The sequence below is a fragment of the Strix aluco genome, chromosome 1 (genome assembly GCF_031877795.1).
Source record: "Strix aluco isolate bStrAlu1 chromosome 1, bStrAlu1.hap1, whole genome shotgun sequence".
Taxonomy (NCBI): domain Eukaryota; kingdom Metazoa; phylum Chordata; class Aves; order Strigiformes; family Strigidae; genus Strix; species Strix aluco.
The window spans coordinates 74,934,444-75,006,532 of NC_133931.1; the positions used below are offsets into that span (position 1 = coordinate 74,934,444).

Consider the following 72,089-nt stretch of genomic DNA (forward strand, 5'->3'; position numbering starts at 1 on the left):
CATGTCTTTTCTGTCAGTGTTTAGCCCCATTGAGGCAATGCCACATACGGACAAATGTAATACATCTCGTGACTGTTTCACCAAAGACATTGAGGTGGTTTAGTAAATATGTTGACACTTGTTTTAAATAAAGTGTGAATTCTTCCTTTTCTGTTATGATGAATAAGCAACATTTCTGAAACCTGAATGGGTGTTGGTTAACATTCAAAACCTGAAGTGTAGTACGGATGATAAGAAAATTTGGCACCTAATTTTTTAAGAAGTATAGTTACCAGTGATTTGAAGGGTCTGTTAAGTCATTTGATATTGAAAACAATCAGCAGAAATTAACATAATATTCTATGAGAAGTAACAAAAGAAGTAATCATCTCCTTCCTTCTCAATTTTATATATAAGGATTTCATATATAATATATGACTTTGCCTTAAAATCTAAATCCCATATAATATAATGGTTGTAGTTATACATGTCTTTTTAATGAGGAATGTTCGAGACTTTGCTTCTTCAAAGATTTAAATGAAATAGTTTATTTTAAGCAGCTAGTTGTCAAACCCAATCTTCCCTCTTGTTTTTCAAGTTCATGGTATATAAAAAGAGGAAAGGAATTAATAGTCTATTATGTACATTTTGGCTTCCGTATGAGCTGTCACTGTAATTAGCCTCATATACACATAAGACCTCTTTCTGTGCTGTAATGTCATTGTAAAGGAGCATTTCAATAAGTGAAAATTTCATTTGCTTCCATCTGAAGGCCTTCTGTACTGTCAGCACAATATAGTTGGAATTCAAATCTAGAGTATTTATAACCATAAGGATAAGAGTGGGTTACAATAAAACTTTAAAAGACAATCCCACCAAAAGCCTTTGTTTGATTAAAGTGTTTGAGAGATTAATAATTTGTGATATTCTTCCAGACTTGTTTATGGCTTTAATAGTTGCCATTCCTCATAACATTTATAACCGCATAGAAAAATATTCTGAGTTGCAAGTGCTTATAATTTCAACTCAAACTAATCTGTCACTGCTAGTTACAGGGAAAATTACTGTATTTGTGAAACTTACAGAAGAGTTCTGCCCTTAGCTGTAGGATGGCAATTAACTGAAAACACTCTTAGAGCTGGGAAGTCAAGATGAAACACAGAACACTTTGTCTGTTGCTCCTTCCCTGTAAACCTACCAGTAGAGAGAGATTGAGGTGATAGGACAGTGTAAACATTTAGATTGTTGCTAAATTAAAAGATTCTTTTTCTCCCCCAGCTTCTTTCATAAAAAAGATGACATTATTTTCTCCTATGTCACCTTGTAAGAAGTGAGTAGTAAAAAATACAGTATTGTCTTGTTTTTTAGATTGAAGCTTAGCAAAAAAAGAATAGCACAGAAAGGAGAAAATGAAATAAGACTGCAATTACACTTGACACTCAAGAAAGCACACTTTGCAAGTAACTCTACCAATTGATTGTGATTCATTATTACAAACAAATTTAACTTTCTTCTTTGCTATTGTCTTCCTGTATTGTTTAGATGAAGAGCACTAGGAAAACTATATATAATCTTTCAACTATGTGAATGTATGTGCAAACTTTATGACTGTGAAATCAAATAAATCAATATTTAGGAATCTCAGAACAAAAGACTGAAGTCATTTATGGTGACTTGTATTAAGCAGTTTACTTTGTGCTTAGCATTGTTTAGCTAAGCTAATCATGGAAGATTAACCTTTAAAAATTTATATTGCAAAGTATGTTGATCTTATTCTTGGTTCTTAATGCTTTTAGCTCTGTAAACAACATTTGACATTTACTGATAGTAATGTCATGGACAAATGTTCCCCCAACCTGCAAATAACAAAGGATTGAATTGTTTTCCTTTTTGTGAGGAAGGAGTTGAAGATTGACAGCAATGCAGTCTTATTTCTTTTTTTAATGGTGAATTAAATGATGACATCACTGTAGAAATCATTAGAAGTTAAATGTTTAACACTGAAAAATATTAAGCAACCATTCAGATTTTTGTAGTAGGTACTGTTTCCTCCCTTTATTTGAATGAAGCAAAAATACTTTAAAGAATGAATGTGAGAAAAACTGGTCCTAGGGCATGTTCTGATCCTAAATCACAGTGGCACTGAATTACATGCATAGGTATGAACCTCCAAGCAGTCCTATTGCTTTTGCTGTAATGCCTCATATGTTTATACCTACTTCTGATTTTGCCTTCAGGTAGTGCTGTAATACAAATATTCAATATTGAGAATGAAAAATAAATAACAATAATTCATGATAGATTCAGTGTTTACCATTCAAATTTTCTAGTACCTTTCTTAACAGCAATTCTGAGGAACAAAAGTCAATCCTAAATTAGCCTGACAAGCCTTTCTAAATCTATGGTCTGAGCACTCCTCTTGGTCCATAAATTTATTTGAAGAATCTACAAAAGGCAATTAAGAAAGAAAAGTTCAAACATGTTATGCACCAACTTGCATTCATGAAGTTCCAGAGATAAAAGAATTTTGGTAACCATTGAAAAGGACAAGAATTTATGGGACAGGCTCTGTAGCAGTACTAATCCTTCATAGTAGTACAAAAGTGCTACAGATTTTTTTCATGCAATACAAAAGCTGTCATTGAAATTTAACAGAGTTGGAATATGTTTCTTTTAGATTCACTGGACATAACATCTGAAAGTGTTTGAGCTGTATTTATCATAGAATCATAGAATGCCAGGTTGGAAGGGACCTCAGGAGTCCCAAGGATCCCTCAAGGGACCTCTGGTCCAACCTTTCTTGGCAAAAGCCCGGTCTAGACAAGATGGCCCAGCACCCTGTCCAGCTGAATCTTGAAAGTGTCCAGTGTTGGGGAATCCACCACTTCCCTGGGGAGATTATTCCAACAGCTGATTGTTCTCGTTGTGAAACATTTTCTCTTGTGCCCTATCAGATTCTCCCCAGGAGTAACTTGTACCCATTACCCTTCATCTTTTCCATGTGACTCCTTGTAAAAAGGGAGTCTCCATCTTCTCTGTAGCCACACTTTAAACACTGGAACATGGCAGTAAGGTCTCCCATAAGCCTTCTCTTCTCAAGGCTGAGCAAACTCAGTTCTCTCAGCCTTTCTTCACATGGCAGGCTTCAAGTCCCTTGATCATCTTTGTGGCCTTTCTCTGGACCATCTCCAGCCTGTCTGCATCTTTTTTGTATAGCAGGGACCAAAACTGAACACAGTATTCCAGGTGTGGCCTGACAAGTGCTGAGTAGAGTGTGATAATGACTTCTTCAGCTCTGATGATGCTCTTAGATGGCATATACCTTGAAATACAAAATGTTTCATACTCACCCTTGTTTACACTTCTATTAAAAACAAAAACTTGGAACAATCTGACAAGAAAGTCAGATATGCAGTGAGGTCTTGGGGACACCAAGTGAGAAGCATGGGTCATGTAAATGACCACCTCAAAACTAGATTATTTTTGTAGAAAGTTTAAGGACATTGGGTTTTGCGACATTTTGCCACCGCTAGATGCAAGTTGCCCTTTTAGATACCTAACCCAATGGAGCTTTTAAGGATATAATTAAGCCAGCTTTTTCTCTATTAGTCTTAAATCCAAACTAGAACTGGGGCAGGGGAGAAAATGGCAGTAGTTCCATTCCTATATCAAATATTATTCATAACTAAATTCTTAGAAAAAAGGGGGGCTACTGCAGCTTAATTCCCATTTTGAGAATTTTTTTGAGCTTCAGGCAGATTCCTGATTTGAAGAGCAGTTGTTAAGACACAGCATAAATTTAGAAATGCAATACCTGCTTCTGTTAGGAGATGTTGCTGCTGCAACCACACAGATTGGCAGAAACTGTAAAACTGGTCTCTAGATCTGCAAACAGAAGGGCTGGACCAGCCTCATCTGAAGAATTTAGGTTTACTGTCTTGGGGAGGGAGGAAGAACAACAACCTTAGCTTTAGCATCTCATGCAAGATTTGAAGGCTTTTCAAAAGTCCCACAGAATTCTTTTATCCATTTTTTGCTGACACTGTTGAAGAACAATAGCAGATCACAATACATCACTTTCCTTGGTAATGTATTCTTGTTTTATCACACTAGTCCGAGTGGTCTAGAATTCTGCTTTTAATTTCAGCTGGTTCTTTAATCTTACTTCCTAGTACATGGTGATTTATATCGAAGCAGCTAAGACCATAAAGCAAAACACAGTGTAACATAGTAATCATAGCCTAACTTTAACAATGTGAGACTAAACTGCTTCTGAAAAATCCCATATGTCACTGTAGGTTGTCTATATGACTATGTGCATACATGGAATATTCATACAGGATATATATGTACAGTAAACACGTGAAACACATGTGATGTTAAGCATTTGGTTCTGGTTAAGACCAATGGAAACTGAGGTTTCTGAACTCCACACGGGAGATTCTTGCAGCATCCAGTCATAGACACCTATTTCATGGGGAAAATGTAGCCTTTCCTTCAGAGGTCTGAAAGTTTGGTTCCATAGGTGTGTTCAGAAAATGAGACTTCAAAAACCTTTGGCTCTTTTTAAATTTACTTCCTCTTCAATCCACAATATTGGTTTTGATTCAGAACACTTTAATGGGGACTGTTTCTATTTTCTCAGTAAGCTGATAAACTGTTATTACTATGGAGCAAAACCTTTCCAATACACAATATTCCTAGTGGGTCATTAACTTTATGTTGAAATAAAGGAACTTTCTCCCTTTTCCTCCTGACAGTTATTCCTGATTTATCTGTATTAAACGAAACATCTACTCTCTTTATTACTGCTAAAACCAAAAGAAGACAGACTATTCCCAGACAAGTTTATACTACAGAATGTATGGTTAAAGTAAGTAAGATTTGCACAAATATGTTATCCTCTTCCAAAGTGTTAGTATGTTACCCTTTGATTCTATGCTACTATTTGTTCTTTCTCCTTTGAAATTAATGGGGGAAGACTTCAAACTTATGGACATTTTGAAATAAAATATTAGGCCTGTAGGCCATGGACTGGTGAGATATTAAATATACTTTTTCACTTCCTTCTACATTACTTACAAAATGAGGAGAAATCACACAGCTGACCACACTGCAGCTACTTAATGCTGCTGTAAATAGATCATAATAAGCATGTGGTATATGTGATTATCTGTGCTGATTAATGAAAGGGTGTGGATTGTTCAGCATCAGTGGAAGGAGAGGAACAAGAAAAAAACCTTCCTGATTGCAACTGCAAATGATAGCAATTTTTCCTTCCTGCATTAATGAATGTAATTCATGTAATGCATATTACTTCATTCAAAAGGAAAATTCTCACGTTCAGTTCACAGACATGAAGTATTTTAATTAAGAATATCAATGAATAATGACAATCCACTTCCAGAAAAAGCAAAGAAAGACACCTCTTTGGCCATGTAGAAGGAGCTGTGATGCAAATATAGTTTATCAGTGTAATAAATTAATTTTCATAAAACTCTTTACCAAAAGAATATCCTTTAAACCATGTTTTGCTTTCCCCTTCTAACCTTCCTTTACATGCAGTATTTGACTGCAAACCTTAATTGTACAGTTTATAGTGATCAAATCACTTAATCCTCTATAAACATCACAAATTAAAAGAGCTTTCAGCATCTGAACTCCAACACAACATACACAAAACTAAAATAATTCATTGTCTAGAGACCATAACAAATTTTAATGTGCATTTACAGAGTAAACAGAGGGCTGAAAGGGGTCAAACCAGTGGAAGTGAAAGTATGTATTACAAAATCCACACAGTACTGAATTACAAACTAAAAAGTGATGTTTTTGCAAAAAAGGAAATAAAGATGTCTGTTGGTGGCACGACATATAGATAATATTAAAAACTGGCTTGCATGAGGACCAAAGTATGTCTACTCTGAAGTTATAACACACAGACTGTAAGCAATTTACAGAATTTAAGTTAGTTTTGCATATACAGGAGTTGCAAAATTAGAGAAAACACACTGAAATATAGAACACACACACACACAAAAAAAAGATGTATATATATAAACCTCCACACAATCATCAGGGGTTGGCCTAAGTCAGTAATTGCCACCATTGAACAAGAAACAAACAAAAAAAGACAAGAAAAAACCCACAGGGGAAAAAGAATAATAAAAAAATCCCTGAACAACTCAAAAGAAAAATCTCCTCATTTGTTTTCCAGAAAAAACATCCTCTAGTCTGCTTAGCTACTTTGTAGAATTTCTTTTCTTCTCCCTATTCCTCATGCAAAAAGAAAAAAAGAAAAAAAGACTTTTTGATAAAGTTTGTGGGGTGTTTTATTTGGGTCGATGTTAAATCACTATGTTTTGTTTCATTATTTGGTCTCTGTTTGCTTCCAGGCTGGAACGGTTCTTTCAGCGTAGGAAACCAAACGTCATCCATGGTTAATTTTGTACTACTGATGACTTGCAGGCCAACCCCTGAGAAGTCAAGGATGAGGCTCCTCCTTGCCGAAAGAAAAGGAAACTAGGTCTTGCTGTTACAAATCGTTTGATTACATCACACCAGTTCTCTTCAAATAAAAGATCAGTAATACGCCAAAGAAAATAAGATATATCAAGAAAACATGTTGTATCCTCTTCTTTTTATAATATTTATTTATTTATTTATTTATTTATTTATTTTATTAGCATTTTTGTTTGTACTTCCTGAAGAAGGTGCTCCTTGTGTAGAGATTTAGAGTACATTGGGTGCAGAGTGGTGGTTGGAGGTTAGGGTCAACTTTGCTGTCCGCTCCGTGGATTTTACAGGCGATTTGCTCTTTGCTTTAAGAAGAGAAAGTGATATTGGAAAAAGTCAGCACTTTTAGATTAAAGCAAAGCACCCTTCACAAAGCCACAAACAAGAAGCAGGACAGAAAGTCCATGGCTTGTAGCTATCCTCGCACCTGCGGAAGAAGTTATAAGATATTCGCTCATCTTGCAGATTTCCAATGCTCCTTATAAGGTTGTTTTAAACACATACATTTATATATTTAATTAGCTCGCCAGGTTGGCTCTGGTGCCCATGAATGTCTTGGCATGCACTGCAAATAACAACACATACAAAGTATTTCAGTCCCAGGAGGTTTTTTTGTTTTGCTTTGCTTTTGTTTCTTGTCTGTCTTTTTAAACAACGTTATCCACTGAAACCATATACCAAGAGGAACAAACTCAAACACCTTCCACCTCAGGATGTTCTTTACAAAATAATTTCCAGTATCACATCATTGACTGCTAACAAAAAAGTCATCTAGTGGCTAAAGAGTGTTTTCTTGTAAAACAGAGGAGAAAGGTACTGGCAAATGGCTGTGCTATTTACAAGGGGGAAACAGAATGCTAAAGGGTTTGTAGTATTTATTTTTGAGAAATTATATTTTTCCAGATTTTTTTTTTTAAAAGCCATGAAAACAATGTTACATATCATTTTTTCTAAAAACATGACTTTATATTTTAAGTACGTTATCAGAATAAAAAAATTCAAAACGGGACTAATTAAACTGAAATATTTGCACACCAAAGACATGAGTATTTAGATGTCTTACATAACAAATCTTAGTGCTTGATAACTCCCTATATCATAAAGAATTACATTCAGAATTTGAAACATATTACTAGAGGTGAAAACCATAAATTTAATTTGGTTACACTATAAATAAAATTTCTAATTATAGCAGGTTAATGCATGATTAATAGATTTTATAGCTGTGTTGTACACTTGAAAAGGATGAATGTTATTGATGGTTACAGGCATCAATTCTATAACAAAGTAACAATGTTGCATAATGCTGGACTTCTAATAAATGCTTATTTTAAAAAATCTCTTAATCATTTATAAGCTATTTTTGTGAAGAATTTAATACTAAACTGAATGCTGGATTCCACTGCAGACCCAAAAAGCACATTTATCTTCTTATCAAGAATATACACAACGGAAGCAAAAAGAACACAAGGCATATGCTCATTTTTTAAAGTTTTCAGATATTTATCAGTTAAACATTTCTCCGTATCTGCTAACTATGTTTATAAGTGTAGCAAGAAGTATTTCTGTTCCTGTCTTTAGTAATTTTTTCCCTTCAAAAACAGGGACTAAACTAAATCCCTGATCTCTGAACACTGCTTCCTTTTGTAAAGGCATGGTGTGAGACATTGCATACATAGTAGTTGCCATAAAAGACTCTTTGACCTCTCTTACATACACAAGAGCTTCTAAGTAACAGCGATATTTCAATCATCCACATGTGAATTATCCATGCGTGTTAATACGATGAATACTTTAAATGTCTCAAAGCCATTATTAAGATTTTCAACTCTGAGCTTACTTCCTACTGAACTTAGACAGGAGTGGGAAGCCTACTTTTCTCTTGTCCATCTGATAATGCTAGCCTACCTGTACTACACTGCAATAGTTTGCCTGGCTTCTCAAAACACTTATTGTGTATTAGTAACAAGCAAACACACAGGCAAATTTGCTGTAACTTCTTCCTGTGAGTCATTCATTCAGGTAGTATTTACAAGATTGTGCCCAACGGTGGAGTTCAATTTCTGGTTTTGGTTTATTGCAGCATAGCTTTGTTCTCTCTTTTATATAAGGTGCAAAATTTGTCATTTAACAGATTTTTATAAAGACTTTTCTTTCTCTAACTAGCTTAGCAGAACTTACTCAGAACCTTTGTTAGTGTTAGATCATTTAATGATGTATTGAATTATTTTCACTTGGTTTATTCCATTTAATTTTTTTTTTTGATTGAACTAGAGAAATACACTGCTCAAGACAATTCTAAAGAGGTCTTTGCAGATACATTTCCTCTGCACAAAATATGTACAATGCAAATAAGGATAAATACTCAGAAGAGTCTCACAGATATTTTTTAAAAGGGTTTTTTTAGCGTTTAATGGCATTATAATTTGAGAATTTGAAAGCTGTAATGTGTGGAAGAGAAACAGTATGATACAAAAGAGGTTTGACTTAAATTATTTCACAGTAGGAAAATCCACCATTATATTTGCAGGCAAAGCATTCTTTGATTTCTGTTTTGTTTTGCTTCTTTTCAATGACAATCTGTAGATCCCCAAATTAGGGCTCATTTATTGCATACACATGATAACCTTTTTATTTATAATGTTCAGTCTGTATAAATCACAACCTTCCTCCAATTCATGTCACGTGTTCTACACGCATGTTCGGTAAACAGCAAGTTTGTTTATCTTGCAGGGGATTTAGGTTAGAGTACATGCAGTAAGTACGAGCTAAAGCAATACTGAACACATGAAAAAAATTTAGGGGAAATACAACTAAAACAATTTCAGCTTCTAGGTGAACAGAGGCTGTTGGATTGTTGGAAATCACTGTCATAAACAGTGTCCTCTGCATAGTTTCAGTAACTGATTAGTATATCCTAATGTCATATCAGGTTTCTATTTACTGGCTTAATAGTTTCCAAAATGCTGTCTAACCCAAACGGATACATTTTCAGTAATGTATCATCCCCAATAAAATTAATTTGTGACATATAAGACTGCTAGGTGTACTCTCATCTTTCAGCGATTCTTAATGAAACACAGTTAGAGTTTAAATATACTCAGGTTTCTTGGTTTTTTGGTTTGTTTTTTTTTTTCCTTTTTCTGGAGATGGGTAAAAGAACTGTATTTGTTCTTTCATGAACCCAAGTATTTCTTTAGATTTTGGAAGGGGTAAAGCTGCAAATGTAAAATAATAACATAGCAAAGCTGAAAGCAGCCTTTTTAGATTTTTTTCCCTTTTTCTATTCTTTCATATTTGCTCATATTCTATTATTTTGGTTTCCATCCTGATAAAGGATAAGTCATCCTGACTGCAAATCTAAAAGTCATAGGGTGTTTAAATCAGAGATTTAGTTTCACTGTTTTTAGACAGAAGTCAGAGGCAAAACACAAATCAGAATCCAAATCCAAATGTATCCAAATTCAGAATTTTCATGCAGATGTGGTTTTGGTACACAGTTCTGTCCAGGACTTAAATAGTATCACTGGAACTGCAAGCATGGTAATATAAGTAAAAATGTTGATCTGTCTGTGGACATGCTAAATCGATTACTCATTTCCCCACCATTTCTAACATCATTTTCTAATTGGCATAATGAGAACTAAGAGAAATTTCATTGCAGGTCAAGAACACTGGGCAAAGCTGGACTACAGTTATGTTAGCCTCAAAGACAGTAACTTGGAAGAACAGTAGTTTGTACGCATATATTTTTTCTATATTATTAGTTAAACTCTACTTGATGTGTGGGTCAGGGATTCTCACATTTTGACCTATCAGCCACTGGGATCCAGTTAAATTCTTCCTGTGAGATGCAAATGCCCATGTGTTGTCTTTGTTTCCTGTCACTGACATACATCCAAAGGGCAACTGTCCACGAAATACTTAGCCTTCTCCTGTAAACAAATGATGTATTGTCAAAGGCATGTGATCATGAGATAAGTTTCAACAGCATGAGAGAGTAGTCCATGCCATTAAACTCTTTGAAACTGTGATTTATTTGAATATGTGGTTTCCTCAAATGCTAGGAAACAGAGAGAAAAGATAAATAATTCTGAAATTAGCAATTAAAATAATAATCTCTGTCACAAATGCTGAACCATATTTCATGTCTCATAGTGTACGGACCAAATAGCTAACCATCAATTCTGTTCTGTTAATGAGATTAATTTAAGAGCATCTAAGTATAAAACAAACCCAGCAGAAGTTATAAATTCTTAGTATACCCTAACTGATCAAAAAACTAGTTACTCATGCCTGAATGACTATAATCCCTTGCTTTCACTAAGATATTGATCAGAAAAGATGTCTGTAAAACTACATGGGATTTTGGGGTGCAAGCAGAGAAAAGCAAATGCTGGTTTCATAATTTTGCCCATTTATTTTTCACAACTGGACAAAACACCTATTTGTAAACTAAGCAGCTGCCTCAGGCCCTACACTTTTAGCAGACCCTATTTGTAAGAGTACCTTACATGGCTAACCACCTTGGGTCTCAAGTAGTTTGCATCTGAAAAAGTTGAAGTTTAGCAAGTTTGGCATTCCTTGTGCTTACTAAGGTTTGGGAGGTCTCTGGGATGTAATAGCCTCCTGCTCTCTGAGCCTCAATACCTGTCAGAGACTCTGAAAACTGGATTCTTACAGTTATGATTACGAGTAGTTTATCACCATAAACTGTGAATTCAACAGCACTGCTTTAATATTTTACTAAACATATAAGTTTAGTGAGGGTATCCTTGAGTTTCCTTTAATTAGTAAGCCACTGATCACACAGGAGGACTAACGCCTGAATAGAGTCTTGGTTTTGTGCTGACCAGTACAAGAGAAATACAGTCAGTCACACAAAAGTCCATCCTCCTTCTCTGTATGTATTACATGCTGCCAAAATATTCCTGCATATATATGGGGATATATAATCATCTTGTGCCCAATATGAGTTAATTTTGTTGTATTACTGGTTTCTGAAATCACAGAGGTGTTGAAACCTTTGAAGTTTTATTTGAATATGTTAAATACGAATATGTTTCAAATAAACAGATTCTTCCTCTCTGGCCTACCAATTGCTATCATTTTTACGCCACTTAACTGCAGAAATCACATTTACCTATAGCTCTCCTATACTGCTGGAATATATACCCACACTCAGGAAGAAAATTTCCGTACCACAAATGTCAGGTCCCCTTTTCCCTCCTTAAGGGAATTACTTCTCATGTGTGTTTTAAGGTTCAATCACCTGTGTTCAATTTTGGGGAACTGAATGACAAAAGACAAGCAGTAAGTATCATATTCAAGGCTCCTAATGTAGACACTTTTGCTTAGGCTTCAAGTCCATCTTTCTCCATTGGCTGTACAGTAGTGAACCTAAAATATTGTGAATTGCTCATCACTGTCTGGGGCAGTCATACCGCACAGGGCAAAAGAATTCATCTTACACACCAGGAGAAAAGTTCTGAATTTCTGATTTTTTTTACGTTTTGGAAGAAAACTACTGCTTCCAAACTGGTGGAAATTTAGAGTATGCTATGTATTGAATTTCCCTGAAGTTTGCTTAGACTTTGCGTCCAACATGTAGCTCTGTTCATCTGCTGTGTGTTCTTCTTCTGCCAGTGATGCCCAGAAGATTAGGTGAGGAAGAGGGATGGGATCCTGGATGGATGGTTATTCCTAGCTTTCACTAGGTAAGGCACGCAGGTGAACAGTGGTCTTCAGTCCTGTCCTGGGGCAAAAAAAGCGACAACTTGCCAACCCTGAGTAGCGGAGAGAGTTCTGCCAGGGATTTGAGCCACAATAACTCCTGGAGTTCTTTCTGGGCTAAGGCAGGTCACAGCCTTTAATTTGCTACCAGCTACACCTAAAGCCATGTTCTAATGCAAACTTGAGATGGAAATACTTGGGAGAGGAAAAACCTGAGGAGATTTCAAATATGTATCAGCATGTAGTAAAATGATACTTAGCTTCAGGCAGTGGTCCAGAACAAGCCATAGTAAATCTATAAAAGGAAAATAGCTAGCAGAATGGAGAAAGAAAGCAGGGTGGGACTTTGAATGACTTCTGCAATTCCACAATGCCAAGATGGACGGAAGTAGAATTACGGGTACACTGGTGTGAAAAAACATGGGATTTTTAGATTCAGGCCACTTTCTACATCATCCCTTACATCAATCCATACCTAGGGAAACATTTAAATTTTCACTTTCTCTGTAACATATTTGAGAGTCATGATTTTCTTTTTAATTCTTCAAACAGTGCCTTTGCTCATATCTCATTCTTGAATCCCTTGACTGGAACCAGGCTTCCTAATTGGGCCATCAGGCACTATGAAGAAGCTAAAATGATCTCTTATGTCATTCTCAAAGATGAAAATGAGATCATCAAAATTATCTGACCCTGTCATCCTTTTACCTTGAACAGGCAGGAGGGAGGGGTGAGATACCTAAACATATAACTGAAAGGGGAAGTGCATCAACATTTATAGATTTTCATCCTGTTCCGATGAAAATAGCCAAAAATCACTGTTGAGTTAAAACAGTTTTTCAGGAAGATGAACTGGATACTGTAGTTAGTCCACCTCTAGTATAATTTTTGCTCTCTCCTATGTCCTTTATCCTGTAATTCATAACTTCCACTCTCATCAGTGCTTTTCCTTCTGTTTTCATATGTAGCTTTGTTTAAATTGTGTCAATAAGTAGTTCAGGACTAAATAATGTTTTACATACTAGCATGATTAGGAAATCCTGATAGTTTTACATTGGCTTCATTCATTTCTGTAGCAGTGATCTTAAGTTTTGTTTAAATGCTTATGCTTCTTGAACACTTATTTAGGCTGTTTTGGTCTGAAAGTGAGTCTAGCTATCTGGACAGACTATCCCATCAAGAATTCAGCTTCTGACATTTTAATTTCCCTAGCATTTTCATATGATATTCTCATAAACAAGCTTAGAGTAGTAAAGTAGCATTAAGTTAGATTCCCATTTGGTGAAATGAAGTGTAGATGAATTGTCTCTGCAGATGATATGTGGGGTAGACCATATCAGAGTCAAAATGATTTTTGAACCTAAGACACACAGCTTTCAGCTTTAGATATACCGAGAAACATATTCCTCTTCTAGCAGCTTAAAACTTTTTTTTTGTGCTCAGGTACCTCAAATTTCTTGTGTTCAGCCAAGGATATAGTGTGTTCTCGATAGCTCTGAATTGTTTAGTGGCTCTACAACTATGACTACTTCCATCACTATATATTTATTATATTGTGGAAGCTTTTTTGTCTTGATACTCAAACTCCCCTGGCTGACTTTCTTTTCTTAGGAGAATGACATTTTGCCTACCTGGGGCTCTCAGTCACTAATGTCCAGGCATCAGCCATTTGTAGCAGATAGCCTAATTCTCTTCCTCCCTTTGGTTGGCACTTGAGCCTGCAAAGTTTTAAAGTTTTTTTGTTTGTGGGTTTCTTTTTTTTATTTCTTCACATAGAGCATCTCTTCACATGTATAAGTAATGCATTGACTTCAGCTGTTTCTATGTCAGTGAGAGAGTACTTTTTGGAGAAAGGGTTGCTAAGAGAGGTGCTTGCAAATAGTCTGTGAAACACCAGTATTAGCTATTTAAATAAAACTAGTGAGAGAAGCAGTCCAATACCCAGTGCTCACTGCAACAGTTAAAAGCTGAGGGAAGAGGGAAAGCTCAAGCAAATGCAGGCCCTAAATTGGTTAATTAGTATTGTTTGAAAACCTGGCAGCATGTTTTATGACTGCTCTTATCAGCACTGGGCACCTTTGTCTCTCCTCCTGTCCATGAAATCCATGGATATAAAATGTCTTAGACTTTTTCTAATGTGTGACAGAAAAATATATAAACCGGTGCATTTCTGTTTATCTGTGTGAAATGTCTGATTCCAAAGCAAATGCATATTTTGTGACTGTCCTGTGGTAACCCATCCTCATCCATTTACATGCACACAGTTATGGCCCATCCTGAATCAAACCAGGAACTTAGGCTGTTAACAAAAATTCTTCTTGAATTGACTCTTTTCTTAGTAACCAGTTTCTGATGTTGTAACTAAACATGGCTCCAGCACAAATTGTTCAGCATTTTTGTAGTATGTATAAATGTGTGTATATTTGATATATGCCACATTCTAGTTAAACTAACAGAGCCATTTCAGAAAGATACCATAAAGTTGCAACAAGAGTTTTATTTGAAGAAAAATAGAATTGAACTCATCTTTTTCCTCCTGTGCTTTTTGCTTCCTGCTCATCCTTTCATCTATCAGAAAAAAATCTTAAGTGGGATGATACTTAATATTTCTCCATCATCTTCAACAGCACTGTCATACCAAGAAAAACATATACCAAGAGGGTTATTATAACATAGATAGAAGGAAAATTATTCTTTGTAAATATTTCAGCATGAGATATTCAATCCCTTTTCTTGCTTTTCACACCTGACACTGCTTAGGCTTATGTTTGACATAGAGTCAACCTGATCTCCTTCTATTTATATCATTTATATAAGAGCTATTTTCATGGAAATCAGCTAAGGTCCCATTTATCTGTACCCATCCAACTGGATGAGACTGTTTTCTTCAGTCTGATTCCTAGATGGTAAGTGTTTTGAGGCAGGGACCATTCTTCTGATACTTTGTTTGCCTGGTGGATAATGCAGTTGTTATAGAGATTAGAACAATACCTCTGACTAACAGAACATAACTCTGTCTAAGGGCTATGACTCATAAGCTCTTAACGGTTTTAGCTGGAGCAGTTTAAGATTATAGTGCCTCCATCTCTCTACCTCCCCCTTTTACGGAAATTAAACTCCCAATAGTAGGAGTGATACAAGCAAACCCCATGCCATCTCTTCATCTGTCTCAATGTAACAACCCAATGTTTTAGTTTATCAGCTGTCACAGAGGCTTAATAAAATGCTCAACACTGAGAACTGGGAGAGCTAAGGAGCAGGCACCTATTTCCTTCTGCCATCTAAGTTTGGGGCAATAACTTCTGATTGCGGCAAGACAGAGACATGGGGTGGCAACATTTTAAACTGTAAGAGCTAAATCAGAGTTGACAAGTCAAAGCCTTCACCCTTGCTAATACTGTCATACAAATAAAAAAATACAATGTTATCGCCCCTACAACCACAGTGTACTAATTTGAAAATGGTGGACTGTGAGAATGAAGCATTAAATAAATATTTGTGCCAAATCCTGTATTAATTCTCTCTACTTCACATTCCATATTGTTGAATTTTTCTACTTTTATTTCAGATTGTTTTACCTTTCTCATTACAGTTCTGAAACGTGAGATCAATCATAATGATGACATGTCATTCGCTGTTATTCAAAGACTCTTCAGTATAAGATAGTCACTGATCAGTACATATTGTATGCATGTGAATAATTCATCAGAGTAGAACATAGGTAATTGATGTGTTGTTTTGGCAGACTTTCAGACAGGCACAATGCTATGTAGCCATACTCTCAAACAGTGTTCTATTAAAGGGCTTTGCACCACCTGAAAGTCTAGCTCTCTGTGAGACCTACTGTTAGTTCTTGGCTTCACAATTGATTTATTATTGCTTCTCGACAAAACATGCTGCCCTTTTTACTCATTTTTTACTCATTTTTAGGTTGCACGGAATGAAGTGGAGATGGATACACCATGTTCTGTAGTCCTGTAGAATTCACTTTTATAGTCATTATAGCCCTATGGCTGTGATTTGGTCGCCAAAAGCCTCAGTCAGCATCACAGGCAACAACAGCAGCTGAGGGAATAACAGCAGTAGAAATAGGACTGGCAGTTGAAGTAGCATCCAGATTTGCTATCTCTATTTTTGTTGCTGTTAATGAACACAAAGATCGTATGTATGAAGCACTGGGAATGCTGGCTGTGGCAGTTAACTTTCAAATTTTTATTCTTCTCAGCACATGAGGTAGCTTTGTTCCAAGACAGTAGCATTTATCAGTAGGTGGGGGAACAATCTTCAGTGAGGTGGATCAGACTGTAATACCTACGCTTAGACAGGATAGCAAGTTGCACTGCCAAAAAGCATGACGGCAACTTCCTTACAATAAGGTAAAATGAAGGGTTTGGGGCAGAGCCTCCTCTTCACAAGGCCAAGGGAAAGATCATCAGCCACTCTTCAAATGACACTTGGCTTTGTCATCAGCAAAGCAGGGTTAATTGATTATTACTGTAGCTGTGAAGAAGGTTATGTGTTTGGAATATCTTTGAAGCTATTGTAAATGAATGACGTTCTTTTGGCTTCAGCAAAGTTGTATCCATTCCAACCAGCAGATAATTCTACCCATTCTTTTTAATTTTAAGTAATGCAAAGGATTTTCATAATGAAATAGGGCACCACAGGCGGGAAACTTCCTGCTTCTTATCTGAAACAAGTGAAAATGTCCTCTGCTTTGGTCTATATGTGCCAAGTAAAAAATGGGTTGTTTTCTGAAGCAAGAAAATCCCATCAGTTATTTCAAGAGCAGGCTCTGTCACATATGCTGCAATCTCTGATGACCTAGTGCAAGCGGCCTCATTGTGTGACAATGAAAAGCAATTTGAGTGAGCTGACAAACAACTCATAAACAACTTTCTTTTTTTCCCGCTGTTTTTCTTTTCTTATTTTCTTTTCTTCTCTTTCTTTATAAACTATGTGTTTCATCTGCAATCTTTCCAGTGGTTAATTAACAAAGAAAGTTATACCAGGCATGTAGAACAGAATGACTGTGATTCTGCTACTCAGGGACTGCCTGAGGGGTCCCCTATCAGATCCTTATATATCAGTTTTGTTCTAAAGGTGAGGTGAGTCTGAAAGATTCATTTTTAAATAGCTAAAAGAAAGCAGGAGATGTAATTAAGTGCATACATAGCAATGGCAGATGGACAGCAAAATATACTGGCAAGGTTACTAAAAGAATAGGAATGATCTCAGTATACATACATATAGATATAAACAATGTAGATGGAGAAAGAGCAAAATGAGTTTTGTAAACTTTGTGTATTTAGTCCCTGCTATGTCTGTCCTTGTTGTTTCTGAATTGGCTTCATAGGGGGCAAATACACAGTGCAGCATCCAAAGACAGTTTTACATGTTTTCATGCATATAACCTGTACGGTATATGAAAAAGCAACTGCTCAAGAGTAGTCCAGGTTGTGTTTGAAAAATAAAAATGGAAATCTGCCATGGAGTCCCCTTTCCTGTAGTAGGCTGTTTCTAATCTGCCATTACCTGCTTTCTCAAATTCCCTCTTACCCCTGCTCGTCATTAGCTAAGGTTATTTAACATTTCCTTCCAAACACCATCACTTTTACAGGAATATGAGTTCCAGTGGACATATCATATGTTTAAGGATAGAATCCATGATTATCTCAACAAATCTGAAAAGACTATGATCTTCTTTTATGATTCAGTATTAGTGCTTAACCATGGACACAACTAAGGATGAAGATAATATCTCATTTAGGAGAGGACATGTTTAAAATTAAGCACACAAAGTACTCAGTCTGGCATGGACATGTGGGATTGAACAACTGTTAAAACTTGTAGAGCAACAAAAATTAACACATATTAGTTGGTGAGTGTTTTCTCTTCTTAGTTCCTGAACCTGTGTTTCTGTAAGAGGAATAGAAAGGTGACAGTGGTGTAGGGTCAGTGATTGGCAATGGCAGTGAGGGATGGTTACAAAATATAGATACCATTTTGCTTGTGACAGGAGTTAAAACTGCATATCCACTGGCAACCATTTGTTTATTACTGGGTGCAGTTAGACTAAGCACTAGGAACAGGAGTTTGGTTCTATCTATCAGTAAGTATGCACATATAAGAAATTAAGATGTGGGTTCTTTGAAAGAAACACAAGGCAGTAGTGAGTTCATTCTTCACTGGAAATCTTGGTCTAAAAAAAAAGGGGTTAGCTGCTGTTAAGACTTTGCTTTGTCAGTGAAGTTATTTGGAGCAGATTAGAACTTCACAGAAGATGCTTACAGTTTCAAGGTCAAGAACTAACTGGCTAATAGGACTACATCAATTAACACGATTAGAATTTATTCTATTATTTCAGAGAAGTTAAAGTGGAGTGGCTTCATTTCAGGAAGAGAGAACCAAAATGGAAGTTTCAAGTAAATACAGAGATTGTAGAGTATACAGGTGTAAAATGGGATAGTCCTTGCATCATCTTTTTGCAAGAATTTTTCTGCGAACGGCTGAATAAGGTTCAGAACAAGAAGAACAAAACTCTCATTTAGCTTTTGCTTTAATGTAGTCCTAAAGAAACAGAGACTTGACTTTTTGCTGTGCAACAGTCACAGTAATGGTTGGTGCCTTCTTATGGGTACTCGCAGTTTATAAAACAGCATCTGCAAAAGATGTTCTCTTAGTGAAGAAAGCAGTAATGTTGGGTGTCGCCTTGGTGGAGGCTAGAGCAGACTTTTTGTCAAGAGGAGATGTAACACAAAAGAAAAAACCCAAACACACAGAGAAGTTGGTTTATATCCGAGAAGATTCCAAAATGGACAAAAATATTGTGCTTACAATAGGTTGATATTAAAAGATTCCTGGATTCTGTAGATAAAAATGGAGGCTGGAAGGAATATCATCAATTTATCAGTATCAACAGATTGAAGAAATATGTTTTCATCCTCTTCTTTTGCATTCACTCCTAATAATCATCTTCTCAGTGTGATTTATGATGCCAAGGATCCTGGTTGTTCTGTCTTAGGTAAGGACCACCTTCTTCTTTGTGCTCCTTTTCAAGTCACTTGCTGCAGCCATCATCACAGGAACAGTTTCGGTATGTCATCAGGTTAACAGTTGAATTTGTTACTTCATGAACAAACAAAGAAAGTTGCTAGAAATGTGCAGAGTATTTATGTAAGCAGTCAGAAAATGGACCTAACATCACTTCTTCATTTGTAGCTATTCCCTCTTGAGTTCTCTAAGCCTGATCTTCTTGAGTCTGAAAAGCAACTAATGGCTTTGAGTGCTTTAAGAGAGCATTGGGAGAACAGGAAGAGTTTGGGGGATACACACATTCTCAGCACATCAAATTCTGCAGCCCTTTGTGTCGCTATAAATTCTGAGTGACTTGAATGCAGGTAGCAGAGTTTGTCTAGATTTATATCCATGAAACAGTAAGATTTGGTGCAGCCTGCAGATTATTTTGTTTCCTTTTACCTGAATTCGTTGCAGCTTTTGGATCTCAGTTCATTACATTGCTTAGAGTTACAAGGTTCTGTGATAACTCTGTACGTTTACCTTTGGACTAAGATATGTTGTTATGAATTATGCAGAAATAAATGTCTGTCACTCCACCTACACAGGACATTTTCTGGATATATGCAGATTAGCCTGTCAAATTACTTAGATTCCTGTTAAGATGTGATGGTTTACTTCATTGCTGCAGCCAATGAATATGAAATGAAAGGGCCAAGCTGTGTTAGCTTTGACTTTTGCTTTCCTGACTTTTTTGACTTTAAGGTAGACATTTAGTGCTTCTCAGTATATTATCTGAAGATTGTCTGTGGGAGATGTTCTCTTTAGCTATTCCTTCCTATATTGAATCTCCATTATGCTAACAATAACAGATATATTTTTTACACTCACATAGCATTTTCAGAGAAGCACAAAATGCTGAATGGACCTCATATCACTTTAATTTGTCAGCCCTGGCTATATAGCTCCCTCATAGTTATCAGAGATATTCTTACTTTTGAGTAAAAGGGGAGAATGGCAGAAATATCTGTCCAGTTGGGAAATACTGATATTTTAAAATTGCAGTGACTGTAAACTGCTTTTCTAGAGCTACCTATTAAATATCTATTGTTAAGAAATAAATTAAATTCTTCAGTGTGCTTCAGGATTGAAGGAGTTAAGTAGAGTGTTATCTACCTTTCAGAAATAAATTTTGGGGACAAAATAGTCATATACTCAGAGTCAGTCTTTCTTATATTAGTAGCTGAGTTCTTGAGAAACAGCTGAACAATTTTGCAGTGTCATGTTTCTTTCTGCTGTAAACATATTTCGCAATAAAAAATAAATTAAGAAAAAGTCATGTCAGCATGGCAGTAAAATATATTGCTTGCCAATAACTATGCACTGGTTCTCTAATGTTGGAGAATATTTGATACAATTCCCTATGGATAATAGCACTTCCCTCTTCAAACAGTATTGCTGAAGTCAATGTATTACTCAACATGAACAAACACATCACAAGTCACCCCCTGTGTCTTTCAAATACACACATGTGGTTAATAATGATAAATTTGTATTCGACCATGTTTCTGTATTCTAGGTTGGATGGATACATTGCTTACATATAATATAATCACACAGCAGTCTTGTGCATGCATGTATAGTTAGCATGATGTTGAAGAAGGGAAAAGTTTCTCATCTGACAGTATAAGGAGATTGTGTTGATCTGATTTCATTAAAAGAAAGACTATTACTGTCTATGACACCTCCTTTCTCCTTTTCTGAGGTCTCACAACTGATGTCTCTCCTTCCTCAGCTGCAGTTGCTCCTCAAAGTTACACAGAGATGAAAACCCCCACTGCCTTGTGCTCACATGGGTATTTCTATTGGTGTAGAGTGAGTATAACATGGAGTGAAAACCCAAATCACACTATAGTGGTAAAATCAGAGCCAGATTTTCTTAAGCAAAGGAAAGTAAATCTTGGTTCTCAAGAGTTAAACTGATGTTCATCAAAAATATCACCAGTAATTACTGTGTAGCAAGTGACCGTTAAATTGAAATTAAGACTAATATGGATTCTTGGTACAGTCGTTGTTTCTTCAGTAAATGAGTTTCACCTCTGATGAATACAGCATTAATCTGTGCTTCATCATAAAACAAATGAATTAATAAACTAAATTATATTTTAGACTGTTTAATTTTTAAATTATTTATGATTACAATTGTCTGTACTTGATCTGCAGTAATCTTTGCTCAAGGAAAAAATTAGAGGTTAAGTTTTTCTATGTTTTTTTTTTTACAGGGACCTTTTAATGTAATAACCTACTAGCTCTCAAATAACAAATATCCAGTAATCAGGCAAGACTTTGATTGGACTAAAGACATAAACAATATTATAGATTCAATTCTATATCCAAGGTGATTTAGTGGATTAGCTGTTGTGTGCACACTTTGGCCGCAATGCAGTGTAGTCTGTAGCTACGTATTTCATAAACTTGTGACTATTTTAATTAATGTCACATAGAAGTGAACAGAAACCAGAGTTTTCCCTTAATGGACAAGTCTGCTATTTTGAAATGTATGAGTCCAGTGGAAAAGAAGCAATATATATACAACTGTCTGAAAGGAAAGCCATGGCGAAATGATGATTTTAAATCAGTTGAAATATTTATTTTCTTCTAATAGCTTAAACATTTTTTGGAAGAGCTAAAAATGAGTGTGACTGCATTTCTGCATTTCAGGAAAAGAGAACTGAATGTAACTTCTAAATAATTTTTTAAAAATGTATACAGAGGTAAAATGGTGGTAGTATGTGCATTGTCTTTCCTAATAGCAATAAGAAATGTAATATGAATAATCACAATCTGTATTGAAATTTATTTTCCTTATCAAAATGTTTTTCTAATAGTATGCTTGTAAGCTGAAAGTGATCTCACAGTAAGTGTGCTAAGAAATTTGTTGTATTCCCAGTTTTGGTTTGATGACGCGTCATTTGCTAGCAGAAAAATGATGCATCAGAACAAACTAAATGAGCTTCCATTATATATTTTAAGATAGGTTGTGATCTCCTGCCTTACACTGGGCCCTCAGTGTAAACACAAGTAACCCAGAAACTCTTAGACTTGCACAGTTTGTTTTCCAGAGGATTTTTGATCATTTACATCTCAAATTTTTAACCCTATTGCCATCATAGAGTGGTCAACAGCTGCACCTCCTGTATATTCATGTACCTTTGCATAGCTGTGGATTTTACTCTATCAATGTAGAAAATGAAGACTTATATGGCTTATAGGTTATTTACACAGTGCTGTACAAAATCACCCAAACAAAAAGTGTAGTATGTTAATTTCTACATGACACACAATTGAGGCATTGCCATTTTAATGCCTGATTCAAAGACAATGGTCAAGCAGCTGAAGATGGCAAACCCACATTATCTGACAAATCCATGGTCTTTCTAAAGCCTACACAATGGAGAAACAATCTGGTGTATCTAAGGTCTGCTTAGATTTAGAAGTCAAGTTCCTTATGAAAATACGATTGATACTAAAAGTAGATTAATTTCACCAGATGTTAAGAGATATAAAAGTTAGGTGACTCGTGTAAATAAGGAAGAAACACTTCTGGATGTGTGTTTTATTTAATTTATCATGCACAGCCATCTTAAAATGAGATGAGTCATTCACTGACATGCCCCTCTCTCCACACACACTACGGGGAAAGCTAAGCTTTGATTAGAGACCTAACCTTAGGTTGATAAAACCAGTAGAGATAAAATCCATGTATACAAATTTAAGGCTTTTTGCTTCTTCTGCCCATAAATTTATTCTTCAGCTTTTAGGAAGTAAGGAGATAGCAGGAGGAATAAAGCCAAAAAGAAGGAGGAATAAATGAGCACCACACTGTTGCTAGTCAGAATTCCTGGTTACCTTGTTGAGTTAGCCTCCTTTTACATGCTGGTAAGCAATCAAATGAAAGCTCAAAATGCTTTACCATACCTGATTGTGGACTTTGTTTGGGGATTTTGGCTGCTGCTTCAGGGCTGGAGGTGGCACGCACACGCTGATTGGCAGAGTTATGGATGCTACTTGGAACAGCTGCTGAGATGTTTTTGCGAGGTTTCATGTCTTGCAACCACATTGGAGATGCCTCAAAGGCTTGCATTCGCCGAGAGTGGCTGTTAGCATTGACTTTGAGAAATGCCTGGGCCTTGTATTCCTGAAGGTCTCCATAGTTGGCATCGGTCACCCTGCACTCATACAAGCCTTCATCCTTTTTCCTCACTTTAGAAATCTGCAGCTTGTGGGAGATGTCATTCCCTTGTACTTTTACTGTCTGCAAATTTGCCAGGAAAAAAAAACAACAAAACAAACAAACAAACATGTTGTCAGGTATGACTCTTTCTCTGGGAAGACTCTACCGATGTAGAGCCTGCCCAGAGAAGTCAAGTGCCAAATTAATCAGCGGTGTGACTGTGCTTACTGCAGGGAAGTTGCATCAAGGATGGGTATGATTATTTGTGTCTATGAGGATGTCTGACATCTTCTTTCCAAAACTGTTTAGATGGCTTCCTCTGAAATGCTAATTGGACTCAGACAAACAACCCAAACTACCGTGCTCATTCCAATTAATTGCTTAAGATCATGAACATTCTTAATGAGCTTTCTTACATAAACCTAGTATCTGTGCACTTCATTGGTTAAACATTTCCAGTTTGTTGGCTTTATTGAATAATTCAGTTTTTGAACTAGTGCATTAACAATTTTGTTGATATTTGCCAACAGTTAAACTTCCTTAGTAACAATTTGCTAGATTAGCTTGCAGTCTTCACTACATTGAAACTGCATATTTGTCTCTTTCATGCGTGTCCGAAACTTTGGTATTTTTTGTTTATTAACCATAACAAGACATCTTGTGTCATGTAGTTCCTTTTGTTTCATTTACACAAGTGTGTGCTTATTAGATGTCATATATCATTTCTGCAGCACATATTCAAGTAGCACATATTCAAGATTGTTTTAAAAATTGTCATCTAAAACAAGATTCCTGATTTATTTCTAACAGCTTTTAATATCTGAGGGTAACATAACATATTTTTGTCTCACAGAATTAAAACACATGTGACTAAATTATGCATCTGGAAATGTGTGATAGGTATTAAGATGCATTAAGAGAGGTAAACCAGATTCCTTTCTGTATGTTCATCACTTTAGAGAATTTATATTTAATTAATTGGCTATTACTCTCTATCTGGATTAATAGCTGTAGCCCCACAGGAAGCCAGTTAAAAAGGATTCAGTGGGACAGAAAACTTTAGCTTTGAAGAACTCCTGAACCTGGTTTACTTCCACCATTGTATAAACATGTTACTTTGTGTCATACCAATGACAGGCAATGAGAAAACATCAGGGTGCTGAATATATGGTAGATCACAAAAGCAGAAAACTGCTAGATTGAAGCTAGGCACGTGCTATTGGTGATTACACAACACCTTGCTTCTGATAGCTTGGCACGCTGCAGTCACCAGTGTTGGCAAAGCACCTATTCTATCTGCTTGATAAATTGAAGAGCAATACTTGTGAATACATTATTGCTTTAAGGTGTTGGATGGACTTTACAGTCTGTTGTGTTGTATCCAGCTCTGAATTGATACTTGGCAAACTGAGTTGAAAGTATGGATCGCATACTTTCAGGCATAATGTATGCAATATTAATTACACAGAAAGTGCTGGATAGTTATTTAAACCATATTCAATAATAATATATCTCTACTGGAGTGCTCATATTCAGCAAAAGGATTAAAGAAGTTCCATATGAATGGAAAGAGGATCCGTAGGTCCTGTTATGCTTTCATTTGCTCCCATGCAATATCTGCAGAGTTAACAGTGTTGCACAGCGCTAATGAAATACAGAATTTGTTTTCGGTTTTGCATTTCAAATTTAGAAATTGTTGCTGTCAGATGTATGCATGTTTCCAATTTATGCCTCATTATCATTTAAAATCAATAGAAGTGGTGTATAGAAGCTCAGTTTAAAAACACATTTAGTATATTTTACCACTTCTTTAAAGAATTTACTAAATGTACTTAAAAGTTTGCTCTCCTCTTCATGAAGATACTTTCCACTAGGACTAATGGAGATTCTCTGTGTGCCTTCAAGAAAGAAAAAAATGAAGGCTACATTTGTAACAAGTGTATTTAGACTGTCAATGTAATGTTGACTTTTTTTTTTTTTTTTATTGCAAATATAAAATGGTTTATGCAAGCTTATAAAAACACTGTATAAATACCCCACCATGAATTATTATCATACATAATGAGAGAGATTTTTTACTTGAAAGATGGGACAAGCTTTATAGTCTACACTGTGTCACAGATCTTATGGATTACTACAGGGATTTTGAATGAGCCAGTATTGATAAGGAATAAATTGGCTGCTAGTCACTATGTCTAGTGGAATAATATCCAAAGACCACATGTGGGCCTCATCTGTAAGACAGTCTACAAATGTAACTGAAGATATGGTCGATGACACAAATCGTTTCTAGTGTGTGGTGAGGAGTATCATAGGAAATGTAAGTATAGGTAGAATATGTATCATTTTGAACAAAATGTATCTGAATTTCATTTATGAATGCCCTTCAGCTATACCTAGCTGCACTTTGACCTGATGTAATGACTAGGTTAGTTAGTTGTAGGCACCAAAGAGCAGCAGAGTAACAGGTGTAACAGAAAAGATTCAGCTCTATCTGTTGCTGTTTTAAGCTTTGCTGGTACAGCCTTGGCTGCAGCTAAAAGGCACTTGCAAAGGGATTGTGTCTAAGAAAGGGAAAACCCCTTTGGGCTCATAAGGAATACTTATGCTACAGTATCTGCTAAGTATCTGTGGCTTTCCACTGCAGTGAGCACCACACCATGATCCCACCACCTTACGTTTCTTGGGACACTGAGGGAGGGAGGGTCTGAACTCAGGATACGGGTCTGCCAAGGAAGGGACCCTTTCCCTGGACAGGGGCTGGAGCAATGTTGCTCATAATTGTGTTGAGACAACATTCTGGTTTTATCTCCAACGGCAGATTGGTAACTCTGGTTTCCCCACTTTCCTAAGAAAGAGTCTCAGTGGCCAAGAGTGGAGATTACTCCCCACTGGGAGGTCTTGTCCAAAGACTTGCTGGGCTTTTTTTCTGCCAGCAGGTAAGAACCTGGGAAAGCACCCATTTAAACAGGTGCACACCCCATTGAAGGAAAGTACAGCTTCACGGGCAAATTTCAGCCTTAAAACCAGCTTTGGAGCGCTAAGGCAGACTCGGCAGTTGCCCAGGGTAGAGGAGCACAAGCGGTACAAGGATGGGTGCAGGCCGTCTACTTCACGGGCTGGAAACAGAGCCTGCCGAAGCTCTGCTGCCTGGGCCTCGCTTGCCCATGCCTTCACGCCCGGGGGTCCCCGGGGGAGTCGGCTGCGTGCGGCAGGGCTCTCCCGGCCCCCTCTGCCGGGGCCGGAGAGGGAGGCGCTGGGGCTGCCGGCCGCCTGCCGGCGCGGATGGGCGGGGGTGCGGGGGGGGAACAGCCCCGCCCAACCGCGCCGGGCCTGCTCGGAGGCGGCCGCCGCCGCGCCGCGGGTGGGCTCCGGATCGGGAAGGACGCGCCGGGCCGGCGGGAGCTGCCCGCGCCACGCCGCGCCGCGCCGCGCCACTTACGCTGATCTTGGTGCCGTCGCTGTCCAGGTCCCGCTCGGGCAGGAGCTCCACCTGCGGGGACAGGAGCGCCGCCGTGGGTCGCCGGCCCCCGCCAGGCTCCGCGCCGCGCTCCCCGCCGCGGAGCCCGTGGAGCGGCGCGCCGCGTGTGCCACCTGCGGGCCACGGCGGGGAGAGCCGGGACGACCCGCCGGGCACCCCCCACAGCGCGGCGGGGGGGCACTGCCCGACGGGCCCCACACCACCCCCCACTCGCAGGGGCGTCTTTACGCCGAGACCGGCGCGAAGGCGGCAGCGGAGGAGGGGAGGAGCGTCCCTGCCTGACCGTGTAAGCGGACATGGCCCCCTCTGTCCCTCTCGGAAGACTGGAATTGCACTGTTGTATGAGTTGGTTGGGGTTTTTTTGCTTTTCTGGGGCATTGGTTCCCCCCTGCTCTCCCCCTCCGCCAAGTGTGTGCCCTACTGTGGCAGCTGCATGCAGAGTTAGGGCTGCCAACTCCACTGCACCAGCTGTATATTGGAGGGCACGTGTAGGATCTTGCCATTTGGGAAATGAAAAATTCCCACAAGGAGCAGTCTCTGAACAGCTGCTTTCCAAAGGGGTAATGAGAGAGAGAGAGAGAAAGAAAAATAATAAAAAATTTAGACGTTGGAAATCTGTGTGGTTTTGTGAACGTCCCTAGCTGCATCCTGAGAGTGACAGGCACCAAAGACACCAGCCCTTGAGGGGGGCATTTTTCTCTGCAGGTTCCCACGCTGCTATTTCATGGTCAAAATTAAGTCCCTGGGGAGATCCAGAACCTTGCTCTGCTCCCTCCCTCCCCCCCCCCTCCCCCCTCCCCTTCCCTCCCTTCCTCTCGACCCCTTTTTCTCGTGGGTGGTTTGGAGACCCCATGGCAGAGGATCAGTACCTGAGTGCCTGTCACCTCAGCTCCAGCCTCTTGGTCCTCAGCCGCCCGCAGAAACCACCACTGGATTTCGAGGTACACGGAAGCAGAGCCACTTTGGAAAGCACAAGACATCTCCACATTCTGCCCTTCAGTGGCCGTGACATTTCGGGGAAACTCAGTGAATTTTGCTGCAAAACAAATGCATAACGTGTTGGGATCTCCTGTTACCTACTCACTGTTTATTCTCTGCTTTCTGTGTTGCTTTTTTTTTTTTTTTTCCTGTCTCTCTTTTTTCCCCTTTAAATTATCTCTTTTATTTTCTCATTCTCCCTCTTTTATATTTTTCCATTTTCCCCACATGTTATATCCCCTGGTTTCTCTCACACCCAGGTATACCTTCCCTCCCTTATACACAAATCCACTTTCTGTACGCTCTAAGCTCTGCTCATGGGAAATGCTATAGACCCCCCTGACTGCTCCCATGGGCTAGTAAAGTTTTATGTAATTAGGTCCAAATACCCTTGGGCAGAATGCAGTATTTCACCAGATTCGCTGAGGGGTTTTGTGCAAGACCGATTTGGCAGAGGAAAAAAAATCAGACTGATTTATTGTATTTCGTAGGGCTGAGCTGGAGACATGTAAATTGTTAAATCTTCCACAGCCGTCTGGAATGGCTGTTGGAACGGTCGCTCTTCTGAGGTGCAGGTTACGACCACTCATCAAAATGCCCATTTCAAAGGCTTTACCTGAGTTAGTTACTCTTTCTGAGAACCTCTGCTTGCATAATCAGACCAAGAAGCAATATATCTTCTGTTTCTCAGTCCTGGCAAGCGCTCCCTTTAACAAACAGGATCTGCCCATTTCAGTGTACCACTGCTTGGTTTAAAAACTAGCCCTGATGGACATAGTCCAGGGCACCAATATTTCTTTCAGTCTTTACTTCCTTCTCATCCTTTCCTATAACGCACTTTAAAATTGTGCAACATAATAATGTGATAGTCAAGTGAGGGGGACTACAGACAAACAATGGGATAAATAAAACCTGTGTTTCAAGAAGAACAAAATTTGGAAATACCCTGCAGTGTTGCTTTCTGTTACGCGTTGTTACAGATTGACTAGAGCATATTATGATGCGAAGGAAATATTGCTCGCTGTCTCCTCCCCTCTTTCTCTCTATCCAGCCTTCCTAGCTAACCTGGAATTGGTGGGATAATTTAGCAATACACTCAACCACTGTTACTTCTTTTCCCCCTTACATTTGTGCTTGGCAACAGATACTTATCAAAGCTACTAGCTTTATATTTCACGGTGTCCCATTTTCTGCTCCCCCCCCCCCAGTCAGCGGTTGCTAGTCATCGGGTTAAACTGACAAAAGGACTGTGCATTTTGTACGTTCGGGGCTTGTAAGTTTGGGAATTTTTTTGGTTTATTTTTTTTGTTTGTTCGTTCCCTCCCCTCCTGGTCAGTGCGTGTGAGCAGTGGGGGACGCGGAGGCGATACCGTCAGCACCCTCCCCGATCGCACCGCCCGGCGCAGCCCGGCACACGCTCGTAAAGCCGGCGGGGAGCTGCTGACAGGCAGCAGCGGGCAGGGAGCAGCGGGCAGGGAGCAGCGGGCAGGGAGCAAGGGGGCAGGGAGCAGCGGGCAGGGAGCAGCGGGCAGGGAGCCGGGGGCGGCGGGCGGGGGGCCGGGGGAGGCGGGAGGTGGGCGGGGGCAGCGGGCAGCGGGCAGCGGGCAGCGGGCAGCGGGCGCAGGCGGAGGGGGCGGCCCCGCGCGATCTGTCCATGGTGCTGACAGCGTCGCCGCAGCCCCGAGGTCCCAAACAACTGGTTCCTGCAGCGCCGGGGCTGCTTGAAATGCAAGGCGCGCCTTTCGGCGGGGAGGGGGGACGGGGGTGGGGGGAGGTCTTCAAAGAAGTCGATTTTGTCTTTTTCTCTTTTTCTTTTTTTTTTTTTTTTTTTTTTTTTTTTTTTTTTTTTTTTTTTTCGGCGGGGGGTCAGAAATACACATAGTCACAGAATCAAAATGAAGGTCTGACTGAGGATTGCAGGATAATAGGGAGAGGAAAGGAGACTGCAATATTTTAAGGGAAGCAGTAGATTTAGCCATCCGGTACTTGGTCTGAATGCAATAATTATGCATGCACGGGTAGGTGTTTATTGTATGCATATGTGCATATATACAAACATGTACGACCCCAACACATGTATGTCCGTTCACCCAACACCCCTTTACTCTTCTGCAAGGTGCCTGTTATTTCCCTCTTTGCAATCAAGTAAAGGAAGCCTGTTTTATTCTCACTTTGGGGAAACTTCTCACTTCTGTCCCTATTTACAGACAATTTTAAAACTAAATGTAAACCTGATGCTTGGTGTCCTCATCTCCTATCCATTGAGATTGTTTTCTTCTTTTTATTATCTTCTTCCTCGTGCCCCCCCCCCCCCCCCCCCCCCCCGTCTGTTTTAGCATAGAAAAACACTCACACATATTTGACAATAAGTCATCTTACCTTGGGTAGAAAGTCCTTGTTGAATATACATAACTGAAAAGAAAATGAATCCAACATAAGCTAGAAAGATCCCCATCATTCCAAGATGAAGAAGAAGTCACATCAGGGTAACAAAAGCCAAAGGTGCCCTCAGAAAAGGAAGAATTGATGTGTGAGTGTATGTATGTATCTCTAAATATATGAACAGAAAGAGATTTTAAAATGTTACAAAAAAGCTCTGTATTGTAGCCCTAGCTGCGACACTGTCAGCATTCTGCTACTCAGTGGAGTCTTTTTCTTTGGGAAGAGCGAGTATTGCAATACAGTGTGGTTCAGATGAGCTGTCTCAGGCGCTGTGTTGCTTGAAGTCCAGATTCAGACTAAAAAAAAAAAAAAAAAAAAAACGTTGAAAAGTGGGTATCAGCTGCCTTCTGTGCCTTTTTTCAGCTACCTGGCAGCTTCGTCCAACGTCAGCTCTTGCTGCTCAGGATGGCGTGATGACTGCCCTCCCTACACACTGATCCAGCTTGGGAAGAGGGGAGTGGGGGAAAGAAAGAGGGTGGGGGGAGAGAGAGAAGTCTACTGTGCTTGTATTGCTTCAACTTTTCCCTCTAATGGCTGCGATAATGCCTTTAACCCTTTCTTCTCTTTCCCTGTTCTCTACACCTCTCTACCTGTTCTGACTTCTTCTGCCTCTGATGCTGGGGTAAAGCTGCGCTGTGCTTTTTTTTTGCCTTTTTTTTTTTTTTTTTTTTTGCATAGTATACAGCTTGTGATTGTACAGAGATCAGGGAGCCTTTATTGTACTGATGTAATCTTCGGTCTTACATCCCAAAACACTCAGTGGCTAAGAGGGCAATGCAGTGGTTTGATTTTTGGTGAGTTAAGCTGTTTCTGTTTTCTCCTTTTTCTCTCCCTCTTACAGGGTCTAAGGGGAAAATAGTTGCTCAGTAATCCTATTGCACTCGCTATTGCCTGCTCCAAATAACTATACTTCTAACATCTTACATTAAAATGTCATTTTGTCTTCAAAGAGATAAAGAAGATGATACTTAGAGTGTGCTTAGGGTGCATGTATTTATATAGATTTCTATGGAAAAAATATTTACCTAGATAAATATGGATTTTAATATCCCACAGATTACTCACAGAAATATATATATTTATGCACATCAGAGAAGGTGTTTACCGCATATTAAAGAATGTTTTCTCCTGCAGTGAATGTTTCCTTCTCTCTTCTCTGTTTTCTGCCTATGTATATTAATAATGTTTAGACAAGAGACTAACCTTGACTGTATTAGGTGTTCAAAACACCCTGAAAAACATCTGCACTGAGGGAAGTTCTCTGACTGAAATCATAGTGCTGCCTGTAGTAAGAAGCCATCTAGAAAGTGCTTGTTGCACTAAGCAAACACCAAATACAAGGCTGAGACAAAGACTGAATAGAATCTGAAAAGAGCACCTGATAATCACTCAGACTGCCAAATAGCCGAACTTAACTGCTAATCACAGACTAAAAGAGGATATAAACTGTACCAAATCAAAGAGAATTTTATCCGCATAGGCAATATGTTTTTCTGTTGGACGAAGAACTGGACAGGTTCTGTCATTCCTGGCAATGGGAGTGCAGCAGTTCCACAGTGGTACAAGATACAACTTTCACCTTACTGCACCATCCAAATTATTACCTGCATACAAGACATCTGATATAGCTGCAGAGACCTCTTTCACAGAACTAATGCCATCTGACCGGAGAACAATCTTTTTGTCTACATTTTAGCATTTATTTGTTTTATAATTGCATGAGTTCCCCTCATTATTTATGAAAATAAGGGAAGCATTTCCCCGTGGTAATGGTCTATTCCATTGGTGTCATATCTTAAGCATAGCAATAATTCTGAGTAAAAAATGAGTACAATAAATCAAATATAATTTAAATGATTAAAATGATTTCCCAAATAGGAAAATAATTATGTTGCCTGAAAGATTTTCTATTACCACAGAATTTTAATTACTTTAAGGGAGGTCATGATGGATATATTCAAAACCAAAGAAAATCTGCAAAATGAAAGAAAAGCACAAGTCTTTAAAGGTGGTGGACTTAAATTATCTGAAGTAGCTAAGGACTGTAAGTGATTCAGTGATTAGACACACACTATAGGGGTCTTTACAGGTTCAGATGGTGAATGTTTCAATAATTTCCATAAAAGAAATCAGATCCTTTTCAGATGGGCAGCCAAAATCCTAAGTCACTCCTGAAAATGAAGGCTGATTATAGGATTCACTTCAAACCCATGTACGTCATCAGTAATCAGTTGAAATTACAAATTAGAGACATATTATCAGCAGCCAAGTTAAATGTAAATTAGACAGGAGGAAAAAGAATCTAAACAGCATCACCTGGTTTAGAAGGAAAGCAGAAAACAAAAATAGATCACTTCTTTTTTCTCTTTTTTGCCTATTTCAATTCAAGACACTTGATAGGTAAATTTAATTTTATCAGTTTGTAAGTTAGAAACAAGAATAATTCTCCCAATACCTTGTAGTCAATAGAACTAATGAAATCTTAAATTAACTGTCACAGGGAGGTACAAAATGATACATGTCATTATTAAAATATCAAAACAGAGGATGTATTTATTAGGAAATGGATTTAATTGAAAGAATTCTAAAACTTGGTTGCATCTTTATTATTTTTACTTTAATCATGTACTGCAACAAGTCATATGATTCTGTCAAATACTGCAAACAGAAAATGGAAATAATCCACCTCATATTATCAGTGTTAAATTTCACCCTGATGGATGTGGCTTGTCCACAATCAGCTATGCTGTATGAATCTGGACAGTGAATGTGTCTAGTTACTTGTGTGAAATCTCTACCTTTTGTGCTGTAGAAAGAGTTTTCATGTAGCCTAACTTACCTGAGAAGTATCAGTTGTGCTTTTATGGCATGAATGATATGGTTTATGTGAAGTTTTTACTGCCTCTTTTTCCCCATTTCAATGATTCTAACAGATGAGTCATCACTGGACACTCGCTCAGGTCATAACCAGAATGTCCATATACAGGGGAATGACTTTTTCAAACATGCCAGAGAAATATAATAATGGAAGATCCATTTATGCTGCCTTGAAGTTGAATTGTGTAGCTCATCCTGTGTCTTACTACTGCTTCAGTACATGTTCCAGATCAAGTGCTTCTCCAAACCATAAATGCCAATGTATGTTCACCACTCTGCCCAGGTCTATGCATCTGTTTTAACTATTAAGGAAAAAAGTGACTATGGAAATTATGATTCCAAGCTCAATAATGATTAGAAATGAAAGTTAATGTGCTGCCAGTCAGCAATAAAGTTGGAGTGCTTTGGTCCCACAAAGACATGCATTGGCATGGCCTGCCTTGCCTTGCAAGAAGATGGTCAGCTGATGACTTATCTCTGCATGAGACCATGACTGAGTGTTGCTATCCAACAAGGGCAGTTAAAAATTAAAACAAGAAAAAGTTACTTTTTGATATTTGTTTGGTATTGTTTTGCTTGTTTGTTTGATATTTTCAACTTTTTTTCATCATTACTCTTATTTCCAAGTTTTGTTTACTATTTCAAGGGAAGTTTTACATTTTTTGATGAAATTTCTGATTTTTAAAAGTTAAAAAGGAGGTTGGTTTTTTTCACTGAGGACTGTTATTTGGCTTTGTTAACCCAGGTGTTCATACGAGCCTCTTCCAGCAAATCACTGTTGCATCTCTGCAAAGGCATCACTGTGTCTTTGCTATAAGTAATTAAAATATATAGGAAGTCTATGAACAAGCTTGATTTGTAATGGGGAAAACAAACCAACCAATAACTTTTCAGTGTTTCTATACTTGCAAGTTTAGCAGAGCTAGTAGCAGCATAACTCAACACTAATTACTTTGGTAATAATTCTGCAAAAATTTGTGGCTTTCAAACCTGAGAGCATCAGTGGGACTTCTTACACAATTACATATTTATTCAGTTTAAGAAAATAACACATGCACAGAATTGCCAATATCCAGAGCCTTGGCTATGCTTAAAGAATTTGTAATCTTTGAAGACAGAGAAAAGTTAAACAAATCTGTATGTTTTAAGCACTTCTGGGACCAGAATTTCTCATATCTGTGTATGATGGCACCATGGGCTCCCAGAAATGGTAATGCAACTGATAGTTATTTCACAATGAAAGTAACACCATGACCTTAATCATAACAGAGAATAAAGGTACGACCTTTCAAAACTTGTAGCATTTAGGACACTTACCAGCCTGAAGAATACTTGCTAAATTATGCTTTTTGTTACTTCAGTGGGATTGTTTGTTCTAATTACTGTTCTGTATAAACACAAGCCATATACTCCATGTTCATATTTGTAAATGTGTAATTTTGTGAAACTAAGAATTTGGGCTGTGATACTTCTATGTTGGCTCTGTCTTTCAGGGTTTGAGGTGGTGGTTAAGTTTGGGTTTTTTTCCCCACTTTTATTCAAAAACTTATTGACTATCTATGAAACCAAAAGTGGAAGAGAAGGGGATTGTAATAAATGTTAGAAATAAGTACTGTTTTACCTGTAAGATTCAAAAAATTAAAATACCCTCACACTCTTACTCTTTGGATCAGGGACATGATATTTTATAGTTATCATTTGTGTTTGGACATTGTACCTTTGCCACTCTTGTGAAAATTTCTTCACATTTAGCCATATTCAAAAGTCTGAAAAAATGTGTTGCATATACTCAATAACAGCTCATATCTCTTAGAAGTTTGTGTTCATTCATCTTGCCTAAACTCATCACAGCCTTGAATGTGACTAAGTCCATATATGGCATCTTCACAGAGTGAACAGATATGCAAAGGGACTAGCTGTGCAAAAAAGCCTGTAATTAGACTCTGGAGAAACAGGAGAAAGGCAAGAGAAAAGAAAGATATGACAAGGAGCAGAAGCACCAATGAAGAGGTGGAAAGTCAGAAAATGTCATAATGAAGTTTGTCCTTTATCTGCTTTCATTTGCATGCAATTATGAGTAACATCTATTTCAGGTGAACCCCTCTGAATTTTTTTCTGGGTTCATACTTCACTCAGTACACAAAATTGTCCTAGTCTAAGAATGGCTTCCTGCACAGGCCTGGGAAGTAAAACATATCATTGTATCTGGTACTTCTGTCTTATTTCTTACAAGCATTGGAAGAGAAAGCATGCCTTCCCCTCAGGGCAGCTAAATTCTGGCTTGGAGAAGCAGAGCCCATCTCTGACTGCCGGAGTTCCTCAGTGATGCTGCATAGTCCCTTACATCAGGTGTTTCGCCGATGGTCAATAATGGTGTGCATTTCATTTCTGAATGCCCACCTCAAGATCCTAGGAGCTGAGATGAAAAAGCACTGAGCAGTCACAGCTGCAATAAAGTGAATGGGTGCTGTGCTTCAAGGTGCAAATTATTACAAAACGTGACAAAACCCCACAACCTCGGTCCTGGGTAGCTCAGCATTGACTGTTGTCTGTGTGCCTCTGCTGCCTGTCTGTAAAGTGGGATATATTATCCTGTCACTTCAGAGAGGTTTTGCTAAATAAATTAACCTTCATGAAGTTCACAGAGCTTTGCATGATGAGCACCATAGGGAAGCCCATAAGGAAATGAATAATTCTGTCTTTAGCTCAGGGTTTGAGTGGTGTGCATGGGTGAGGCCTAGGGACACACACTGAACAATAAAAATAACCAAAATATCAAAGACCTGCTCATTACTTGAACTCCATTCTTCATATACCCTGAATGAGGTGGGGGGCTGCTCAAGGAAAAACCCCTGTGTCATGGTGTATTTAAAGACTACATGATGTTGCATATAAAGGGAGGCAAGGTTAATTATTGCTTTGCTGTCTCTTCAGTACTTGATTTTTCAATTTTAACAATGCTCTTTCTGTACAGCTTTTTGTGTATAGTGAACATTTTATAGCTCTCTCTACCATTGTCTCTCTCTACCATTAGGTAGCTGGGAGAAAAACTGACACAACCTTAAAATGGGACTTTGGGAATCAATCCAAATGCTTTTTCCCTGGTTTTCTCTTTGTTTTTATTAGAGAAAAAGTAAAAAAAAAAAAAAAAAAAAAAAAAAAGAAAAGAAAAAAACCCCTATTTTAAGCACATTCTGTACCCTTGGTTTATGGAAAACATGTGAAGTTGAATGTTCTATGCAGAAAGCCTTGGTGCTGTATTACTCTTATGAACCTCCTCCTTTCTTGTCCTTTTATTTTTCCCCAGTTTGTTCATACCCAGAATAGTGTAGAAGTATTTTTACAGTATGATAAATTCATATTTCTGCCTTAAGTGAGTTTTGAAAATCTTGAGCTCCTAAATTGCTTAGGATCATATAGTCAGCTTTTTAGCAAAACAGAAAAATAAGATGCAGAAATTCTATTGCAGGATTTTAAACGGCCTGAACTATGATTATTGACTGCAGATTTTCTAAATTCAAGCTTCACTGAAATTTCAGTTTGATTTTCCCTTTTTTTGCATCTTTGCATCTCTGAGGTTGTTAGTCCTAAATACAGTAATAATTTAGGGTATTTCTTGGAAGAAAAGCATACTGGAGAACAAGACAGTGTCCGGGCTCTATTTTCCATGCATTTTCCATGCCCCCATTCAGGGCACAGTTATTGAGGAGTGTGTTCACCAGGTTCAAAAAATGGGGAGGGCTGGAGACAGCTATCAGGCTGGTCAGATAAAAGATTTCATTCCTTTCTTCAAACCATCACACTCTGTCCATGAAAGAATTAATATCTTTTTGTGGATGTAGACCCAAAATTTACTTTATTCCTTAAGATCTGTCCATTTGATGAAGGAAAAATATTATCATAGTGCCCAAAACCCACACTTAATTTTCTTGATGGAGTAACAAAGGAGTCCTTTCTGGAGAATGTTTTCTTTAGTTTCTCTTTTTTCCCCTGTCTTCACTGGTGCAACTGCACACTGAAACAGCAGCGAAGAAAGCAGAAGAGGTGTTATGTAGTTGTTGTTTTTTTTAAGTTTGAAGTTTTGCAATGAATCATGAAGGTACAGAGTACCCTTAGGGAAAAACTATTTTCTTGCAAGACAAGTTCCTTATTTATCACTTGAAAATACTTTTTCTGTTGTTGCATGGTACGTGTTATCTGTTCATTTGTTTCTGAAACAAAATCTACTTATTCAAAGAAGTCTTTATGAACAACACTGCTCTGTGGTCATTTTTGTTAACTTGTAATTTCTAATTGTCAGTTAAACATTATGGATACGCACAAGTTGTACAAATGTAATTGTCTTACAGGTTTATGAATTTCTACCTATCATAACAGTTGGATTTCAGAAAAATCTCAATCTATATCAAAATCCAGTTATGACATTGGTAACTATATTAAGTTTTCTATGGATTTTTGGTTTGTGTTTTTAATTTATGCTATGTCTAACCCTCTTGTGGACAGTTCTTTAGGGAAGGAAACAGTGAGGAACAGTTCAGGGTAGGGACAGTTGTTTGCAACTTTTCCCAGCAAGCTGGGAAGCTGGAAACTGGGAGAGTCAGTGCAACTCGCACACAAGCCAGACTGTGGAAAGTACCATTTGATCATTGTCTGTCTGTCAGCTAGGACAAGATCACTGGACACTATCTGTGATTATTCATCTAGAAAAGCATGAGGCACTTACAAAACGTTTCATCTGCAGAATTCAATTCCTTTCAGGAACTCCCTAAATACCTTTGTGCTTTTTAAATTTATTTTAAAAACAACAAAAAATCCAATGAAAAGCGTCCTTCACAAAGCCATGCAGTGTACACCTAGCTTGAAAAGGGAGAGCTCTCTGATTTCATAAAACTGTAATCTTTCATTGTGCTGATGATGAGAGCAAATACAAGAATTTCAAAATAGAGCTGGCTGTTTGTGTCAACAATGGATATTACATATCCCTTTGAGGTAAGCCAGTAACAACACAAAATGCCTACTATAATGCCCTTTCAACACATTGGAAAATTTCAGAGAGATGTTGAAAAACACTGAGATAGCTTCAGCTATTTGCATGCATTTTTTTTTTTTTTTTTCAGTACATAAATCCACTTTCATAATTTTAACTACAGGTATTTCTTTTGTTCTAATTTTTATGTAGTTCAGTGAAATAGCTACCATAGCATTTTCAGCCTGTGAAAGGAACTATTTTCTTAGGCAATAAAAAGCACGACTGTCAGCATTTATCTTTGAGCATTATTTTATTGAATTTGCCCACCTGTGAGACAGTAGCTTTCAAGTAGGCTCGATAACTGTAAGGCTATCGTCACAATGTAGGACCAAGAAGCCAAAGAGGACAGGAAGCTTCAGAGATGATTGCAAACTGGGAAAGTTTTGGTTACAAAGGTAGCTGGTAAGTAGAAGGCCATCAGAGCCTAGTTTTCATCTGAGCTTTGTTAAAAAGAAACTGTCCGATCTTTGACATACTCACCTTAGAAACAATCTGATTATTTTCTCAGCAATTTTTACATTTTATTGTCTTCCTTATCCAGTGAATCAGTAAGAATAGGTTCCACTGTTTTTGCATGCATCTCCACTCTGTAAAGGAAATTACATTCTTTGAATTAAGTATGAGTAAGGATGACAAAATTTGCCCCATAGTACCCACCATGCTACAATAAATTCATCACACTAGGTAATATCCATAGAACAGTAGTCCACAACCCAGAATGAAGGGCCTCTTTCAGTAATTGTTTATCAGATATTCACTTTCTACAACATTCAAAATGGGATTTAAAATTACAAAAAGCCTGTAATTTTGATTGTTTGAACCTACTTTAAGGGGATATATTCTTATAACAAGTAAATAAACTTTTGATTGGCTAAGTACAAGTATTCATCTTCTGTACAGGAAAAACCTTAAGGACTATTAATGATTCTGCATTTTTACAACACAATTATTAATTAGAAGCTTAAAGACAGAAGTGGATCCATGTTGAAGGGTGAATATGACTGTGATTAAATGTTAGGATTTGTTGATTGAAAATGATTGATAAGTTGCTTTGGTTTTTAGAATGCTTTATCAGTAAGATTTAATTTGAACATTGGTTTTATTTTGTTTGATAGGGATTTTTTTGAGGAGTTCTGTTTTAGGACTATAATTTGCAATATTGTTATACAAAATAAACCATAAAATAAAACAAAGTGAACTTTTATTAAGCTAAACTGTTAAAATAGCTTCTTGTCTTGGGGATACTCCTAGTATATCCTCATTTTCAGTTTGACACAAAACTGATTTAAATCAATGGGAGACTTTTATTTAACTTCAGTGGCCTAGAATTCACAGATTCTTTGGCTGATAAAGAATAGCGTTAACCATATAAAAATCACATCTGTCTCACTCACATGGACATTGCCAATGTGCTTCTCAGAATCAAACTCTTTTAAATTAGTCTCAGAAAAATCATTATTATATAAAAATAACATTTCTGTGTTGGTTAGTCAATCTGCCAATGTTTGACACTTGTAAGGTCAGGAGGTCCCATGTTTTTGGACTATGATGAAGAAACTTTCAGGACATACAGGATTTGATCATAGCTCCCATCCAATTGAACTGGAGCAAAATCATCAGTATCTTTGTAGTCACTGCCTGTTTTTCTTCACTTATTCTTAAGCATTCCTGTTCTTTTAGGTTAAGTGTTAGGTATCTAAGAAATACCATTTGTAGATAAGTAGTTTTTCCAATGCTTCTTTCCTCACCTCGATTACCAGCTTGTGATCTTGACAGGGTAAAAAAAAAAAAAAAAAAAAAAGACCTGAAATAAAATTTCTGAATCTCTGTAGTTCCTTGGTTTTTGTCTACTTTTCACTCTTCTCTTTTTTTTTTTTTTTTTTTAAATTTCATTCTGAATAATGGGGGAAATTCTGGGATACAGGAAATACAAAAGGCCATGCACTGGCCCTAACATTCTAACATTGTAGAGCAAGCATGACTGTAAGTGCCCTTCTTTGAAACACTTGTAAAAGATATAATTCAGAAGCCAGGAGGGGGGACCTGTGCGAGAAGACTGAATTCAGACACAGCATGCTGTGTAACCAAACAAAAGAGTGTTGCCTTTCATTGTTTAATATTCTTAGCGGTAAGGTGGTACCATTTAGGATGTTGAAAAGTAACACATGGTGGGGCATATAATTAAGTGAAGCCTGAAGAATAATTATGCAAGTACAGCTCAGCATAATGAGGAACCAGGGTTGGGTTTTTTGAATATCATATTTTGACATTAAGTACAAAATTGAAATGTGACGCTAATGCGTCTGTTAGAAATGGAAGGAACCTGCAGATACAGGCATTTCAAAGAAAAAGACTATTTTTACCTTGTGTGGAATAGTTCCATTTTGTATTTTATTTAAGTAAAATAAAGTTTTATTTATTAAGGGCTTGATATAATTTCAGAAGAGGAATATGAGAATTTCCATTGATCTAAATGGAAATTGACTCAATACCTCTGTTGAAATATTTATATTTCTCTGTAGTCATACAAATAAATGTCACAATTACTCTGAGAACTGCAATGCATACCAGTTAAAGCCAAGTTTATAGGCTGTTCAGAAGAAGATATAGTAAACTGAGGATTTCAGCATAAGCCTGTTCATGAGGGACAGCTCTAAGGTTGCCACAACAGCAGCTCTTTGCTGTCACTGCAGAAGATTACAGAAAATTTTAATACATATAGTATTTGGAAGAGTGAAAAGATGTCTGTCCAAGATAATTCTCTAATTCTGGGGCCTAGCTTGAGTGGCAGTGGGTTTTCTCTATGTGAGGTGTATTTTAAAAGGAGAACCAGAAGGTATTTGAACTTCATCCTTGTTGCTGCCATTGCACTCTGGGTTACAGGGGTTGTGAAAGTAACGTGTCTAAGACATGCTTTGCTGGTGCTAGTTGGATCTTTAACACTGCTCTGAAATAGGGGAGCAATCCAGATGCTTAAGCTAAAGGTGTCTACTACTATTATTAGATTCCTTAGACTATCCCAGGTGTTGGAATGGGGTTGGCCATTGCACAACAGAACTTAGAGTGATCCTACACCTATTTGAGAGCGCAGCTAGAGACAAGTTGGGATAACCTAAGGTGTCATTTAGGCACTAGGCATCTGTGCTTAGACAACCAATGCCCTCATAAACTTTCCATAGTTTTCTCCATTCTTCCACAAAATAAGAGTCCAAGAGAAAGACATTAACATTCATCTATACTCATATAATCACTTAATGAGATGAAAAATCATGAGATGGAATATGGATATAGAAATCTATGAAAAATTAAAAGAAATCCTGATGGAAAATAATGTTTTCTGAAAACGTTCCTTAAATTCATCATATTAAGCTTAAGCAACAGAGGAAATTTTTGGGAAAGTGGTTCTTCCAATACCAAGATCAAAAATATATATATTTATTTTTCTCAGGAAGATTTTTGTAAGGTTTTTGGTAGAAATATTTATCTCTTTAAACATAAAAGATCACCTCTGTGTTCGAGGAGAGATGTAAAGTCATTAGTGTTTCACCCTGAATTCAAGTGGTGTCTTGCACTCTTAATAGTCTCATCCTATAACTACAGATCTGTATTCTCTAAAGAGTTGGAGAAAAAATTTTGAGTCCAAGAAAAAAATAGGATTTTAAGTTCACATCTCTGTACAGGCTCCTTCAGCATTTGGAAACTCCCATCTACAGAAGGCTTTTGTATTTAATTGTTTTCACTGATATTTACTAGTGATAAATATGGTCAGTGGTGGCTGGTTTGTATTATTACAAAGTAATGCTAAGAAAACATGAATTATTGGCACAGTACCTAAAGAAGAAAGAAATAAAATGTCTTTGCATCTAGATATAGGACACACCCATTTGACTGAAGATAATTTAAAAAATCATTTAAAATTTTGTTTGGAAGACAAACACAGGGGTAAGGTGACCATAGCACAAAATCACTTAGATCTCTACAAGTAAAAATGTATGTCACTTATTGTAGAAAAGAAGTTGGCTGGCCCTGCTGTTCATATCTGACAACCTGACCCATAAACATTAGGAAGAAGCTACTTGCCAAGAATGCTCAATTTACATGGCCTGACACATCTTTACAGCTGGAACAGAAGATGCCTGAAAGCTTTTTTTTTTTTTTTTTTTCCTCTTTTTGTTTTTTTCCTTAATAGCAAGGGAAAAGTCTGCCTTCTCTTGAATCTGAAGTAGGACAGTGAGTCATTCTATTTCTTTATACCATAAAATTGGAGGCATTGTGGTGGACACTGTTCTGTACTGTAAAACCAAGAGGAGAATTTCAGGTGTAATTGTCTCCAGTGCTGGTGTAAGTACTGCAATGGTAATTACTCTGTAATACACAGTGCTGCTACACAAGTTTGTTCCCTGGGGAGCATTTAGTAAATTGTAACAGTCTGTGAAAGCACAAAGTAAAGAAAGATGAACTATCCTTCTGAACACAGTGGTTCTGAACACTGCAGGTACCTCAAAGAGCAATAAGGAAGTTAAAAGTTGCCCAACAGAGCAATACTTCTTACACTTAGTGCAAGAAGATGACTCCATCCTTGGCCTTGAAAAGTGCAAAGTGATGCTTGCAGAGAGGTGCCTTCCTGCAGCAGCCCATAGGAGGGGGTGTGGGGGCAGAGAGCAGGGTGACTTTCACACCGTGCTTAATTGGAGCTTTTCTGAAATTGTACAGATTTCTATGACACTGTCCCAAATCATGCACTGACTCCACCCATTAGTTGTGTGGCTTATTCCAAAAAGAGTAGAACTAGACTCAATTAATTAAAGAGAATTGCCAAACAATAAAAGATCAGCCTCCCCTCCCTGGTGTGATATTTTCATACATTGATCTGAAATGTCCATGAAGTATTGGAAAACACCAATCCACAGTATGAAATTATTGTTCTCTGAGCTATGCAGGTGTCAAAATGCAGTTTTATAAACTTTTGACTAAAAGCTACAGTTCAGCCTGATGGTTAACCCCCATCAGGCATGCATTTGGAGGAGCTCAGATCTGATCCTTGTTCTGGCACTGACTTTCTCTGCTTCATTGGGAATGCTGCATATAATTAGAAGTCATTTATTCAAGTTTAAGTTAAGGATGATAACTCTTTCTAAAGAGCTCTGGAATTTGTAGATGAAAGCTGATGTATTAGTCCTAAGTTAAACTTGTCAATGGCCACTTACTAAAGCCACTCACTTGCTGTAGCACAGTGTCATCACTTCATGTGCCCAGTTCCTCTGAAGGTGGTGGTCTAATGCCAGGGCCTGACTGAGCTTTCCTGGCATGGTACTGCCTTTCTTGGAAGTGCCATATATCAGAGGAACAATGTGAAAAGATTGTAAGTGAAATCCTGAGCCCTATTAGCTTCACTGAGTTGCTCCAGTTTGTATCTTGTAGAGTCTTAGTATTAAAAATGCACAGAGTTAGGCAATTACCAGCAGGATTTTACAAATATTTTTATCAGAGCTTTATCTCTTCCGTACTTTGAAAGGATAATGAACAGGAAAATGGATTCCCAAAAAAAGCAAAGCTAACCTTTTCAGCTATTAAGTATGCCTTGGTTTGGATTCTCTTTGCATCTAGTGTGCAGGTGTGACTTTCTCTCCATAGTTATAAAAATCTGTCAAGGCTTTTCACAAAGCAAATTCTTTGAAATTGTAGCTTTTTTACTTATTTTTATTTATTTATTCTTAGAGCAACAGCCATGTAAGACCTCTTTAAATGTAATCAGCAGGAGTAAGTCCAGGCAGCAAAGGTAGCACACTAAGAATTTCCTTATAATTTCTTTCTCTCCTTCTCCCTCTGCCCCCCTCTCCACTGAAAATAAAGGACTGAAGAAAGGAAGAAAAGGCTTACACAGCAACATTTGCATCCCTGCCTTTAGTTAGTCACACTTGCCTAGCTTGAGGTGGCATGCATTATTGAAGAGTATCCAGTGCTCTCAAATAAATATGTGCCACACAAATAAATAACTACCTACTATATTCCTCTGTACTCCTGGGCAGTATTTATAACAATCCACATGCAACCCAGTTTTCATTTTTCATCCCTACTTTCATTTTTCAGGAACCATATTTTTTAGCAAATGTCTCAGATATACAGAGGTCAATCAGAATGAAGTAACAAATTATATTAATTGTTGAACCAACACAATAGCATTGTGACAGACCAATATTCAAAGTGGCTGCCTGCTTTCAGTCATCTAAGTCCATGCTCAGGCTAAAGATTTGTACAGCAGCTGGTTTTGGGTGTCCAACCTCAGGTGTTCAATTTAAAATATTGGGATCATGTTGCATAAAAGTATACTTAGTTATTATCTAGGAGTTAATTAACTGGTATAAATTAATTTAGGAAAATATTCCTTTTATTGCAACCTGACACAAGGAATCTGCAACAGTATTTAGTAAATTACAACGTCAGCAACTCCCCATTAACTGCATAATTTCTCTCATACATTCTGCTTCCCTAAGTTGTCCCACTAAACATTTTACTGCTTATAAGTTAGGATAATTATAATAGGCTGAACAGTGCCTGAGATTTAAAAATAAAGCTTTTGGGGTGATGTGTAGTTGCTCCTCCTTTTTATGACTACCTGATAAAATTCAGACGTTTATAATTTCCTTGAATTGTGGTTCATATAACTGATACCTACCTGTACGGTTTTGGTGTATGGTTACTAGTCTGATCTACTGGCAAGATTTAATTGTTCCAAGGTAACACAGTAGAACCTTTCTAATCATATGAACTGCATATTCCTAATCCAGTTGGAGTTTGATATTTTAGCAACCTCTATGGACTTCAGCAAGGAATTTAAGGTGAAATGCTCAACATTTCACCATATGGTGAAAAGGCATCTGGTGTACCCTCAGAGGAAATTAAAAAAAAAAAAAAAAGTAAAGAATTTTTAACATTTTCTAGTTTTCTTTCAGAGATAAATTTACTCTTTAATATTAAAATGACTGCATCATTTTTGTGTGTACATGCATATATCTATACATGGGGAGAAAGTAGGCAGGGCTATTTCTGCTGGTCATTCAAATGTATTGATCAATATCAGTGAAGCTGTCTCTGTACCATCTTTTTCCAAGTATATAATGCCCCTTGGCAATATGTGAACACCTTGTGTTCATGTTAGTTAGGAACTGTAAAAGTCATTATTCTGTATACCATGTATGCCAGAGAAACTTCTACCTGTAACAGGAGATTAGACATGAACTGGGGTGCCAGAAGGGTCTAAGCATTCAAAATGTTTGCCTCACATCTTCACTGGTTTGGGTTACACACAGAAATTATTATCTTGATTTGTACATTTGGGTTAAAATACTCACCCTTTAATGTGCAGTATTCAGGATAATTTCTCTTCTGAACCCAAGGGTTTCAAATGCACAGCCCCACCCTGCAAGGAGAGTGTCCTAAACAGGTCTGTAGGTAATTTTGGAAAAATATATTTGTTGCAGTTCTCAGCTGTGAAACTTTTTGCTGTAAGATATTGTGCAGGGGAAAAAAAAAAAAAAAAAGTTCAAAAATGAATTAGACAGCTTTATTTCATGAATGCCCACAGTTGACTCTTAAATGCACTAGCCTGGATGCAATTTATGGCTTAAAAAAGAAAATAAAAAAATTTAAAAAGTTGTGGGTGGGGGAAACCTTAAGCTTGTTGTTGCTGCAAGACAGAAAGTGCCATCAGTCCATATTTCATCTGTTTTTTACACTTTTTCTTTAAGCAACCTCTACTAACCATTGTCAGACATGATACTGAGTGACCTTTGCTCTGTTCCAGCATAGATCCCATTAACGTTCTTAATGACATCTCTGCGTTCTTTTATACCACAGGATCCAGCTTCAGTCTCAGAGAGGGTGGACTGGGCTGAGGAGGTGGAGCATGAGGGAGGCCGCTTCCTCAGGAACTCTCGCCTCCCTCTTACAGAAGCTGGAACTCATACCATGCATGAGGCAAGGCTACAAAGGCTACCTCACGGTGAGGTCACTGAAATGTTAGTTTCTATTTCTTTCTCTGACACTGCTGCAGAATTTTTGCCTGATGCTGGGCAAACTGCTTAAAATACATTTTTCAGAGTGATGTCTAATAACCTTTCCCATTTCTCTAAGACCTGCCTTTGATACTTGGTGGTAGGAGTTCCCCAAATGGGAAGGCAGCTGGTACTGATGGGCTGGTGTGGAGACTGCAGTCTTTGAAAGCTGTGATTCGAGCAGGGTGGAACAGGCATAGTGCTTGATTCTGAGTCATCACAGAAATCAGGATCCCCAAATCAGTGGTTCTTAATCCTAGCGCTTTAGCTACTCAGTGTAAAATGAGGATAATATTACAGTCATACTTTATCGGCAGTTGTAAAAGTAAAAACATTGCTGTTCATGAAATATAGTCATGGGCGCCACAGAGAAGTCTAAACAAATGGCTTTAAAGAAGAGTTTGAATAATGTAGTGCAAACAAGAACTAAGGCCACACTTTACAAAAACAGAAGAGAAAAGATTTTTGAACACCTCGTTATTTTCCTGAATGTAATCCATCCTTGTACTGATCAAGGCAGGGGTCATATGTAAGTATCTGACCAAGCAATAAAAACCCAAGACTGAATTAACACTGCAGAGGTGACTTTTTCTGCATGTCTGTCATTTGCTTTTGTTTTCCAGCACTGAGGGTGGTTTTTAAGATGGCATATGTGTGCAATATGCATATGAGCTAATATGAAAATGAGTTTAGCTGTGCTCATAAAACTCTCAACAACTTAAGAAAACTTCACTGCCCTTATTTTTTTTTTTTTTTTCCCCTTGTTGATTCTATCCAAAGACAAGGTAATTTTTAATTTGAGGACCAAGCTGCTAACAGCTGATTTTAGGAACAACATACGATACGGTGGCTGCTGGAGGCAGTAGGATCCTGAGGTCACCTGGTGTCACCAGCCATCTGTCAAAGAATTTTGAGGGGGGAACTCCGTTAATTTCAGTGCCACCATCAAAGTCAGGGGAATATTCTCCTGATATTTTCTATAGATTGTATGTTTTCTAGATAAGCATTTCTGTAGCCTCAGAATACATTTCTAAAGAGAAATTAGGATATCCACAACAAAACAATTCTGCCTTTCAATCCAAAAAACAGTACCATACAAAAATGGAAACTTCAGGCAAATTAATCAGAAACACAGAGAGACCTCATAAAGAAAAGTGGGATGTAGCTTGTACACAGGATTTAGAACAAATTTCTCAGGTATGCCAGTTTGCTGGGCACTTTTTTTTTTTTTTTTTTTTTTTTCAAAATTGAATTGTGTGAAAACTATTCATGGTTATTTTATGTGTCTAGCACATATTAGAACATAGAAGTATAACCCTAAAATAGACAGCCAGTTAGGAGAGTAAGAAACAGTCTTTATATTTTGAAAGCTGGCTTTTAAAACTTTTACTGGACTTTTGGTCTACTGTGAGCTAACAGGTTTTCACAGATAAACCACTGAGGTTCCCTTGTATCACATTGTACATTACCTACCTGTAAAATGAGAGTAGGAAAGTAAGATCCCTACTAAAAGGACAAGGAAAGGAAGGAATAAAAATCATTGAATAGCTGTCAGCCACATATTTCTTCTGCTATTCATTGTGAAAACATATGGTTCCATATAAATTTTGTGGATGATTCTAGCCTTTGTTTCTGTGTCTTTTTTTAATCTTCATGTTTCTAAGTCCTGATCCCTATAAAACCTCCCTAGTATTTTAAAACAGAAATGAATAATCTTTTTTATTTTGTACCCTTTGGGAGAAACAGATTGATTTTTTGGGGGGGTGGGGGATATTGGATTTACATTTGTGGAGAATTGGTGGAAAAAAGCTCAGCTGAAAGAAATGAATTTTGTATTTAGTGCTGAAAGTAATAAAGGGTCATTTCTCAGCTAAGCACCTGTGAAAATTCTGTGTCACATATTCACAAACCTCCTTCTGCAGCATAGAAAGTTTATTGATTCCAGTGAGAAGACATTACTGCTGGGATCTTGTTGTCACAATGTGAGAGCTGATGTCTGGCAGTTAGATCTGATCCCATGAAGGCCTCCAAAGACCATCAGATTGGCCTTAAACTGGAAACTGCCTGAATTTCAGATGCTGGAATTACATTTTCACAGAAGTAGTATAAGGCAAATTAACTGATGTTGATTAAGGATACACATATATATTAGTCTTCCTAAGGCTGGCTTTCAGCTGTATATAACATTTTTGTGTGCTTTATTATTCTTTTGAGCTTGAAATTTGACATGTAAGTTCTTCAGACAGAAACTCATACTTTAGATACTGAGCAAGTGTATCTCTTCTGACCAGAGAGAAAGAAAAGCCATTGTCTTATATAGAATTCTTATACAATCACATTTTATAATACATCTAGTGATACTGGTTAGATATGAAAAAGCTGGAAGAACAAAGTCCTCAAGTCTGAGCTGTGGATTGCATCAGTCTGGGAAAAATTTGCTACTCTTCTTCACATTAAGGAGAGTTTAAAAACAGACTATATACAGGTATCTTGACTTTTTTTCTACAGTGAGCTGCTGGTTTGCCATGATTCCTGATAATGAGGTGCATCAAAGCTCTTTTAAGACACAGAGCTATAAAGTCTGGGCTCTCAGTTCAAATAACCAGTGTGAAATACCTTGAGGCACAAGATTTGAAGAACCTACAGAAACATGTGTGGAGACTTACATTGCACAGGCAGTGAGAACAGTCTCAAAAAAAGTTGTAGGTGGCATGCGCAGCATCCATATTCTTTATTTCCCTTCAGCTGGCTATGGTATTAACCATGCAGGAATACCAGGAAACACTAGTAGACAATCCAATAAAAGTGTCTGTATTATGACAATGTGATTTTGCTTGATACCAATTCTAAGAAGGAACTGCAGATTACAGGTAGGTAGGTAGATAGTTATTTAAATAAGCCATACTACTGCCTTAGAAAAAAAGCTTCAGAAACTGGAAAAGTGTCAGTCCTCTTGATAAAGAAGGTATCCTTAAGAAACTTCACACATCTGCATTCATAATGGTGTGGGTACTTCAGAAAAAGACTGTTGAAGTGATGGGGAGTAACACAGGTGCAAATTCACCTCATTCATTTTAGGCTGCTTTAAATATCTAACTTGAAATCTCACATGCACAAAATGCACACGTTCCCTATTTTTCAGAGAGACACCTACCTTTTCTCATTGACTGACAGAGGACTTGAGTTCCCAGTTTTGGTCTTCACGAATGAAACCAACATTCAAGATAAAAATAAAATAACGGGGATAAATATTCTCCATTGTCTTGTAATGATTGCCTGATCTTTTTTTTTTTTTTTTTTCCCTGTGTGTGAGTCAAAAGATGAATTTTTTAACTGCCTACTGTGCAAGTTCAACTAGGAATCTGCTCTTCCTCTCGGTTACATCGTCATCAGTAATAAATATTCTGCAGCTGGAATTCATCTGACATTTGCTGGTGATATATGAGCCAGAGGGAAATCCTGTGCAATCTTTCAGAGCTGTCTTGGTTTTGCAGTGCTAACAGTAAAAAACGTTTGTTTTAGTCAGTAAAGTAAGCAGATATACATCAAGTGCATATGGGGATTTGATCAGTTGGGTAAGAATATGGTATTTTTCATAATCATTTTTCAAGCGGTAACTGCATTTTAAAGCTTTGCATGTGGTGACACAGCTAGCTTGACAGCATCACCACTTTAAGCCTTTTAACATCACTGCAGGATACATTAACACACCCAGCTTTGCCATAAAGGAGAGGATCACATTCAAACCCTAAAGTAATAAACTAAGTGTTCCAACAAACATTGTCAGCAGCTAAACACCCACCCTCTGCTTGGGGTAAACGTTTCTAACCACTGAACTTCAACCTACCTTCTCCTTAATTAACCAAGAAATACATTACAAAAGAGGGACAGTGTTACATATTAATGGCACTCTTGAAATTATATTTAGAGTACAAATTTGACATTGTAACCATGTGATATACAGAAAAAGAAAACAAACACTCTGAAATTTCAGAAGCATGCCATGGTTCAGCATATTTTGTCATAACACTAGAACCTAACATGACATGCTTTAATTTAATTTTCTTAGCCTTAGATTTTCCAGACTTATTTTTCAGAGTGAAGAGTAGACGTTTTCCTGCCTGGCATAAGCAGATGTTTATGTGTATACTTATGTACCGTAGTTTTGTTAGTATCAATTTGCTTGGAAAAAACATGAGCTTGGCATACATTTGTAACCTAATTATGCTTTGAATGTAATAATTCACTGAAAAACATAATTCCAGTCAATATGTTTTCAAGAATTCATCAAGAGCACAAGCCCTTTAGGTGTCTATCTGCTAAACATCCAGTTCATACTTGTTTATGAATGACGTAAGATTCACACAGAGCAACATAAACTTTACAGCAATTCATTTTCATAGTAAAAATTTGCTAGTAAAGTAGTGTGAATTTTATTTCAGAGAGGACTAAATCTTTATGCATGCTTAAAATTACAGGATCTGCTTACAGGGTGCCAAGAATATAGACTTTGGAATCAGTTTTGTTACTAGAGCTGATGCACTGCTGGTGAAATAAGAGCTGGTCATCTGATGACTGTGCAGAGCTGTAGTGAAAAACCACAAAGAGTACAGTACTTCTGTGCTGTAACTGCTTAAACCCTGCTCAATTCTGAATACAGCAAGAATGCTCACCCATTTAGGTCAATATATCTGAGGAAATGTGCAATACTAACCAAAGTCTTTGTAGATGCTTACAGTGGAACACTGGACATCAACAAATTATCTATTTTCTTTCCTGAAATCTGAGGCACCTGGGCTCTATTGCAGGTTCCCACATCCTTTCCTTTTCTCATTTTTAAATTCCTTTTTCCATAATTATTCTTAATTTTATTGTATTTGACTTTTTGTGGTCACAAGAGCTTGCCTGAGGAATTATGGAGAGAAAAACTAGAAAAATTCCTAAGGAATGCTGAGTCCAGCTATTATCTCCAAGGAAGATCATGCTGTGCTGTATCTAATTATGTTTCTCCAGCCTATTCTGGATTGCTGCTCTACCCAGGAATGGCATTTTACAACCTTCTCAGGCAATTTATTCTGCTTCCCATCCTTCAATATGAATACTATATGAGAATGTATACATTACATATATACATATATATATAAATTCTACTGTAACTTCCTTTCTTTAAATGAGTCCTGTTATGTTTTGTTCTATCCCTAGTGACATGAAGAAAATGTTTACTCCATCCTCTTTATCAGTGGAAAGTACCAGTGCTCCATGTCTACCCCTTCATGGGTTTTTTTTAATCCTGTCTAACACAAGCCCAGCTATTTCATGAGTGACTGACTGCTTCGACTACTGATCTGTTCTTGTGTGCTTGTCTTACGCACAGTTCTTTTTGGAATTGGAAAACTATGCTTTACTCTATAAATGGGTTTTCTTGCTAACATGACCTGAATAATGCCCAAGAGAATTCTTTGAAATGACCTTCTCATAACTAATTTTTGGTTTTATTTTAAAAGAACTTATAACCTTGTAGCAACAAATACAAAGTTGCCATTAGTAGTGACAGACCACAGGCTGTGCATTATGCACACAGCACATGCTTCGGTGCTTGTTGGACTCTATTTGGACTTCTCTTGGCCTTTCTGAAGCAGTGGTTTATCTTGTGTAACTAACTGTTACCTCCTATGTTTAAGCTTTTTTACAGTTCTACAGTGTATATATGTTATAAACACGCAAAAGCATACACACTTTTTATAGAGAGAGAGATGTATAAATAACAGGTTGTAACAATAAGTACCTATTCTATGTAAATGAGCTATCCATAATCCCGGAATAAAATGCTGCATAGAGAATTATGGTCATGAGTCAGTAAGAGAGGCACAAGAGGGTATTGGAGACTCAGGGCTGTAAACAGCTCACCTAGGATGATTACTACTCATCAAAGAAAGGTAATCTTGGGAGTCAGCTAAAGTGACTTGAGGGGTAATGAAGGGAATTAAAATGAACAAGTATCCAATGCCATATATAGCAAAACTGGATGTAGAGTTGTAGACCATTGAAGAAAGAGCATAGTGGAGAGCATATTAGTAAATACACAAAAATTAGCCCAAGTGAACCCTATAATGAGGAAGAAGAAATCATCAGTGTCAGTGTCATACTCTTCCCAGCACAGGACATGGGACACTTGACAGCTTGCCGCAGCTGAAGCCATTATTGACCAAGGAGCCAAAGAAGCAGTGAAAGGGTGAGCATATGGACAAAGAAAGGCAGTAGACACTAAAAAGTTTGTGTGTCTGTGTCATTTTAACTACATGTAATTTGAATTATAAGTATTAGGATCACTGTAAGGACACTAATAACAATTCTTTGTTTAGTCTGTTAAGATTTAATTGGACTAAGAGTATAATTCTTGGGTATGTTTCTTTTGTCCATAAAAAGATTTTAAGTCTATTAGACTGGTAAAAATTGAAGCACCCTGTGTAACTTGGTGCAACAAATTTATAATAGAATACATATGAAGCTAGGTATTTCCAACTTCTCAGCAGTTTTAAATTTAATCAAAATAGAAAAACAAATATATTTCTCACCAATATTTTTATATTAGTCTTCATTAGTTAATGAAAGCAAGCAACATTTATTGGCTACTTAAAGCAAGCTAGTGAAAGTAAGCAAAGTTTTTGGATATGAACAACTCTTTCAGTCGAACATCGGAGCCACTTCAGAAGCAGCAAATTGAATTTTAAAGATCAAATAACTGTAACTGTGCAAAATGCTTTGTTTTCATTTATATAAAGTATTTTATTTCATAGTTCATTATAAATCAAGGCTGTGCTCACACTTACTATTTCAGTGCTCTCTTGTTGGGCCTGTTTGTAAAGGATGTTGATTACTTTAGTACATACAGGATCCAGATTAATTTATTTCTTGAAGTAGAGCTGACTGGAATTACCAGTTATCTTTTTGCAAATATTTGGTATATTCCACAGGTATTCTTAACTTTGAGATTGCTGCTTCTTATTTATCTTTGGGGTTTGAAAGCCTCCCTTACTGAAGCAGAAAGGCAATATCAATGAGTGATTATTTTTTGTGTGTTTTGTGAATGGGGGAACCATGACTTCTGCTTAGCTCTGCTACTAAGGACCCTGGAAGAGGGAGAAGATAATGCCAGACTGGGTGACCAGTAATTAAGTTGTCCAGTCTTGCTGTGTGTTATATTGAGCACTAGAGTAGATCTCTTCCTAGTAAATACTCATATAGCGTTAGAGTTAAGAGTCCTACTTTGATTACAACATCTGATGATTTAACTTGTACTGTTTTATGAGACATACTCCTGTAAGAATTAAATAACTGCAGGAGAGTTTGAGAGAAAAGAGTGTCATGAACATGGGAAAAAGCAGCCTTACCAGATTTACTTATATATATGTACATGGTCTTGAAAGACTGTGGTGGAGTATATGGCAGGTAAGGGTCACTATGTTTTTCTGCTGCTACACTGAGTGATATTGTTCCTACTGGTCTAAATACTGAAGCAGTGTGATTACTTGAATCTCTGCAACATGGTATTTGCTAGTTCAAAGCTATACTCTTTTTGTTGAGCTCAATGTACTTTGAAATATAAGCTTTTGGCACCATACAAAAACAAAAGTTATGCTAACTTTCATGTACTAAACACAATGAAACTCACCTCTTTCACTTCAGAAGTCCTCAGTGTAGACATTCTGTCAATGCTACAAATTGAAGATCCCTTTATAATCACTGGAAACAAAAGATATAATTTAAATATTTGCTTTAAGATTAATTACATCTTTATTGATCATGGACTCATTCTTATTGACTCTAAAAGAAGCTTGGGGTGAGTAGTTCAGATACAGATCTCTGGCTGAATATTCCTACAGTGTTCAGATAACTCATTACACTCAAGATATTGTGTCAACAAAACAGAAACACACCTGACATACAAAGCTAAGAATTTAAGATATCTTAAAAGTCTAATCAAATAATTATTAGTACAGATCTAATTAGTACATGGGAAAAAAAAAAAAAAAGAAAGAAAATAAAGAAAAGAAACTATTACAGAAAAATGTTTAACAATAAATAAAACCAATAAGAACTAGAAAGTTATGCACACTTTCCAGTGTCTACCTCTTTTCTCTGCTGTTATGCTTACCCATCCAGAGCTCTCCAAGTCCTAGGGTCAATGGCTTCAGTCTTAATGGAGGTGGAAGAGAGGATTCACAGGGAGCTGAGTGTCCCAAACTCTTCACTAGGACAGTGATACTGTTGATAGGGTTTCTTTCACTTTTTTACCAGAAAAAGTGTGAAATTGATAACAATGACATCTTTTTCCTCATTCTAGGGTCTGCTTGGCACTGATTTTATATGTTTTCTAACATGCTTTACACCCTGATCTTCCTTGGTCTGCAAGTCCATGTGACACTCAAGTTTCCTATATATAATGTGTTTTAGATATGTTGAATACTTGTTCCCTGTCCTCTTTGTTACCCTTAAATTGGTTTTATCCAGTTCTCATGGTTGCATTTCTTTATCTGCCCTTTGGTGAGTTGTTTCTAGTTCTGGAGCCTTCAACATCATCTTGTCTCTTACCATCCCATTCTTGCACTCCCCCACACTGCATCACTTGTCCTCCCTTTCAAGGTCTCTGCTGTCATACCAGGTCTGTGTTTCTCTACATCGCGTCATTATGCCGCAGTTCTGAATATTCTAGTTTACACAGAATAGCTGTTTGTTACTATGTTGTACATAAAAATTATGGTTACACCATAAAAAGATAAGACATAAAATAAATTAGGCATGGCCACCTGGTCATTAGAGAAATTGTTGTTGCAGCTAAATATTGCAAAACAAAGTTCCAGGCAGACAAAAAACAAGTTTGGATAAAGTGTGTCTGAGGGGCCTCAGCCCTGAGGACTTTCAGTGTCAGTGACCTGCTCCTAACCACAGCATATTCCTTTACCAGGCTACAGGGCTGCAGGTCCCTTCCAGCAATAGCCATGGTATCAATGGCAGGAGGACCAGGAGTGTTAGCAGCAGGACAATATTTGGCTACTTGGGCCACTTGGATTGGTGACATCTAGAATAATAACGATATCGAACTTCTATCTGGGGTTTTCAGAAATGGATTTGCCTACTGTATAAATATTGAATAGGTTGCAATGTCGTATTACACTAGAAGAAGCTGACGATTTCTATTTACTCACTAGTTGCTGAGCTTCTCATTGCACAGATTGCACAATATTAGCTCCATTCATCCATGGCATCCTGCAAATGAGACCACATGACTATTGCCAATAGTTTGAACATGAAGGAACTTCTTACCTGTGACGGTGTGATGAAAAGATGTGGGAAAAGTAGGAACTGTATTGATAAAGTTATGTTAAAACCAGATGGACTTTAGAAGAGTGCTTTAGTTAGTTTAAACAGATCTACCCCATGTATGATGAAAAAATCTGATTCTGAGCTCTAAAGAGAAAAATAATACCTTACTGTGCCAGGCATTTATAACGTGAACTTCAGAAAGGAACAATGTAGGAAGGGGAAAATGAGACTGTTTTCTTCTCCTATTGACTGCTGGCCAACAGTATCAGCAGGTTTCTGTGAAATAAGGAGTCCCAAATGATTGCAGAAAGGAAAGAGTTTGAGTGGGGACATTTATGGATGAAAAGATGGTGTAGTGAGAGGATGACAAGAGCTATTAAACTGCTGCAGTACGCACTATCAACAAAGGAAGGACACAAGTCCCTTTTAGAGCGTTCCTGGCTTGCTCAGCAAGGATGTTGCACAGCAAGAGGTGGTGTGTTACAGCCAGCAGCTGAAGGAGACTGACACACAGCAGCCACTGTAGGATGCTGATGACTGTTGGCGGGTCCATAGGCCCATTTGAAAATCCAGAGAATATGTGCCAAAATTTATTTGGTCTGAAACATCTATTTTGTAGTTTCTCTTTTCTCTTAATAATTTGATTCATTCCCAGTTAGAAAAAAATATTGTCTCCTTGCAGGACACAATTGAAGAAAGGCTACAGAAAACTATTAAAAGTCTTAAAATTCTTTATGCTGTGGCAAATCAAATATCAAATAGTGTATTCTGACTTTATAGAAAGTAAGCACCATGGAGCTTGGAACTGTGATGCTATCAGGGGCTACCCTTACATTATTAACCCTCTTGTGTGTGTTAAAACTTGTTTCTGGGGATTTTCTAAAGATCTTGAATGAGAGTATGTGTGAAGAAATAATCATTAGAAACTGGTACAATCTAGAAGTGTTTATTCCTACATTAGGGAAAAAAAAAAGAGCACAGAATAGGGATGATGCTTCTGCCAGCCACCTATGTAAGCAATTATAATGGAAAGTGCATCTGAAGCAATTTAAATCCTTCAATTGAAGTTCTTATCTACTCTCTACTTAGAACCACTGCAGTAAAATTAAACGTATTTCTTTACCATATTTGAAAAGATTTTTACCCCAAATAAAAATCCAATTTGATTCATAAAATAACAACGCTCTTTTACATAACTTGATGGCTTTTATTTTTGGTAAGATTTTTTTCAATTTAATCACCCATGTTAATATTCATAAAATATACGAATGGGTGAATGAATGACTAAAATCTGCTTGTTAATAAAATAAAAGTCAGCATCATTTGTAGCTACACATTCTACACCCTTGATACAGAAAATAAAAGTAATTTTACTGATCATTTTCCCCATCTGCATTAGATGTTCATATGTTATTATAAAGAATATGTTCAAAGACCTACAATTCTCTTTAAAGTCAGTTTTTCTAAAAATAGAAATATATTAAATCCTTTGGAAAATGTTTACATATGAAAATTGTCAAATTTACAAGTAAATGCGTGTCCTGTGTGTTTCTTACATTAAAATTTAAGTGTGGCAGTGATAAATAAATACATCCAGGGTTAATGAACTTTGTAAAACATCACTAAAATGGCAATGCATTGGCTCAGTTATAGTTAAATCTGTGAACAGCCATTATGTTAATGAAATCATTAGAGCTCTGTTCGTTGAAATGTTACTTGAAAAGCTGTTTCACAAAGCTTTTCACATTGTGAAAATGAGACAGAGCCTGAAAATATTCATCCTCAGGCATAAAGGGCTGGGAAGGAGATAATACAAGAGGCAGATATCAGAACTCTGTTTGCTTCTGAAGGTCTACATTCATAGTGGTATTAAGTGGCCAGCAAAAATATATTGGGTGGTTTCATTGTAAAATCCAATGAAGCATAAACTCATTTCCAAATTGGGGATTCTTTTTTTTTATTTTTCATGGTCCAGTGTTTGATTCCCTACCAATATAACCTGGCACTGGTACTTTCCATTCTGTCCCCTAATTTTTGCTAACTACTTTAAGAGTTTAATTATTATTTAAAAAAAACCCCACAGCAACTATGATGACATTACAGTATAGTGCGTATAACCACAATACTCCAATCTTCCACCTCTGTGTGCAAAAATGTCTTTAGAGGTACACAAGTGTTATTCACAAAAAATGTGTGGTTTTGACACCTCTTGCCACTACACCTCTGAATAATTGACTGCCATGTGCAATTCCTTCTTTGGCAGTGAGTAAGATTGAAAAATCTCCAATTTTGCAGAGACACGAGCATTCTCATTAAAGTAAAGCAAAAATATCTGAAGACTTGAGATTTTAAAACTGAAAATGTTGCTTAATATTTTCTGCTTCTTTCTCCTTTTGTCACCAGCTTATGGGACATGCCTGCCCTTACTGGTTATTCTTGAGTCTTAAACAGCTTCCTCTTTTTAGTGATTCAATCTCAGCCAGGCACCAGGAAAGCACCAGAATTGTTCTGTTGAGGGCTCAGAAAAGATGTGATGGTATACTCTGTATATGGTCATGGTACGACGGATCAGACTTGATTATGTACCTTGAACTGCAAAAATGCACATAATATGATTAATATAGTAGTGGTATGTACTTGTCCATGTAATTTGTTTTAATTTTGCTATTGAAAGAACGCTGTAAAAATCTACACAAGAAACCCCCCACCCCGAGGTGTTTCCAAAGAGGGAAGGGAGGAATCACAGCAGTGTAAAGGCAATTTGTTCTTTCAAAGGTCTGGAGGCACTTTAAGACTTTGGAGGTACAAAGTATCAGAAATGTTGTCTTAATCATTCTTAATCAGCATCTTAATCATTCTTAATCTGATCTTTGCCCATTAAAAACCAGTTTCATATGACTCCTGGTCTTGAATTTCACCAAGTGCTGTTGGAAGCTCAATCAACCATTAAGATTTTTGATTGCAATACTTTTACTAATCTTACTCAAACAGAATTTGGAGGCCAAACAAATGTAAATATAGGTTTATTAGCTGAACTACAGGAATTTTAGTATTCTATTCTCTCCTATGTGCTCCTTTTGCCATCTGTCTCTGAAGTATAGGGAACTTACTCATACCTGTCATATTGTTTCTCTATGGATTCTCCAAAGTCAAAGGGAATCTACAACATTGTAAAGCGGCCTACATTGTGTTGAGTGTAATGCCCTTTGTTATGCTGTGTAACAGGGTCTGCCCACCATGGGGGTTATGCTGTAACTTATGATTTCAAGGACATGAAGATGTCATCCAACTGGGCAAACCAGGGGGACTTCAGAATTTTGTAATAAATTGTACAACTACATCTAAGAGAATGTAAATATCAATATTTCTTCCTAGGTTGACTTGTCACAGCTTTTTTCAGTGAGCATCTCAATGTCTTATTAAAATGAGTGCAGACTGCATTTGCTTCACTGTTATGAAAAACAGAGGCCACATTTACAAGCCCAGATGAGGATTTAAGAAATTAACTTTGGCACTCAGACTGGTTTATTTGTTTATGGATAGAAATGTGCAGGCTGAAAGTGTAACAGCAATATAAAATGTTATGTACAGATAAGCAAGCTAAATTGTGATTATTATGAGATTCAGCAGACTCAGCTATGTGGTTTCTTTGCTCTCTGGGGTTGTTACAGGTGAATAGCTAATGGCAAAATTTGACCCATTAGCTCACCCTTTCAGTAAAATCTATATCTGTATTCATAATATATGTGTGCTTACTTTTCTTTTCCTAATGTCTCAGTATAGTGTTGCATTAATGCTAGGTACTCATAGGAATATATGATAGCCTGATATTGGCAGCAATATACTGTTTGCAGCTAACATAGCTGTGATGAGTCAGGGCAACAGTCATCAATACTGTAAATTATTGCTTTTATCACTGTAACCATGCTGTCGCTTACTCTTTTGTACTTCTGTCAATGCTTAACTTATGCTCCCAAATTCACGAACTCTTCTGTACTACAAAATTCATAGAAACCAATGAAAAACATATTGGTATCATTCATTGGATATAAACTCAAAATAAAAATAAACCAGAACAGGCTGGCCTTTTCTTTGAAAGCCTTTCTGGAGTGCCACAGAAACTGAAAAAAGAACAGAATTCCCCCAAATCCTTATACATATTTAAACTGTGAGATTGTCTTTTGCTCTGCAGCATTGGAGTGGAAAACCCAAAGCCCCAGCATCTTCAAAAGATATTTTTTTCAGCACACAGTGAAAGGTAGAGAAGAGATAAGTGCAGAGCTGATGTGGTACAAGGCAACTCTGTGCATAGACATATTGCTCATTGCTATTCAACTTTTTGGGGTCTCTTACCAAAGCAACCTCACAATTTTCAAGATTAAGAGCTTCCACTAGACACAGGATGTATCACAGCAGCATTTTTTTGCTGTGGTGTTTAGACACATTGGTTTAATTGAGGCATTGACCCACTTCTGAGTGATGCGGAAACTTCAGACTGAATGTTATTAAAGGTGATCCTTCATTAGTTATATCTGATACATTATTGTTAGTTATTACCTTTTGAGCTCAACTGTGGTCCCAATACTTGAGCAAGATTTAGATAGGTATAGCCCTTGATTATTGCAATATGAGGTTCTATCCCCAAAACCCCACCATGTTTCATGAGAATTGGACATAGAAGTAATATTTTTACTCCTGTTTCAGAGCAAAAGCCATGAATTAGTTTTTCAGAAACTAAATTAGCACAATGAAAAAACCCTCAGTACATCCTTCCCTCTCAGTCTGCTAGTCTGGCTCCTGAGGGTAAGGTGCTGGCCTTGAAATGAGAAAGTCTGAGCTCAGCTCCTTTTCCTGTTAGCAGGCGCTATCATGACCTTGAGTAAATGCCTCTCTCCTTTAGTTTTAATGTCTGTTAAGTATAGCTAATTATCTTCACACCCTTCAGTGGAGAGGATTGATAAACATATGTGACAGTCTACACTGTGGAGCTATATAATTTTATTATTTCAAAGAAGTCATATATCCAAGGACCAAAAATTACTACCCCTTCATTGTCTTTTAGAAAAGAGTTAAATAGGAAGGAAAATAAAGCCCTCCTTTCCTGGATCTTTGCACAAAACATCCCTGTATGATCCTGCACTGTTGCAGTCAATGGCAAAATTCTCATGGACCACAAGGTAACTAGGATTTGTCTCAGGATTTTTAACATAACAGGAGACTTCACAGACTTGACCTAATACTGAAGTCTAAAGCCCTAGTGAAACAAGAGGAGCAGCCTGCAGCTACCCTTGTTTAAAGAAAAAAGAAGAAGAAGAAAAAAAAAAGGATGAAAGAAGAAGGATGACGAAGAAGGAGGTTTATCCGGAATGGACAAAGGGAGAATGCCCCAAAGATCCTGCTCAAAATATTCAGGCTGTGCACAATACAGCTATAAATTGCTAAAAGATAGGCTTTCTTGCGAGATCTCTTGCACTTCCCACTTCTTACTAAGCTGGAAATACCCTAAGGACAGCTTTCAATACAGATGAAGTATTTTGTCATTTTTGTACCTGGGAATCAGAGCAGGAAATATACAGCAGCAAAGCAACCATTACAGATTCACAGTAATAACAATACATTAATAATAGTAATAATAAAGAATTCCTGTAGCAAACCTCTCTTTGGATGACCTGCTCATAGTATGCACTGAAACCCCTTAAAGAAACTGCAAATATTGTAGTGCTGTATTCCATCGTGACTGAACTTTGTGTCTTGGAAAGTCCTATGCCATAGGAGAAGGCTGTTAGCTGTAGGCTTGCTTTTTAATATGACATCTTTTTCCTTTAATATAAATTTTGAAATTCTGCTCGAAGAATGCTTCCAGGGGTACAGGCAATATAGGTGTATTGTTTCTATTTATACAGAGAAAAGATTAATACTTGAGTTGACATGAATAATGCAGCCCTTCCAGTAAAGCAGGGTTAGTAATGTGTCTTTCCATCAGTCAGCAGAAATAAAAGACACAAAGAACAGTCATCAACTGGAGATACGACAGAGTGTGCTAGCATTCTCTTCCGGTCTGTTGCACAGACCTTCAGGCAGATATTGTGCATGTGGAAGAGCAGATGGACCATAACCCTGCATGTTGTCCCACACCAGATAATGCACACCCATCGTTGCTCAGTTTAAGAAGAGTAAATAGAAAAAGGAAGTGTTATCACCTGCATCTTACAGCAGGGAAGAAGTTTGAGAATCTGGTATTTGCTGAGGTCATACCAAAGATTTGGGGAAGAGATGGAAATCCAAAGATATAAAGTCTCTGTCACCAGGTAGTTACTTCACCAGCCTGCATCTGGTTTAGTCTCACATCTCATGAACTCAGTAAATTCTAGGTCTGAGAGATGAGTCAACAGACTATTTGTAAGGGATCCATGAAAGATACCTAAGTGGCAGTATGGCTTAAATAAACTGTTTCCAAGAGAATGATCTTAGTGTAGCTGGAAGAACTGCATTACTTGAAAGCTGAGTTAAAATTATGTAGCACATTTTAAAAAACTCAGGCCAAATAGGCTTTGCAACACACACTCATGAAGGTGTGGGTTTTATTGTAATTCCAAGAATTATAATAAGAATTTCCAAATCACTTGGCACGGCAGTGTATTGAAACTCTGCATAGCATATAAAGCAAGAATACCTAAATGATATTCTGCTCCCACTGTGTGTTTCTGCCTATTAAGAGGTAGTTTTATAAAGAACAAGTATATAATTTCAGATCATTTCTGACTCCTGAGAACATTACAGACCTCTTAGCTAATGCAAGTGACCTTTTTTATTTGATCCACAAGTAGGCAGATAATAAACAATGTGATACCACAAGTCACAGAGAATAGAAAGGAGATACTTTGTAAACATGTAGTATCTAAACTAAGGCAAGAGTTTATTTATATGCTCAGACTTTTTCTTCAGATCAACCTGTTCACTTCTGGACAGGAGAATTTGACCCTGAAGATGAAAATAAAATTATCCACAAGTTTTTTCTTTTAATTTCAAATACTTCCATCTTTCTTCCAACCCACCCTTCTTTCACAGACCATACTTTTATGCTGGCCAAAGAAGATCCATCAAGAATGATGCAAAATTTTCCTTGATTTTATACTGGGGAGACAAAATAGGAGGCTGAGAAATATCAGTGTTTTAATAATGCCATTGTACTGACCTCTTTCACAGTAAGAATTTACAGCCTGAGAGAAGCTAATGCTGTTTTTAGCCAAATTCTTAAGGATCCTCACTTAATCCATGCTTTATTCTTAGCTTTGCTCAGTCAACAAGAATTTAATGGTAACATGGCATAAAATTAATTTTTAGTGAAATGTATAGTTATATTGTACAACAGTTTACACAATAAAAAGGTCACACTTTTGAGACTGGAGAGTAATTTTCCATTATCCTTTGTGAGGATAGTTTTCTAACCAGCAATCAGAGGGATGATCAGAAGTGGGGGAGTGGGATAGTCATAGTTTGCCTTTTTCTCCACCCCCTCCTATTCTTTTCTTGTCAAGTTGTTCACCTTAGTATATCAAGTTCACTTAACTTTATGCGTTTTCACAGAAGAGAGAAAATAGTTCAAATTTTCTCAAGAAGGTCAGTTTCCAGTAAATGTAACTAAAAATTTGTAAATGTACTTAAAAATACTTCTACAGTAGCCAAATAAGCATGAATCGCCTAGTCCATTTGTGATTCAGAAAGGAAGCTCTAAAGCTTTGTAATTACTCAAAAGCAATACAGTGTTCCTACCACTGTCAATATTTCACACAGCTGGGTCAGGAACCATGGTTGCAAAGAGCATTGAATTATGGATCTGTACTTTTCAAACAACAAGGTCATTTTTTGGATCTGTTGGCCACATGAGTCCAGAGAAGGATGTTTAATCGATTTTGCACAAGTGAGTTAATGGGTGAAGTGCACAAAGGTAATGTTAAACTTTCAGAGACTATGTAACCCTTTAATGACTCCTATTGTCCATGCAAATTTTAACACCTTGGATTCTCAAGAACATGGTCATCCAGAAGGAAAGAGAAAATGAAGTACTTTTTGAAGCAAACACAGAGTATGATACTACAAAGATAGAAGATACAATGAGAAGGGCTAGTATTTGTGAACTGTGATTATAGATATTGAAATTAGGCAGTGAAATGAGCTATTCTCCCCTCCCACCCACGAAAGCCTTGACTGCCCAGATGAGCATATCTGGATAACTGTCACTTTTTGGCAGGTGCCTCCTGATATTATGTGGAAATTTTGGTTCTACAGAGGAGTTCTCAGATACATAATGCAAAACAGAAAAAAAAGTAATTCAAAAGTATGATTAATTTTAAATTATATATTGGAAATAGGATATTTGAAGAGAAGCTGCAAAATTACACTAGTCCATGACAGAGGATGCTGTGAAATCTGCAGTTTAATCCTCAGGAAAAAAAAAAAGTAAAAAAGGAAATTATGTATTTGGGAATGTATCCCATCAACATTTGGCAAAACCCTTGATGAGACATAGCCTTTTTGGGATGAGAAACTGGTAGAGAGGTAAAGAGCAGGTATCTTTGTGCTAGTGAGTCTTTTGCATGGGCATGGAAATGTGCTAGAAATGAGGGGGTATTTTTGACAAAGTCTTAGAAAGTTTATGAACACTAAACTGTCTATGGTGTTGGTCTTATTTGTTGATTCTGCCAGGTTGATTGTGTGCTAGTGCCATTGATCTGCCCTAAGTTGTGTGTCCCTGTAGGCTGCACAGGGGCACTGGATAGAATTTGGTTTCACTGAGGCAGTGTTCCTTCCAGAGTCCCTTGGTGTGAAGGGAAATCTGCAGTATACCAGGTCCCTTTTGGATCTACAGTACAATTCTTTCTTCCTAGGCAACACTTATTTAAATGTCAAAGCTATTTTTTCACAGATACTGACATGAAACTAACTGGCATATCTTAAAATGTTTTGTTAAAGAAATTGCCATGAAATTTCAATAAAATAATAGTATGAAAAAATTAAGAAGAACAGATTGCTTGTAGAAGCTAGCAATAGTTTTGTGAGAAATGTCAAATAGAAAATGGCCATTTTCATGACCATTTTCAGAGAAAAAAAATGCATCTATCTAGTCTATCCATCCATCTATTCCTAGAGAGAGAGAGAGAAGTGCTGGGGAAGATACATAAGAATGTGTGTGTCTATGCGTGAGTAGGTATATTTGTAAATACACCCAACAACATCAAGAAAACACATACATTGAGAGTAGGAGTAATTTCACACACTGGTGCAGTCATATCAAGAGAAAGAGGGAAGATTAGGCCTTTTCTACTTTCCCAGTTGTAGTGTTTCAAGAGACAGAACTGCTGCCAGCATAATTTAGACAGGCCAGGTTGCTGTTCTAAGTCACAGATGCTTTTCCTGGGTTGCCTGTGGGTAGTTCTGCAATCTGCAGCTGTCAAGGGTATTTGGAGCAGCCATAGCGATGAGTGCTATCATTTCCCACTGCGCAAAGTGGGCTGGAGCTTGCATGGAAAGACCTTCAGTTTTGTCTGTCTCTGGTTGGCATGTGAGTTTTTATAGATCTAGAAAAATATGTGTAAATGTGCAAGTGTGTGTGTATGCAGATGAGTGGATTGGGGATTTCTTCTCCTACAGCAGTCCTTCTGTCTCTAGTTCATTAATACCCTACAGACTTCATAACAACCCCTTCTCATGGCATCAGGGTTTTCCTAGATTACGGAGGAGGACTGTGGTTTCTTTCCCAATGTGGTAATGTAAAATGTCCAATAGAGCTGCCTTGCTGGCTAGATAACTGCACTTGTCATGTGGGTCCTGGGGTGGAAGGTGTGAGCAAAGTCTTGCTGGTCATCTGCAGTCCAGGGCCACCTGCCAGGATGCACCCCTACACAGAGTCAGTGTGCAAGGATCACTCTTCCTACCAGGACAAATACATCCCGGCACTGCCATGAAGTAGGAAACAAGTCATTCCAGTAACCTGATTGAACACTATGTGATTTTTTTTTCCCTCAGATTACGTAACCAAACTGCTTTGCCATGTATTTTTTAGTATAAAAAAAAAAAAAAATGCGCTTGTTGGTTATTTTCTTGATTGTTGTGTTCAGTTACTGAGAACCAAAATGAACATTAGCTTATAGACTTCTATAAAAATATTTTATTTTATACCTACCTTTTCATGGAAAACAAAATACAGATTTGTTTAGTTGCAATATTTTTTTGTTGCTTTTTGTTGTTTTTGGTTTTGTTTTTAAATTTTCCTGCTTTCACAATCTAAATATTGTTAGAGAAAAGTCTGGATACACTTCAAAGTCAAGGAGCGTGTGAAATTCACTGTGACAGACTATCTGTTGGGGGCAAAGCAGAGTTTAATACGGAGAATATAAATCTCTGGGTCTTTTTCTGTCAGAAATTTGTGTGTGTGTGAGTGAGTGTGTAAGCACATTTCTGGTATTTATCCTATTGATAATCTGCACTCATTAACCTATGTGTACACATTTTTATTTGGATAATTACCATAGGGACATTCATTTTATTTCACTCTTGACTCCAGCTAGACTTTGCAGAAGACTCTAAGGAAACTTAATCTACAAAGTACACTGACATTCAATGGAATGGTGGCATATACCTCATTTAGACAGCACTGAAAACACAGCTGACACAGATGTATGTTTGTATTAACATAAAGTATAGATACAGCAGAAATTCCAGTGTCAATGAATGAAAAAGGTTATGTCACTTTAGGACGATTTTACAGTGCAGAAGACTTCTTATTCAAGGGAGATGTATGTAATGTAACCACACTCCCTGTACTATTTTATTAGAGAGGAAAAGTTCACTGCTATGACATCTGAAGAAGACCACAAAGACCCTTTCCTGAAGACTGTAATGAGAACAGGTTACATTTCTACTAAGTTCCACATTCTCATTACAAGCTTTTTAATGAGAAGGGATTAATTTTCTGCCATTTTCCATTCTCATTACTACTCAGTCAAGGGAACGAGGTATCAGGAGTTTAATGCCTAATTTATATTCAATGAATCTTAGTAGTGAGCTGCACTCTTTTGACCTTTTCAATATTTTATACTTTGATTGGGTGGTCATTTGACTCCTGCATTGTTTATAGCCTTATTACAGCAGCATATAGAAGAAAAAGTGGACTGACTATTCAGTCAAAACTGCAAAATAACAGAAAGGGCAATTTAATGCCATATACATGTATCAGTTCAAGAATATACACAACAATAAACTCACTTTGGAAATTTTCTTCCTGTCAGAACTACAGGAATGAAAATGACACTCCAGTCCACATGATCAACCTTGCGACCTGAACTGGGGACTAGAAGATACCAGATATATTCTGTAATGACTGGGGTTGTTTTTACTTCCTCCTTAAGTACTCACTTAATCCTATGAGCAATTGGGTAAAGATTTACAAAAGTACTTTGTCATGTTTCACAGTTTGCTTACCAGTGCTTTGTACAAAGGCCAATGACTGCAGAAGGGGCAAGACCATGAAGAATCATGTCCATTGTACTGCCAGTAGTTAACGCTTCTTGAAATGCTCATTAAATATCTATGTGAAATATTTTAATAGATTTTTATAAGACTTGTATTGTAAAAGTGAAATGATGTAAGAATGAGTTGGGAAAGTTTAAATCTATGAAAATTTGAACTATAATGCCAACCTATTAAAAAAAACCCACCCAGAAAACAAAATTACCAAAACAATATGATGTATTTCTGGTACATCATTTGAATGGAATTGGCTAAGCAACCCAATCTTTGGAATAAAATTTTCTCTGAAGTGCATACCTTAAAAAATTCATACAAGAATGTAACTTCTTTTTATCTGTTTCTTTCAGATTTATTCTAGCTCAAAGATACCAAAAAACCCCTACACCCTGCAAAGAACTATACCTTGAACATATGATACTTAATTTATTCCTTGTTTAAAGTGGATCAAGTGCAAATTTATGGCTACAAAGGTATTTTGACATCCAAAATCATCATCAGCAAAACATTCAGAAAAGAATTAGCTAAAAAAAAAAATCCATTTGATTTCTGTGTGAAGCCTTCTATCTATTTTTTTTAATTAACAGAGTCTGTTTACAGAGCTCAGATAATTATTCTTTTAAACCTGACTAAATAATTAACTTATGTCAAACAAATATCACTTCATTACTGGAAAGAAATATAATTGATGTTCTGTAACCCTCTGTATAATAAACATACTATTCAATCCTTAACTATTAATTCTCAAAAACCACATTCAACCGTCAGTTATAATTAATTTGCCATACAATACATGTCTTATTAAATGTAAATTAAATCCAATTTGAGACCCATCATTTAAAGCATTACTCAAAATGTCATTGCTGGACTCCCCCAAAGAAACATCATTTAATACAGTTTGTGAGGCCAGAGGGAGAAATAACAGTTTGGGTAATGAGGGCACTATCAGACCTGTTCCATTTTAACTGAAAGAAAAATTAATATATGAGATCCTTGCAAGACAGATTAGAAAGAAGAAAGTAACAAAAGCAATGGGAATACTGAAGGGACTCTCCACCTTAAATAAGCCTGGTCAAATACATTTTTAGCCTCAAAGATATCAAACGGAAATACAAGAAACAAAAGATACATGCCTATTTCAGTAAAAGCAAACCAGAAGTCATTACTGCAGAATGTGGTGGAGTAAGTCACCATTCCAAATAATATATGATTATGTCCTTCATGCATAAAGCCAATACAGCTTTAGGGATCAGAAAGTGATTTCAATTTCCAGGGAATAATTACTCTACAAGTACCCAAGTAGTAAAGCAAAAATATTTTTCATTTATCATTATGAATGAACTTCAGATGGAGAGTATGCACGACAAAGCAGCTGAGAATAAAAATTTGTTGGGCAGGTGGTTAAACAACAGATTAGAAAAATAGGTCCGAGTATCACTCAGAATTTGTGTTTTGATAAAGTTTGGTAATAAATTTCAAGATGAAATAGCTGACTTTCTTGCAAGTTTCTTTGCCTTTGCGTTATAGAAAACTCTTATTAAACTGAAGTGATGCTTTCAATAGATTAGATGTAGTTACTTCAGGATATAGTACACACCATAAATTAAAGTAAAAATTCCTAAAATGTTCCTTACATATGGTTGCTATGGGCTTGTCCTGGTTTAACCAGGATAGGGTTAAGTTTCCCCAGCAGTGGGGGGGAGCTCTAGCCGGGTTATTCAATACCATGCAGACGTCACATCCTGGCAGGTCACATTTTCCTGGCGAGGGAGCGCGGTGCACTCGTGGTTTTGTACATCGTGCTTCTCACTGCTGTATTTGGTAGCTATTTTGCTCTGTTCATTGCTGTCACTATTACTGTTATTGTTATTGTTGTTGTTTGTTGTGTTGCTATTGTACTGTTGTATTAAACCTTTCCTTATTTCAGTCTTGGGGCTTTGTATTTCACTCCCTTTGTGGGGGAGGGGCAGCGGCCGCGTGGTCTCAGACCCCGGCAGGGGCTAAACCACTACAGGGCTAACAGTGGAGAAAACTATAGGTATTCTTGCTATGAAAAATCCTACATATTCAGGGCATGACAACCACAACATACACTGACTTTTTTTTTTTTTTCCTCATAAGCTTGCTGCTATATCAACAACTGTATTCCTCTGATCTGATCTCTAGTGAGACAAGGCTGAGCAATATACGGTTGCTGTATAAGAACAGATACCTGTTGAGAGTATAGTGATATTTAGAGACTTTTTTTAATACAGTCAAAATATGCAGCAAAAGGTGGTGAAGTAACAATTATCTAGGGTAACTGGGAATATCCTGAAGGGATATGTGGTATTTATTTAGTCCATTAATCATTATAGGCATAGGTTCCTGGCACAGGTGCATTGGATTTATGCCTGGTTTACCACTTATTTTGGTACCTCATGTCATGCTTAGCAGTATCAATAATGTATGTAGACAGAGACATATATAAACACCATGTATAATCACTATACTTATAGATAGAATTTTAGAAACATTTAGGTTGGAAAAGACCTTTAAGATTGAGTCCAAGTGTAAATAAATATATGATGAAATCAATCTCATTTTTTATTAAAAATTAAACATTGTACAGTAGTTGATACATAAAAAAGAAATAAAAACAAAAAAACACAAAACCCAGCTCTTTCTCTTCATTCTGTTAACTCTCACACCTGTGTTTTGCTGGTTTTCTTCTGTTTCCAGTTCCCTGTGGTGGTAATGGTAGTTAAAGGCACTTTGGGCCTTGCAAGGCTGAGTCATATCCTATACGTTTCCAAAGGGTCTAAGCCAGCTAAGAGTCTCAAGTCCCATTTTCAGTAATGAATTAGGCATTTGAGTCAATAACCCTCAGGGTAGTCTTGCAACCACAGATATATGAGCCAACTTCAAATTGACTAGCTCAGGTACTGGTAGCAGTCTAATTGTAACATTGCTCAGTTTATTGCATCCTGTATTAAGTCCTATGTTCCTCTGAGGATTTAGGCTTACAAACATACTTCACTTTTGAAAGTGAAACTTGGGCTTCTAAATCACTTAGGTGTCTTCATGAATTTTATTCTTTATCCCCAGGCACCCTACTTTTTTTGCTGTGTTGTTGTGGGGCATCAACAATACATTTTCTATGGATGCTTTCTCTTCATAGTATCTTTCAGAGCAATTATATAGCATCATGGGGTGAACACATCTGCTGCTACTTTCTGGAGGAGAAGAACATGAAAGAATTCACTGAAGACTCGCCAAGGACTCTAGTGAGCTCTCCATGAAGACATTTGCTGTTTTGCACTTTTGTGCCATACTGTCAAAGTTAGGAAAATAAAATAAGCTTGTCCTTTACCTCTCAGCTAGATCCTTATCTTCTGGTGCCAGTCTACTTTGTACAGTATTTTTTTTCCTTGTGTGGAGGTCAAAGATGAAATGTTTTATTTGATCAAAGTTAATTCAGTATTCAATTGGTCTCCATTGATCAGAAAGTAGCACAAGTGGTAGAAAGTAAAATACACTCCTTTGGGTATTCCTGGGCAATATGCATCTGTCATTAAACAAGCTGATTTGCAGATTTCATTTCTGTTGCACATAAAATCACAGCTTGTAATTTTATTTTAATTTATTTTCAGGCAGCAAATAATTTAGCTCATATTATAAAGGAAGCTGCAGTGCCAGAAGAAGGAATGACAGAACGACAAATTAAAGATGAACAGCTCTTGAAAATATGAAAAACAAAGTTCTGATGAATGCTTAAAGGATGGGCTCTTTCTGCTACTACCAGATGACCAAGAACGGCACTTACTCTTGCTCCATAGCTATAGCTAAATTTCCACTTTCTTTCAGCAGCATGCTATCCCACAAAACTCTGAGCTCTGTAAGCCCTATATAAAACTCTTGCCTGCTTTCAATTACTGACAGAATTTTACAGTGCCTTTTGTATCTTTTACCTGTTCCATTCAAAACCTTCTCCAAACTGAAAAAAATAGAAATTCAAAATTTGTCTTTACCTATGACCCCTAGGTTTACCTTCACTCCCCCCCCCCAAAAAAAAACCCAACTAAGAAACAACCCAGTTCCAGAATGTCATAGCTGGGATTCATTAGCATTAATAACATAAAACTTTTCTTGCATCTCCATCTTTTTTTACTGGAATTTTGCCCACTCCTTCTGCCAAATCTTTTTTTCATGCATTTTTCAGCACTTGGTACTTTTCATAAACTCCTATCTTCTGAAATAAACAGATTGCCTGAATCTCAGCTTTAAATTTTAAAAAGTAAATTTCTCCCTTTTATATTTTTTTGGAGAGCAACTCCAGAACATAAGCTAGTGATTTGAAAAAGCAAATAACAGAAATTTGATAAAAATTTCTGATTTTAAAAAAATTTATTCTTTTTCACCACACTCACAATTTTTGACTGTAATATTTTTGGACAATGGATTTTATTATTTCTTAACTCATTTTGTATTAGGTTTATCCTTTCTTTCTCCACTTGTCCTGCCTGATATGGTTTTTAGAGTGGTCTGTTGACTTCCTAAGCTATGTGTCATTTGTCTCTCTCCCCTGTCATTTTCATCAACATTTCAAACTGTTTGACATCTAAAGTGGCAGAAGGTATATCAAAAGGTACGGCTAGCAGGCAGAGCAGCTATTATCTTGTGTTAGCGACACTATATTTTCTCCATCTCAGTTCTGCTGAATCATGTTCTGTTAGTACATTAATTTTAATGAAGATTTCATCTTTCTAGCCCATGGTTCTTTCTGCTCTTACATTTCTCCTAAGTATTACTGTATATACTTCTCTTCCTACCCTGTCCCTAAGAAATGAACATAGGTCTGTACATCATGTCTATGGTACTATCTGCAGTGTCTCATGGAAATTTCAGTTCCAGGACTCC

General features: G+C 37.3%; 1 protein-coding gene across 5 annotated transcripts; it reads right to left on the bottom strand.

Annotated features, from left to right (window-relative positions):
- Window positions 1-4,098: 4,098 nt before the first annotated feature.
- VSTM2A (V-set and transmembrane domain containing 2A) lies at window positions 4,099-31,466 on the bottom strand. Of its 5 annotated transcripts, XM_074825286.1 has the most exons (6): window positions 30,318-31,466; window positions 27,830-27,996; window positions 26,922-26,972; window positions 23,219-23,560; window positions 17,788-17,789; window positions 10,271-10,376 (listed from the first exon to the last, which is right to left on the bottom strand). In XM_074825286.1, the coding sequence occupies exons 1-6, from the start codon at window positions 30,394-30,396 to the stop codon at window positions 10,286-10,288; spliced, it is 732 nt and encodes a 243-aa protein (XP_074681387.1). In that variant the 5' UTR covers window positions 30,397-31,466; the 3' UTR covers window positions 10,271-10,285. The 5 variants fall into 5 exon arrangements, with proteins under 5 accessions (XP_074681372.1, XP_074681377.1, XP_074681378.1 ...); XM_074825271.1 differs by lacking the exons at window positions 10,271-10,376; window positions 17,788-17,789 and adding an exon at window positions 4,099-6,800 and having other exon boundaries at window positions 23,224-23,560; XM_074825276.1 differs by lacking the exons at window positions 10,271-10,376; window positions 17,788-17,789 and adding an exon at window positions 4,099-6,922 and having other exon boundaries at window positions 23,224-23,560.
- Between the last annotated feature and the right edge of the window lie 40,623 nt (window positions 31,467-72,089).

Excerpts from the sequence above, each read along its gene's own strand:
- VSTM2A (XM_074825286.1), bottom strand. The coding sequence starts at position 30,396 with ATGATGGGGATCTTTCTAGCTTATGTTGGATTCATTTTCTTTTCAGTT. Across the intron at positions 27,997-30,317 it reads ACAAGGACTTTCTACCCAAG|CAAAATTCACTGAGTTTCCC; the intron begins GTAAGATGACTT and ends TTTGTTTTGCAG. Across the intron at positions 23,561-26,921 it reads GCGACGGCACCAAGATCAGC|ACAGTAAAAGTACAAGGGAA; the intron begins GTAAGTGGCGCG and ends GCAAATTTGCAG.